Genomic DNA, 68,780 nt, shown 5'->3' on the forward strand with positions numbered 1-68,780 from the left:
AGCGGGTGGGGAGAGTGGGGCTTTGCTGGCACCCGGGATCCGCAGGACCAGGCTACCTCCTGCGAAGCCAGGCAGGTAGGAGCCCCCTGCCCTAGGCTGTAGGCATTTAAAATGAAATACAAACAATCGAACCGCGCACAGAGGGCAGAAACCTGGGGCGCCTGGTTCAGAGGCGCCCGCTGGGGAGGCGCGGTGGGCAGGCGGCTCTAGTAGGCGTTCTCCAGCTCCGCCTGGTTGGTTTTGGCGCCCCTGGCGCGGGGCCGCGGCTTTCGGCCCTTCTGCGGCCGCGCAGCCTCAGGCCCGAAGTCCTTGAGCTCGGACTGGTTGTGGTAGCGGGTGAGGCGCTTGCACTTGCAGGAGGCCACCAGGCGCACCTTGCGAGCGCGTGGCGCTGCGCCACCAGGACACAGCAGCTGCACCCGCTGCGCGCGGTAACGGTCAGGGATGCAGCGGAAGTCGGGCCCGTTCGGGCGCCACCACTTGCCCCGGCCGATAACGTTGGGCAGCAGGTGCGCAGGGCCGCACTGGCCGGAGCACACCAGCTCGCTGATCGGCTTGGCGCTGCGGCAGGGCCCGTCGGTCACGTAGCGGGTGAAGTGCACCTCGTGGCAGCTGTATTCTGACACGTCTGCGGAGAGAGGCGCACGTGAGGGTGGCAGCCCGGCCCAACCACCCCTCCCGGTCCCGGCCAACTCCCTCCACACCACCCCACCTTTCCCAAACCTACCTCTCTCCAGAGGCTTTTGCCTTTTGCCCATGGGCATCTATTATGGGAAGGGGCCAACTGGTGGAAAGATCTCCCCCTAAAACTTTGGAGCCAAGGTACGTGTGTGTTTGAGGGGGGGGTTGTTTTTGGTTTTTGCTGTGGTTCAAATACCAGCTGCATCCCTGTGTGATCTTGGGCAAGCTACTTCTGTGCTTCCTGTTTGTAAAATGAATTGTCCTGCGGATGCAGTGAGTTAACCCATTCCATGTAGAATGCAGGGAACACCACCGAGCACGCAGCAAGATCTGGACACGTTGGCTGTTATCATGTGTTATTTTTATTTCCCTCCAAGGGGGACCTCTGTGCCAAACTTAAGTCACACCTTTGCCACAGGGTCACTGGCCATGGCGAGGCTGATACTAGCCACACAATTTGCATGGTTCTGGCTGATCCCAAATTCCTTTTCCAGCCACTTGGGAGGGGCGGTGAGGGGATGGAGAAAGGAGTAGGGGTTAATTGAAGGTAATAAATCAGGGCAGCTGCTTGTGAGGAGAGAGATGGAAGGGGAGGTAGAGAGGAGGAGAAGTCGTTAGACTTGAAAGGGAGCAAAGGCAGCGTGTCCACCCCCTCGTTATCACTGAGGGTAACTGAGGCCCGGAGAGGGAAGAAGAGCATGCGCCCAAAAAGAAGAGCTGGACCTCCCGACTCCCCTTCCCCAGGGTCCCAGCACCGCTTGGCTCCCACATGGGTGGAAGCTGTGTGCCCAAGCTGGGCTGGGAGCTTGTGGTTGGGGGACAAAGGGCTGTTTTTTACTATAGTCCTTCCCTACCAGAGGGGGACAAGACCAGACTGAAGACCTACAGGTTCAGCTGCCACACACATTTAGTAAGTGCCTGCTGTGTACCAGGCACTCTGCAGGCCCCAGCTCTGCTTTGTGCCATTTGAATGGACTCCTAATGGTGGCACAGGCTTGCTTCCGGGGTGGGGGCAGATTGGGCTCTGGGGCCTGACTGGGTCCCCTGAAGTCACCTTCACTGTGGGGTTAAATGGGTGGGACCTTTTTAAACAGCTGGTCCTCATGCGAGCACCTGTCCACACCCAAGGGTCTCATGGGGACCATTCCTGTATGACACAAAGGGATGAAAGATAGTCCTAAGACCGCAACCAGAGAGAGGGCAGAGGAGGCCAGGCAGCCACCCCTGGCACTGGACGGCAAACCCAGCAGGGGAGGTGTGGGGTTTGCCTTCCTCCCGTGGCTGGCCTTCTGGTTTCTGGGTTGGTTTGGCATCCTCACTCCTGCTCCCAGGCCGCAGGGGTGGTATGTGGGGGTGGCTTATTTGCCCAGGGAAGGAGGCTTTGGGGCTTTCCAAGAATAGTGCCCCAAGGTCAGGCACTTCCTCTGCAGAGGGTGACCTTGTTTTGAGCAAGTGGCTTCCTCAGGGCTTGTGGCCTCCTGTGGGAGCCCAGGGAAGCAGACACCTCATACCTGAGTCCCATCCCTTGAGCTTAGTTGACGTTTCCTGGGCGGTAGAGGGAGCAGGGCATGTCTGCCCTCCAGGGTTCCCCAGCCTCCTCTGGAGTTGCCCTTTGCAGAGACCCATGTTCCCAGCTGTGCGTGATGCAGGGAGGGATGGGATGCAGGAGCCTGGGCAGTGGGCTCCTCTCCCACCTGGACAATGGCCAGAGGGCAAGGAGGCCCACACTCTGAAGTGTCATCCCAGCCCCTGCCCCCAGCCATTCCTGCCAGCTGCAGAGCCAGCTGTGCACACTGCTGCGGGCTTCTCTGTGCAGACCTGACTGGGCCCCCAGGTGTGCCCTCCACTGGGCCACTGACTCTTCACTAGGGTTGGGCTCCCTCCCCAGGGATGAGGCTCGGCTCAGTCTGAGGTAGGGACCCAGGACCGATGCCAGACTCAGTAGACATCCCAGCACAGAGGATGCTGCCTCCCCTCCAGGACCTGGGCCCAGCTGCCATCCACGGCAGAGGCTGAAACTGCCTACACTCCCATTCAAGGGCCAGCTCACTGAGCAGACCATGGGCAGGGGAGCTGATGGGGTGCTTCTCTGCTGTCCCTTTTCCTACTGCCTTGAGAGGATTTGCTCTGGCTTTTGGTCCCCAAGACAACACTCATAACCCCCCAGCAGGGCTGTCTTGGAATTGGATCACACTGGGCTCAAATCTCAGTTCTTCCATTTACTACCAGATGACTTCACTTCTGGAAACTCTGTTTCTTCACCTTCAGACTGGGAGTTCACCTCATGGGGCTCCCACGTGGTGGGTCCCCGGGGTACAGGACACGCACAGCCCACGTAGAGCATCTGGCACCCGGCAGGTGCTCACAGACCGGAGGCTCCCGTGCCCCAGTGGTGCTGGCAGCTGGAACTGGCTCCTGAACTCTCAGAAGGGGGTTCCTCGAAACCTTCCCATTTCCCCACCCTCAGCCTGCCCCAATGCTGCGCCCCACCCCTTCCATCCTGCCCCCGGCTCTCTGCCAGATCTCTGTCAGCCTCAAGTCCTTGCTCCCAGATGCCAGAGCCGTGCTGGCATGCCATCCTTCTCCTGCCTCCAGGCAAGATAGTCCCTCCACCTTTTGCTGGCAGTGCCTGGGGGTCTACCCCCATCTTCAACATGTCCCAAAGGGAACCCGCCCACCAGAGGACCCTTACACCAAAACTACTCTCTTCCACCCCATACCTTTGGTCTCAAAGGGGTGGTGAGGAGGCCTCCCACCGTTCTCCGCGCGGTTCATGGTCTTGTTCTCCGACTCTGGCGGGGGCTCGGGGTACTCGCCCAGCTCGGGGATGATCTCTGTGGCATCGTTCTTGAAGGCCTGCCACCCCTGGGTCTCCACCGTACGGAAGGCTGCATGCACCAGCAGGCAGGCAAGACACAGGGCGAGAGAGAGCTGCATGGTGCCAGCTGGAGGAGGGCACCTGGCCTTCCAGTAGCACAGGCTCCAGTCCCCAGCCCAGACTCGTTTGCCTTTTTAAAGCCCCCTCTGCCTCGTGCCAGCCAATGACAGGCCGGGGCAGGGCTGGCCCCATGCTTCCCTCAGCCCAGGGGGAGGGAACAGGGTGTGCTCAGAGTAAGCCCTCTCCAAAGACGTCTCCTGGTCTCCTCTCTCCTGGAGCACAGCAAACTCCCACATTGCTGCCGGTGCTCCCAGGTGACCCAGAGAGAGAGGGGTGTGTGAGGCAAGCCTGCTCTCCAGCACTTCCCCTGTGCAGGCGGCTGTGGTTTCCAGATATCAAAACGAGCCCTGGATCTTAATCTCTACCCCCCTGGGCCCCTCGGGCTTTCTCAAAGCAAACTTTAGACCAGCTTAACAAAGGAAGCTGCAGCTCTGAGTCCTCCACAGGGCTGAGCCCTGCCGATGCCATTTCTCTGGCCAAGTTCATTTGTCACCCTGACAAATGGCCCTACGGGTGTTGGTTTGGCCCCCACAGACCCAGACAGAGGGAGAAGGATGCTTTTTAAGAAATCTCATTGGTCCCGATTCCACGAGGCTCAGCCTTGATTATCCTGGCCAACAAAGCCCCTCTTGGCACCTCTGGATGTCGAGAGAGAAAACCGAGGGCCGCCCACTTGGGCAAGGGGGCAGGGATTCTGGCTACAAGGCCCTGATGAGCAAGTTAACAGGCTCTGGTGAAGGAACTCAAGGAGGAAACCTCAGCTCATGCTCCCCGGATATCCTGCGCACAGTGGCAAGTACTTCTGGGCAGGACGCTCAGTGTGGCTTGCAGGCTGAGCCCCAGAGGCAGTTATTTCCCTAGTCAGGCTGTGGGTACGAGTGGAAAGCACAAAGTCCCTTTTCTTACAAACGCCAAGGCCAACATTTTTAGTGGTGGCTTTTTTCCCCCCCGGTCTCCCAGCCCATTACATTTTTAAAAACTGGCTTTGAGTCCTAGATGGAAAATCTTATTGCTGCATGCCATGGGATGCATTCCAGGAAACCATCCCTGGTCCAGCCAGCCACAAAGAAACCAAAAGGAATTGCCACCTCAGCCCTGGAGCAGAAGGAGGGGCCTGGGAGGGGCAGAGGCGTGGGGGGGGGGAAGGTTCACACCTGAGGTGCAGGAAAAGGAAGGAGGGCCAGCGGAAGCTTTCATTGCAGGTGGATAGAGGAGGCAGCGGCCGCTCCTGGCCCTGAAGCAGACTGGGAAGAGGGCTGTGGCCCAGGTCCCCTTGGTATTTTCACTGGGCAATGAATCAGCAGGCCCCACCTGCAGAGCCTCTACGAGGCTTCTGCCACCTGCCTCGACTTGTAAGTTGCTGTGTCCATCTGCGGCCGTCTGTCCCTCCTTCTTTCCATCATCCATCACTCAACACATGAATGCAGCTGCTCTGACACTTTTACAAGCCAGACAGAAGCCCCTGCAGGAAGGGCCCTCTCTGATGCCTGCTTCCTTCGTCTTTCCTTCGGGGCAGACAAAAACAGCTGTGGCCATTGTTGGGGGTGATCTATCTCTCCCAGCAGAGCCTGTGTGTTGTGAGAAGCTGGTCCTTCATGCCCCCTCCCCCTGTCTGTGACCCTCTAGCCTCCTCTTCCCTTGCTCTGGAATGTGGACTGTTAACCCTGTTGTGGCCGGACAACTTACCTTGTTGCCCTGGACTGCAGAGAGGGCTGTTCTGATGCCCGCGGTCCTTGAGCTGATGGGATTGATGCTAGAGCCCCACCTGCTGTTGGAAGCTTCAGGTCCTTCCTAGTGAAATGGAGACATGGGGACCATCTTTGGAACACTTCTGCCACCTGCTGGAGATGCAAGGAGAAGCCAGCTCCTAGAGGTTAGTGAAGGTCAGGATTTTATTTATTTATATTATTTGACACAAAAGTAATGTTTTAAAAGTCAGAGATGGGAGAATCCAGTAGGCTCGAATCTCTAAATTATCTCCAAACTTTTGAATTATTCTCTGTCAATGTCCAGCCACGCTTTCCGCAGAACGGGTCAGAGACAACCTACTATGACGCCAACTACTTTTCCACTTAACGTAAATTCAACTTGGCTTACCCAGTCCCCAAGCGCGTCATCGTTCAGGGCTGGATGACGCTCCTGGAGTCAGCCCCCCGGGGCTGGGTCTGACTCTGTTGTGGGTACTTAGGTTATATCCAATGTTCCCCATCCTCAGTAGGGATGCTATGAACATTCTGTACAAAGAATTTTTTTTAATCAAACCTTTTTATTTTGAGATATTGTAAATTTACATGCACTTGTAAGGAATAATACAGAGACAATTCCATGTACCCACTTTCTCTCAATGGTAACATCTTGCAAAAGTAGAGTGCAATATCAAAACCAAGATATTGGCATTGACACAATTCACCAATCGTATTCAGATTCCCCCAGTTTTACTTGTACATGTGTGTGTCTTTGGTTCTATGAAATTTTACCACATAAGCAAGGTCAAGTATCCACCACACAGCCAAGATAAAGAACAACTCTGAGCAAAGAGATTCTACTCATTGTCCTTTCATACCCCTCCTCCCCTGCCCTCCCTCTTCACCCCTAACCCATAGAACCATCAATCTGTCCTCCATTTCTACAATTTTGTCATTTCAGAAATGTTATATAAAGAAATCAACCCGTATGTAACCTTTCAGATTAGCTTTTTTCACTCTGGGTAATTCCTTGGAGATGTATCCCAGCTGTTGCATGTTTTAACAATGTATTCTTTTTTATTGCCAAGTAGTATTCCACAAGTAACTTAAAAAAGAAAAAAACTTTAGGGTTATTTCCAGAAGTGAGTGCTGGTTTAACAGGGAGAAGAGTTTGCAGGGTTGTTCTCCAGAAAGCCCAGCCAGGCACACGACATGTAAGCAGGCACGTGCGTTAGTTTCCTAGGGCTGCTGAAACAAGCACCACGTACACACGGGGTGGCTTAAATGACAGAACTGTATTGTCTCACAGTTCTGGAGGCTCGAACTGTGAGATCAGAGTGTTGGCAGGTCAGTTCCTTCTGAGGGGGTGAGGAAGTCTGCGCTGCGCCCCTCCCCAAGCTGCTGGTGCCTTGCTGGAATCATTGGCTTTGCTTGGCCTGTGGAGGAGCTTTATCGCTGACCCATGCCTTCCTCTCCACACAGTGTTCTCCCTGTGCGCATGTCCGTGTCCTAATTTCCCCTTTTTATAAGGACACCAGTCACACTGGATTAGGGCCCTCATCTTGACCAATTACATCTGCAGCGGCCCTACTTCCAAATAAGGCCCCATTTGGAGGTACTAGGGATTAGGATTTGACACACTGACTGTGAGGGGTTGGGGGTAGTCAGTGGAAGGAACATTACTAAGAGGAAATTTCAGGGGTAAGGGGGATTCTGCTGAACTGACTTAATAGGATTCTCGCTGAAGGCAGGCCTGTAGTGAAGGACAGGGAAGCCGATGAGCTGTGGAGGGTGGTCAGATAAGGAGGATGGGGGATTCTTGCTAAAGCTGGACAAACATGCAAATCCAAAAGTCAAGGCCTAATTGTAAAAGTTCAGAGGAGAATATCTTGCATTTGGCCAAAGAGAGGCTCTTCAGCACCCCGTGTATTTGGGGACTCTCCTCCTCCTTCAGAACCCAGCTGCACAGCCCTCTGCTCTTCTTCCCCTTCCAACAACTGCTTCCCGGTCCTTTTTTCCCTCCTGTCTCTCAAGGTGGCTGCCCAAGTGCCCTAAATGCTGGGGACGTTGAACTGGAAGGTCAGCCAGTGCATGGGCTTTCAAACTAGGTTTCTCAAAACCCCAGGCTTCCACTGAGATGTCTCATGGTTTTAAATATATATACCTTTTAATTATTTGAAAATATAATAAAACACATTAGAAGCACCTGCTTCTAATGAACTGGAGCTTACCCATTCATTGTGTCCCCTCTGGGTTAATTCATTTTAGTGTATGCTCAGAAGTCGTATCTCTGTGTACTTGAACTTCTCATAAAATAGGTCATCAATTCAGAAGGTCATAGCTCAGACACTATCATTTTAAAAATTAGGCTTGGGCATGTCCACTCCCTTAAAATTACACAAGTGAGCACAGGACACTCCTCCACAGCTCTGAGTTTGGGGATGTACTTGACATTGTGCCACCACAGACATTGAAATTAACAGGATAGAAGCAGATTTGAAAACAGCAATTATCATCTATTTGGCTCATTTCACCGTTCTGTGCTCATTAAAGCAGCTTGGACTTTTAAAATAAGAGTATACAAAGCTTCCGGCCAAGATGGAGGTGCAGGTAGACACACTGTGCCTCCTTGAACAACCAAAAGAAGGACAACAACAAATTTAAAAAAAAAAACAAAAAACGAGAACTGCCAGAAAATCGAACTGCATGAAAGTCCGACAACATATCTCCAAGGAGATAAAGAAGACACATTCACCCAGACCTGTAGGAGGGATGGAGACGGGCAGCCAGGCGGGGAGGACTCTTGGCAAGGCGGCAGCTGGTGGACGGCGGTCCCACATTTAGGTGTGGATAAACCAGGAGGAACAACTGGGAAGCGAGACAGACCCACAACCCGGGGATCCAGCATGGGGAAATGAAGCCTCGAATCTCTGACTGCAGACACCTGTGGGGGTTGAGGCAGCAGCAGGAGAAACTCCCAGCCTCTCAGGGGTGTTCATTGGAGAGACCCACAGGATCCTAGAACATACACAAACCACCCACCCAAGAATCAGCACCAGAAGGGCCCAATTTGCTTGTGGGTAGCGGGGAAAGTGACTGAAAACCAGCAGAGAGTGGAGCAAGCACCATTGCTCCCTATCGGACCCCTCCCCCACGTACAGCGTCACAGTGCAGCCTCATGGGTTGCCCCGCCCTGGCGAACACCTAAGGCTCCGCCCCTAACAGGTGCACCGAAACAAAAAAAATTGGCTGAAATGAAAAAAGAGATCAAAGCTCCAGAAAAAATACAACTGAGCTACAAAGAGATAGCCAACCTATCAGATGCACAGTTCAAAACACTGGTAATCAGGATGCTCACAGAAATGGTTGAGTGTGGTCTCAAAATAGAGGAAGAAGTGAAGCCTATGAAAAGTGAAATAAAGGAAAATTACAGGGAACCAACGGTGAAGGGAAGGAAACCGGGACTCAGATCAATGGTTTGGACCAAAAGGAAGAAATAAACACTCAACCAGTACAGAATGAAGAAACAAGAATGCGGAGAGGCTTAGGAACCTCCAGGACAACTTTAAACGTCCCAACATCCGAATCATAGGGGTGCCAGAAGGAAAAGAGGAAGAGCAAGAAATTGAAAACTTATTTGAAAAAGTAATGAAGGAGAACTTCCCCAATCTGGCAAAGCAAATAGACTTCCGGGAAGTTCAGGAAGCTCAGAGAGTCCCAAAAATATGTAAGGAAGCACACACCAAGGCACATCATTATTACATTACCCAAGATTAATGATAGAGAATCTGAAAAGCAGCAAGAGAAAAAGAGACAGTTACCTACAAAGGAGTCCCCATAAGACTATCCGCTGATTTCTCAAAAGAAACCTTACAGGCAAGAAGGGGCTGGAAAGAAGTATTCAAAGTCATGAAAGGCAAGGACCTACATCCAAGATGACTCTATCCAGCAAAGTTATCATTTAGAATGGAAGGGCAGATAAAGTGCTTCCCAGATAAGATCAAGTTAAAGGAGTTCTTCATCACCAAGCCCTTAGTATATGAAATGTTAAAGGAACTTATTTAAGAAAAAGAAGATAAAAAATATGAACAGCAAAATGACAACAAACTCACAACTATCAACAACCGAACTTAAAAAAACAACAAAAACAAAAACAAAGTAAGTGAACAACTAGGAAGCTAGAACAGGAGCAGAATCATAGAAATGGAGGTCACATGGAGGGTTAGCAGTGGGGGGAGGGGGATAGGGAGAAAGGGGGAAAAGGTACAGGGGATAAGTAGCATAAATGGTAGGTAGAAAATAGACAGAGGGAGGTTAAGAGTAGTATAGGAAATGTAGAAGCCAAAGAACTTATATGCACGACCCATGGACATGAACTAAAGGGGCAGAGGGAATGCAGGTGGGAGGGGGTGTGCAGGGTGGAGGGGAATAAAGGGGGGAAAATGGAACAACTGTAGCAGCATAATCAATAAAATATATTTTAAAAATAAGAGTATACAGATATCACACCCATACATTATACAGTATGTATAGTATATCCATACTCAGTGGAATGCTATGTAGCTGTTAAAATGAATGAGACTTTAAGAAACAATGGACAAGACATATTAAGCCAAAAAGGCAAAGGACAAAACCTTTTCCATTCACAAGGAAAAGGACATCTGTATATACACACGCATACATATGTGTGTACTTACACAGGATGGGATTTTTCTAGAAGGATGTACTTAATAGGGACTTCCCCTGAGGAAAGGGGTTGAAGGTCTGGTGTAGATGATTTACTTTTTATTATAAGCTTTTTGTATTGTTTAAATTCATCACTATGCATACATAGACAGCATTACTTTTTTAATTAAAATGTATAAAAAGTTATACTTTAAAAACACTTTTACCAGTTTTATATCTTAGTGCTCTGCCTTAAGATTATGTTGCCACAGAGGAAAGACCAGTAACGAGCTAGCCGAAGCGCCTCCTGTTATGGGGAACTGGAGTCCCGAGAAGCTCTTTTCCTCCCCAGACTTTGGGAGAAAAGCACCCAACTCTGGGTTTCTTATTCAGCGCTTGCATAGGGGAGAGAATGCTCATGGTGGAATTTAGAGCACGTTGGGACGGAGATGTGTTGGGAACTGCCCGTTTGCAGGATAACAAATCCTAAAATGCTACCCAGCCACCTTCATGTGGGCTCAGCCGGAGACTGTCCCTCCAGCTCTCCACTTTCTTAGGACCCTCCATTGGGCCTCCCTCATTCGGGGTGGGCCCCTGTACTAAAGAATATTCCAGTCAATCATATCTCAGTAAAGCTGAAATTTTTTTAAAAATTAAATAAATAAGCCCTAGCCACGTGGCTTGCTTGGTTAAGAGCGTTGCCCTGTGCACCAAAAGCTCGCGGGTTTGATTCCCAGTCAGGGCGCATGTCTAGGTGGCAGGTTCAATCCTGGAGAGGGCGCATGCAGGAGGCGACCAACCCATGTTTCTCTCTCCTCTCCTCTTCTCTCTCTCTCCCCTTCCTCTCTAAGTATATCCTCGGTGAGGACTAAAAAAGTAATAATAAATAAAAAGATTTCTTAACACAGGAAATTCCTGGTACTGGAGGGATGTTCAACAGATACCTACTGTATAAATATAATCATCATGGAACCTATCACTGGCTCAGGAGGGCTAATTTTTTGGTGATTCTTGTAAAAAGAAAAAGCAAACATAAAAGCTAAGCATAAAAGCAATCAACGGTGATAAGAACCCCCCCCCACACACACACAAAAAAAGGCCATTTCTTGGTAATATAGGACATTTATTTTGGTTACAGAATTAGTATTTGAACACTGATTTGTGATATAACAGACATTCAACCTATTTTATTTTTTAAAAAAATTTAATACCTTCCCCTTTTCTGTCCAGAAAATTCATGCTTTCACAATCAAATTACCCTAAAAGCTGACAGGAGTAAGTTACCCTTCCAACCAATCCACTCTTGCAACCGGAGATGGCCTCCGTTTCCAATCAGGATAAAATCTTGACTTGGAAGGACCATCCTTTTTGGCTCTTCAGTGGTGCTTGACACCGGTTTTATGACAGAAAATTTCCTGTGAGTAAAGCTTATATCTTTATTATGAGAGTGCTTATTTTGATTAAAACTTTAGCATCCTAACATTAACTTGTGACCCAAAAGGCACCGGCATTCATTTCCGAATCATCCGTCACCCCCGGTGGAACACAGCGCCACCTGCCGGTCACTGTGGAGTTACATCCCCTCTAATTTCCAGGTGGTGTTCAATTCCACGTGGGCTCTTAGAGAACCCTACAGTGTCAGAGCCAAGGGGACATCAGAGGCCCTGTTTGGGAGATGGTGGTTTCTCCTCCCCAGGTAACTTAGGGTGGCAGGGGAACAGACCAGCCTGTGGTATGCGTACTGCTTTACAATAAGAAGAATCGCTTGGTGCTCTAATTTGGGGGGTCCTGCTAGTCAAGGAAAGGGACCAGGTCAGGGGAGGGAGTGAGGGCACCCTGAGTTCCTATTTCATCACTTCCCAGGGGCAAAAAGCTGTCCAGAAACAGCTTCCACTCAGTGCTGGGCATGTGTTGACTCCTTTTACAATAGAATTCATTTCCTCAAAGAACGAGAGGCTAAATCTTGTGAAGTAAACATGGGGTTTCTGAGAATTCAGACTATCAAGAAATCCCAAGTCATCAGCATAAAGGTCGTCCCAAAGTAAAGGCAGTAATTCTCCCACTTACCTCTTCCCCCTCACACCCACTCCCCCCAAACAGGCCTTCAAGAGCTTCTAAGTAACCGTGGCTGTCCTGTGGGGTGACCCTGGCCTGGGTGTGGGAGGGGAGCCCCAGACCCACATCCTGAGCCTCTTCCAGAAGTGGAGCAGAAAGATGCGACTTGAGGGTGCTACATGTTTCCTGGAAGAAGCGCCACATGTTCTGACCCAATCTTTTACTTCCTTTTCCTGGAGCAGGGATGGGTTTGTGCCAACTTCGTCCTGCCCTCATCCAGGCCTCTCTCGGCACCACAGCTTGAATCACTGTACTCTGCCCACAAAGCTAAGTGGCCCTCGTGCACACAGGCCAGGTCAAGGGCAGGCACAGTGCACCTGGTCACTCCCAGGAGGCTCACTTCTTGAGGAAAAGTGTGGTATGAGAGAAAGAAGTCAGCTTCAGGGAGCAGCAAGCCTGAAATAGTGCCACAACTCTGCTGTGAGCTGGGCAACCCTGGGGGCCATGCCCTTAATCACCCTGAACCCCAGCTCCTCTTTTTAAGGGAATAAGACATGAATCTCTGCAAACAAGGGTCACTGCGAGGGTCAAGTCAGACTGAGTGGGAGGGTGACTTGAGAACTGTGAGGTACAGTGTAGAGAATGGCCATTTCACTTAGGTGGCTCTCTCGGGCAGCCCGAATCTGAAAAAGAAGACAGACCCTGATGCGTTCAGGGCTGCTGTGGTCGCAGAGAACAGAGGCCGTCCGAGCTGCACGGCGGTCCTGTCCCCACTGAGACACTGTCACACCTGTGAGTCCAGGGGCACGCCTGCTTCTCCCGGTCCCGGACCACAGCTCCTGCTCCGCTGAAAAAGGCACATTCCATACTTCAACGTGTTAATACTGGCTGACTTTAAATTTCAAACAGTTTTAAATATTCAACAAAAGTCCCTGATATTTCATTTCCGGTAAGACTCCTTTGCAAACGCTTGCAAGTGATCCTACCACAAACTCGGGATTCTGGGAGCTTGATACGCCCACCAGAACAATGCCCTACATATATTTGGTGCTCAAAAAAAAAAGTTTAATTCCACAAACGTTTATCAGATGCCTATGTGCTAGGCATTGGGGGCATGGCCGGGGAATGCCCCTCCTTGACCACCCCTCTGCCATGAGGGGACCTGAAGATGGCAGAATGGTATCACTTTCCATGAGGACAATCATGCAAAGCCCTAACAAGACCATGTTGAGAGTAAAATTCTACATTCTGACAGATGTGTGCACACACGTGCGAGCTAGTGCATTCCAACATTATCCTAAAAAAGTCGTTCCTTTTTGTTTGGTTGCTTGTTTGCTCTACCACCAATAAAGGCTCCATTTGGGCGTGCTGTCATGTTTCATTTCGGCCCGGCTGAGTCATTTTTGCTCCCCAGGGTCCAGGGTCTTTTCTGGCGCCGGAGAGCAGTAAGAAATGCCTGTAAGTGGGCAGGCTGTGAGCCTGGGACCGCTCATGTCCCTGCTCCCCCGTCCCCTGGCTGTGTTTCTGAGACACACCCCCCCACACACACCCCCACATACATGCTGTAATTGGCCAACTTCCTCCTCCTGGTCTGGGAATAGCAACTGAGACAAAAAGCAGCTGGCACGAGCAGCTTGGGCTCGCCAACACTATAATTCAGGACAAAACCCTTGTAATTCTCCAAATGGTGGGGTTTTAAATAGGCTGGACTTCAACACCCTGTTTTCTAAAAAAGACAAACACACCATGCCCAAGGCATCGCTCTCCGGACGAACCAAGTGACCAGAGCGGTCCCAGGGACGTATTCCAGTGGATTCAAAACATGAGCCTTCCAAGGCTTCACATTTTAGAAACTACTGGTTCAGGAGAGACCCTCAGGGGAGTCTGTCTGCCCCCTTGAGGGCCTCGTTTTTTAGGTATCTTGAATCCTAAGGAAATAATTAAAATGTGGTCTCTCTGTGGGAATTTCCACCCACTAACAAGTGATGGCTACCCCATGCCAGCCGCAGACCTCAGAGTGGTCTCTGCCTATGAGCAGGGTGTGGGCGGCTGTGAGGAGATGGGGGAGACAGACATGGCGGGAGAGAGGGGCCCAAGTTTGCATAGTTCCTTTACAAGGCTTCAGGTGCTGTGGTCCCCACTCAGGAAAGGACCCAGGAATCAGGAGCAGGGGGCTGGGGGGGTGCGGTCAGAAGGGCCCCCTATGAGCATCTCAGGCCTTCCACTTCCACGGACCTGCTGCCCTGGGTCATCCAGAAGCAGGCATGTTACATGTCTTTTCCCTCTGCGGCTCCACCCCAGGGAGAGGACATCATAAACTGCAGGCACAGGACGCACCAAGGAGCAAGAACGTCCTCCATAGCAAGCTTCTTTATATGCTCCCCGGGGGGGGGGGAAGTGGCCCAGGGCTGTGTTGGGGCAGATTTGTGGGCGAGTGCCTGGTGACGCTGGGAGCGGGGCGCACTGTGTTTCCTAAACATGGCAGTTTGGGACGCCTCAACCAGGGCGTCCCCGGTCCAACCTCTAGAGAGGAGGCAGTGGGGGCACCCTAGAGTTTCAATTTCCCCTCCTTGACTAGTTTGTCATTGAGCTGGCAGAGCTGGGCCAGGAAACCATCGTTGGGGCCAATCTCACGGTTCTGCCTCACGATGCTCAGGGCAGACTTGACGTCCATCTTCTGCCGCATCATGAGGTACGCGATAACTAGAGTTGGGGAGCGGCTGTAACCTTCACGGCAGTGGACAAGCACACGGCCTGTAAGAAACGGGGTGACACGATGAGCTGGAGCCTCCAATCGCACTGTGACTCCAGTCCAAACTCTCCCAGCAAATGCAAACAACAGGTAAAATGCAAGGCCATCCTGTACCCTCCAGAGTGGCTAAAATGAGAAAGGCGGAAAAGGCGAAGCTCCAGTGAGGGTGTGGAGCAGCCAGGACTTGGACGTGTGGCTGGGGAGGGGCCACAAGTTGGCACACTCCTTTGGGTAACTGAAGCGGTATCTACTCAAGCTAAACCCCTGTGGCCCAGCAATGCCATCCCGACCCACGCCCCGCAGGAATGCACACCCGTGTTCTCTGAAGGACATGCCTCAGAATGTTCCTGGGCAGCGCCATTCATAACAGCCCCGATGTGGAGGCTCCAGAGGCTCCTCACCGGCAGAATAGGGACATACTAAGAGTGTACACTCTACAAGTTATCAGCAGCGACGTGGATGAAACATGTCAGTAGGAAGTACGCGATTCCACAGAGTAGGAGAGCAGGCAAACTGTGTCTGTGCTACCAGGAGTATGGAGAGCGATGAAGAGTTGGGAGCAGAGGGATTTGAGACTGGGCTTTCTGGGGTGCTGGTCATGTTTTATTTCTTAATCTGGGGGCTAGTACATGGGTGTGTGCAGTGCACTCATTTACACACTTGTGATATGGCCACGTATCTATATGAATCTTGTATTTCAACCTAAAGCAAAACATGGAAACAACCCAAATGCCAGGTGAATGGATAAATAAAATGTGGTACAACCAGATGACTAAGTACTACTCAGCATTAAAAAGGCTGAATTATTGATACTTGGAACAATATGGATGGCATGCAAAATAACTATGCTGAGTGAAGAAGGCCAGACCAAAAACGTGTGCATACCGTGTAATTCCAGTTATATAAAACTCTACTGACGTACTGGTGTCTGGTGACAGAAAGCAGATCAGTGGTAGCTTAGAATTGGAACGGAGAGAGGGCAGAAGGGAGAGGTCACAAAGGGACAGAGGAAAATTTGGGGAGTGATGGATACGCTCACTCTTAGTTATGGCCACGATTTCACAAGTGCATACATGTGTCAAAACTTGGCAGATTGTACTATGTGTGGTTTATTAAATGTCAGTTATATATCAACGAAGCAGTTAAAAAATAAAAGGAACATAAATGTCAAACACAAAAACAAACCAAGACAAAAAAATCAAACACACAAATACCTTCTCGTGGCTCCCCAAATGGCCCATGAGGCCCTGCAGCATCTGGCCCCCACCAGATGTCACCTCCTCCTCTCCCTCTTCTGTTCCCATCATTCTACCCCTGAAACACAACTTTGTTTTCCCGGCACCTCCCAAAGCAGGAAGGGGAAGTCCTCCACTTTCCTGCCCATTCACTCTCCCGTCAGCGTACCCGAAGTACTCAGTGGGGCTTTCCCTGACCCTGCCCTGGCCACAGGACTCTCTGCAGAGGAGCTGCCTCACCCCCTAGACCACACTCAGCAAACCCAGGGCTCACAGAGCCAGTGGGGAAGGGGAGGGAAGCCCATCCTCCAGGCCCCACCCAAATGCCACCTCCTCTGGGAAGCCTCCCTTGATCACCAGGACTAGAAGTGACTGCTCCCTCCTGAGCACCCCTGGCCATCCCTACAGATCTCCAAAGTGACGGGCCCCTGGCTCCCCTGAGCCCTGCACACTGCGGAAGGCCAATAAATTTCTGTTGATCCACTTCGCCGATCAATCTTAGAAGTACTTATGTTTGGCATTAGAGCCCACAGAATTCATTTTTGTCACTCATTCGGTAATCACCTGAAGTGTCCCTGCTATGTGCCCAAGGCTACATCAGGTGCTGGGGAGACAGACAAGAGACACAGCGGACCCAGCCTCAGGGCAGGCTTCACAGAAGAGAGGACACGAGGACCCAACACTAAAGCTCACACTGGGGTCTGCCAGGGGACAGCTCTGGAGAGGCAGGAGGACCTGTCCAGACTGAGGGCCTAGCCCATGGGGCTAAGGCAGGAGGTCACAAAAAGTCAGGTTGTGTTCCTAGTTGTATGGAAAGAGGAAACAAAGCCAGAGAGCTCTAAGTTCCCTGAATGATGGCCAACCAATATATGAGAGCGGCATCCACCCTGTTACTGGGACCCTCGTTCTCATCTACAGAGGAGCTTGGAACAGCTGGCATGCAGGGCGGTGACACGTATGGGACCATAAAGGACCACAGAAGGGCTGACAGTCAAGTCTGCAGATTCCCCGGGCAATGAAACTTCCCTCCTGGGCCCCGAACATGAGACACCCGGGGTCTGATAAACTGCGCACTGGGAATCATCTCAGCGGAGAGGCTGCTGGCACAAGCAGCATCCGCGTGGCCGAGATGGACTAGTGCAGGGGGACCAGGCCCATCACACCTCCTGGATGGAGGTCACTTCCCCGGGGAGGTTTGGGTGGGGAGGAAGGAAGAGGCTGGAGGCAGTGTGAAGATAAAGGCAGCTGCTGAAAGAGAAACCCTCGGAAAGCAGAAAGCGCAAGTGGCCCAGCCTGCTCGGAGATGTCTGCCCTGCAGCCTTCTAGGATTTCTCTCCAGGATGCCCTGCCCAGCTGCCAGCACCACAGCAGGACTGCTGCAGTCTTACCTTCTGTTTGGGAGCTGCGGGAGGTGTTTCGAACCTGATGGGAGATTTAGCTGTGGGCTGTGGTTCGCTGACCCCCACCCCAGCCTGAGCCAACCGCAGCTGCCCCACTCCTTTGCCAAGCACTCACATCGCCCACCTCCAGCCAGTGAGACGTGAGGGGAACGCCACTGGGGGTTTTGGGGGAGTGTTTTACTTGCTCTTAAAAAAGCGAGAGAAACACAAAGAAGAGATGGCCGCTGCATCTTTTGCTGCATTTTGTCCTATTGGGAGGCAGTAACCAGAACGCTGCAGCCATCTTGGGACCCTCAGGGGCCTGCCCAACACTGAGGGCAGCAGAAGGGAGAGAGGGAAAGCCCCTGGTCTGATGCCACCACTCAGCTGTTGAGTCAACCAGCCTGGAGCTCCTTCACATCAGGGCTCCTTAAATAAATGTTCATTATTGAAGCTCTTTGAGTGGGGGGCGGGCTGGAAATTAACCCTCAGTCAAAGTCAAATCAAACACAAAAACCCCAAAGCTGCCACTGTGTGCCAGGCTTGTACCTCTCATGTAACCTGAGGCCGCTGGACAGGCAGCCAGAGAGAGACTTAAAGCTTTTGGCCATTCACCACAGGAGACAGGAAACAACAGGTTGTCCAAGAAAAAGTCCAGTCACAACCGCCTCCCATGGTTTCCTGGATGGCGGGTCCCTTACCATTCTTTTGAGCCAAGGCCTGGTCGATGAAGTCCGCGGCCCTTTCAAAGTAGGCGCTAAGGTTGAACTCCTGCGTGTCGTTGGCCTTGATGCCCAGGTAGGTGATGCCAGAGTCCTTGTAGAAGTTGGCATTGGTGTTGACGTGCATGAAGGACCTGCCCTCAGCGGCATTCAGGACGTGGGTGATGCCCAGTTTCTGCAGCTTGGGGATGTCTTGAGCCACAGACCTGGACGGGGGACAGCAGCAGGGGATGTGTAACTGGCCAACTGGCAGCCCCAGAGGGAGGAAGGTGGAGAAGATTCTAAGCCTCTTGGCAGAGAGAGAGAGAAGCCCTCCAAGCTCTGGCTGGGGCCAGAGCTTCTCTGCATCTGATGGCCCCTGTTTCCCGCCCCAGCTATATCTGATTACCAGCAGCTGCCCCAAATAGACTGGGCGGGTTGATGCCTGAGCTGTTCCCTCTGCCTAGGATGCCCTTCTCCATGGCCGTGCACCCTCTCACTTTTCACACCCTGTGCAGCATCTGCTGATTTTCTCCATTCCACTTGGCAGCATGCTCCCCACACTGGTGGCGCTATAGAATGCACTCTGGAGCCAGACTGCCTGAGTCTGAACCCAGCCCTGCCACTTACCAGCCAGGCCATGTTGAGGAAGTCACTCAACCTTTCTGTGATTGTGTCCCAGTCTGTCAAACGAGGACAAAAACAGCGCCTGACCCCTGGGATTTGTCAGTGTTAAATGAGCTATTCTACAGACAGAGCCGACACTGAGTTGGTGCTACTATTCTAACCCTGACTGTGTTCACTGCTTCACGTCTGGGCTACAAGCTCGGTGACGGAGCAACCCCATCTGCCTCCGGTCTGTATGCCCAGCACCTGGTGTGGTGCCTGGCACAGAATAAGTGCCAAATGAATATGTGGTAAATCAGTGAAGAAGAATGAAATCAGCACATCCCAGGCAGCCTCCTTCCTTGGATTATAAAGTTCAGCTGTCCCCTCCCATCCCCCAGAGGGAGCCTTCCTGCCACCGTCCCCTAGGCACACTGCTGATGCTGTCTTGGATGAGTAAACACTTTGGGAGCACTGGCCCCGGCAGGACTATGGGGGTTACAAAACATCCGATCTGAATAGTCAAAGGGCTCCTTTATTCCATCTCTCAACAACATCCCAATTCAAACAGCCGTTTGTACGTTACACGACGCCTTGCCCTACATGATCTCGTTAGCCTGAGCTTAAACTCTGGCCTGAGAGGATGGCGGAAGCGTGTGCACTTGTGAATTCACGGGGGCTGCTGAGCTGGGTGGGAGGAGGCCTCCTTTCCCCCAACGCCAACCACACAGCTCCGTCTACCCGCCAACCCTGCCTCTCACGCCCACATCACCGCAAATGCCAAGACCCAGGAAGCGTGGCTCATCCAGGCTCCTCTCCGCCCTGTGAGCCCTGATCAGGAGCCCCGACTTTTTTCAGGGGCTCCTGACGGGTTGGGGAGCACTAGGAACTCAGGCAATCGTCCCTGTGGGCCCTCCGCACAACCCTGGCTAAGTCAAGGTCAAATTTGCTTAGAGGGCAAGAATGTCTTTTCTACAGTGGCCATCAGCACTTGCCTCTCTGGCTACCAGCAGATGTTCACAATCTTAGTTTCCACTTGGGAAATGGTGACAGCTGAATGTGCCAAACTGCCCAAGCGATCAGGGTTGTCAAAGGGTGCCAAGGGCACTTGCTGCTTGGGTGGCTGGAGAGGAGGCTGTCCTCAGAACGTTGCAGTTACTAAGGCCTTTGGCTCGGACCCTGGGACCCTATTTTATCTATCCCTACTCACGACACTGCATGCAATGGTAAAGCACTGGCTCATTTAAGAAAAAAAATAAATGAATAAAATAACTGAAGAGTTGCCACCATTCATCTGCCCCTTCCCTAATACCAATTCAACATTAGTATTCAATTGATTTGCCATTATCATTCTTCCTATGAGGGAACACTGTACACGGCCTGATACGTAGGTACTGAATAGTGAATGAATGATGGAAAGAATGAGACAGTCCCCTATGAGGCTGGGACCTGCCTTTTGGACCCCTTCTGGCTCCTAGATGACCCCCATTTCTGTGGCAGTCTTTGGCAGCGTAAGCATCAGGTCCTAGTCCAGGACCAGGGGACACAGACAAGGCAAGACATCGACCTGTCCTCACCATCTCTCAACCACTTGCTTGGTTGCCACTGTCTCTTCCTGCATAAAACAAGGAGAGTAGTTCTGGCTTTCTAACATGCAGTCCCTGGGCCCGGGTCTGCGGGCACTGTAACGGGGTTCTCTGGGCCTTTATCCAAGTCCAACCTGAGCCCTCCTAAGGCTGTGCAGGCTTGGTAACCTATCCCGTACATTCGGCTGCTATTTCAGCACCTCTCAGAACGGTTAACACTGGTTCTCCTGCTGCGGAGAATTTCTTCCCATAGAAAATTGCCTGACAGAAAATGGGAAAACCAATTGTTAGGAACTCGTAAGTGATAAATAATGCATTTCTTGGTCCGGAGAAGGTGGGAGCCTTTTCTAAGTGATGGTCCAGGTCCTTATGCGGCTTATCATGGGATCGTTCTAGAATTCATGGAAATCGAACCCCATCTGGAAGGCAAGGGAAGGAGAGAGGAAATCCTGGCCCAGCTCTCTGGATGCCCCCCTTATTTGGGGTATTTCGATTCCCAGATCTGAACTTGCCCAGCCCGGAAAAGTTCCCGAATTGTGACGTAAGCCAGTTGCCATGGCAGCGAAGGCAGACATTCCGCGGTGACCTCACTGCAGAACCAGGCAGCTATCACATGACGCGCGGGCCGGGGACCCGCAGGGACACTGGGCCACCTGTTTAGTGAACATGGTAGCCCCGACCCCGCCCAAGGCCGAGTCCCTAGCTGGTTGCGGCCTCAGGGTGGACGTGTGGCTGGCTGAGCAGCCTCCAAGGTTCAATGCACCCCCAGAAGACGCGGGGACCCGGCGAGGACCATCCCCTCCGCCCCTCCGCGCGGGGGTGGGCGGTGACTCCAGCCCCGGTCCAGCCCCCGCCCAGCCCCCGCCCAGCCCCCACTACAGCTAGGGAGGGGCGAACACGCCCCCGGCTCCCAGCAACATGCAAATGCCGACGCCCCCTCCCCAGCTCCGGAGTGAGCGGTACGCCCCGGGGAGGGCCCAACGGAACCGGGGCTCCGGAGCAGCGACTCACGCGTTGCCCACGTAGATCCTGGGGGTGACTTCGTTGCAGGGCTGGCTCGGGAGGCTGTAGCAGCCGCTGCCGTCCGAGAGCAGATCGTTGAGATCCTGCACCGAGAGCTCGTAGGGGCCAGACATGGCGGCGGCCGGGCCCTGCGCGCCGGGGCGGCGGACAGCAAGGGGAGAGCGGTCCGGTCAGCTGGGCGGGGGCTCCCGAGCCCGGCCCCGCCCCTCCCCGCCCCGCCCCGGAGGCGGATCCGCCGTTCGCTCGGAGCGGCGGAGCAGGAAGGCCACGCGCGCTTTACTCCCGGGAAGTACGCGCGCCGTCCGGCGCCGAGCGCACGAGCGTTCAGGAGACCCCTGGGCCTGTTACCAGGGATGGAAATGCCTCCAAGCTGGAAGTTGGGCAGTGAGGCTGGCGTCCTATCCCACCCCTAGATAAGGCCTTTCCTGTATCATTATATACCGGGAAGCGTGGTAACTTCATCGGACCAAGTGCAGGGCACAATAAATGCTCCTATTGACTGGGGTGCACCGAGTGTCGTTTTTGTTTTTTTTCAGACTACGGAGACACCCGGGTTCCGCAAATGAGTTCTGACTCTCCCTGCTGCAGCCCAGCAGCCTTGGCAGGAATCCCGAGCGTGTCAAAAAGAATCTCTGCCCCAGCGCAGGCCCTGTGAATGACGATGTGCATTTTACAGCCCCTCGGAATTTTCAAATTTGAGAAGCCCAACTCTGGGGCACATTTCTTTTGACATTCACTGAGAGTCAGCCTGGTGCTTAAAGGCTTGGGCTCTGGGCAGCCAAGCCTGGCATTCTGATCCTGGGGAATTCTCTGAGCCTGTTTGCTGAAAAAGAAAAAAGGAGGTGGGGCGGGATAATAATACCAGTTCCTAACTCCTCGGGCTGTTTGGAAGATTAAATGGTGACATTTAAGGAAAGAGCCCAGCATTAATAGGGAGCACCCAGCAGGTGTTATTCTCCCAGTGCTACTGTGGAGATGAGTGTCTCCTTCGCAGACCTTCCTGAACAGCCGCCAGCCCGCTATGAGCCGCAGAGTGTCAAAAGGCACAGTCTCTGTCCTCCCCCACTGTCATGAAAAGGGCAGATTCACCCACCCCTCCAAAAAGCCAATGTCGTCCTGGGAATTCAGGAACCCCACACTCTGAGCCCAGCGCGGCCACTAAGTTGGATCCCGAGCTGCTTGGCTGCTGCTCTGGACTTCCGGTTTCCTCACTTGCAAAGTGAAGACGTTGGATCAGGTTATCATTCAGGTCATCATTCACCTCCCCGAAAAGCTTATGGTCTCACACTTTTAGGGGAACCACTGCAGTGGAGACTACTTAGCTTATAGCCCAAGGTATGGCTTTCTTCACCACCTAGCGCCAGCCCCCCACATGCCCCCACACACCGCACCTCTTCCTGCTGGTGCTGGGGGCATCTGCCTTCCAGGCAGGTGAGAATGCTTCTGAGTTCCTCGCCCTTCATCTTGACTTGGGTCTAGGTTAGCTTTCAAAAGAGAAGCCCAAGGACAAGCAGGCACACTCTGCTACTGCTCCTCCTTCCCTGAGACCTATCCCTGATGTCACAACTGGGTAACTATGACAACCCATCCTGGGAACAGCTAAGTACCTCACAGAGGAGCCTAGCTGCCTCATTTCTGAAGTGCGACTAGGAAGAGAAGATGAACAATTCCCTGGATTATCTAGCCTATCCTGTAATCGTCTCTAATCTCAGGCAGACCACAACCTTCAGAAGGAAACTGGACCTTGCCAACTATATATCTCACAAGAATAGGATAGAAATAGGTATGTGGGCAGTTTGGGTTGGACACTGCCGTCGGGGGTCAGGGGAGGCCCACCTTGGAGAAGCTGACGGTAAACTAGACCAGTACATAGCTTTGCGATACTGTGGCCTTATCTGCTGAGCTGGGTCAAGAGGACATTAGCATCGGTGACAAAACTTCTCCCACCAGGGAGTGTGAGGAACCGTTCCAAGCGTGGGAAATGTGGCTCAGCCCCCACTCGGAAAAGCCAGTGGGAAGTGAGGTTGGTGGGAAGGACCCACGTCCATGGATAGGTTCTCCAGTGGGAAATCAGGCCTGCATTGTACATAGGCTGCTATGAGGCTTGCTCTTGCTAAAACTCCCTCACCCTGAATTGAGGCAGCAAATGTTTACTGAGTATCTTTAACTTCCTAAAGTCTGTGCTAAACCACCCAAGTATGGAGTGTGAGCAGTTTCCCCCTTGAGCTGTAACATCCTTGTCTTTGAAGTAATTAGCAGTATTCTGTCCTTTGTTGTCCTTAAAAGGTAATCACCTGTGGTGAACCTGTGCATAGTAAATGAGGACCATCCTCCATGTAATGTGCCCAGAAAAACAATAAAAGCCTGTCCAGGCAGGGGGTCGGCTCTCTCTAGCCCTCTCACCCTCTCTCTTGCCATGCCATCCCTTTCCCTCCACAGGATTTCTGTAGTCCGTGTATATTTGTATACAGCAGCCACAACACCGGATCCTGCAGGCCGGGATCCGCGTCAAGGGAGTTCATTTGATAGAAATGCTTCTTGAAACTCTTCAAAGCCAAAGTAAGCTAGAAAGAGGGTAGGACTTCCGCACGCAGTAGACAAGCTAGTCCTAGTGGGGAAGGTGAGAGAGAAGCTCTTCCACAGGCTTCAGTGGACAATCTCTGTACATTTCACTTTTCTAACCCTTACCATTCTTTTATTTCTTGCTCAAAATTCTTTGAAGACATCAATCTGGGAAATTAAATTCCTGAACGAAGGTCTGAATACAAAATCCTACTGTTCATGAAGCAGGGTTATTGCCTAGAGTGTGAGGTTTTCTGAGGCCGCGAAGGGGACACCGATGAGGTACCATTGCTCTCTTTTCTCCTTCTCCAGTGAAACCTGCCGTTGACACCAAACCTCCAGTGGCGCACACACATCACATTTTGAAACTGAGCAAACTACAGGTATTTGTTCTTGCCGTCTGCAGATGGGCCTTACTGAGTTTCATCTGTGTCCTAAATAGCCACCCAACCAAAAGATTCCTTAGTTCTCCTCCTCCCCATGCACAGCACCCCCAGCTCTGCCCCCAGTCCCCACTGTGGCCCCCAGTCTGCCCTTTCCCACAATCCCGGAAGAGAAGGGTGTTAAACCACGTGTGCGGGAGCACAGTGTAGCCATGATGTCACCCCGGGGGGTGGGGGCGCTTTCTCACCAGGGTGAACAAAAGAGAATCGACAAAATCGAGTATGAAAACAAGCAACTGTGTCAGAAGATCGCCAATGCCCATCGCGGCCCCGCCCAGGTGGATTGCTGGAACGAATATTTTTCCAAAAGGTAGTGTTTTGGGTTTTTTTTCTTCATTTTTTTTTTTTTGGAAAGTCAAAAATGACTTTCCCCTTGTTGGGTTTTAGTGCAAGGTTCTCCTGAGCGGGAGGAAGACTGAAGGGACGTTCTTTTGAGGGACAATCAAAGAGACCATGTTGAGGGGGATGAAAACTACCAAAAAATGGAGAACTTTCCTAGCGTTAAAGAGCTTTTATGTCCTCTAAGAGACTGATTTCAGAGTCCTGTTCAGAGTTTGTCACAGGAAAGCGCTGCGTGCTTTTGTAAAATGGTGGGCATAGCCGAGACTATATAACACAGCATTCTTAAGAATCGGTTCCACAAAGGTTTGCTGAGCTACTATGTGCTCAGCACCGCGAATTCAGGGATCAAATAAGATATGTATTTCCTAACCTCAGAGAACCCAGGTCTGACAGGAGAGACACTCATGTAAAAATGCAATGTGGCCAGGGCTGCAGAAGTGTGTGCAAGGGAGAGAAGGGTGTGTGTGTGTGCACATATGTGTGCACTGGGGAAGAGTCAAGTTGCCTTTCCTGTACCCTCATACATCTGCAGTTGACCTGAAAGCCGAAGGAAGTAAGGTGGAGCAAAACTCCTCCCCAGTCATTGGGATTGACCCGTAGGCAAGACCTTCCCTCATCACAGAAATCAGACGTCCTCAATTCTTGTTTCACATAATTCCTAAAGGGCTTTTTACAAAATGCCACTTTGTATAAGCTGCACCCCAGACCAATGAAGCAGAAGCTTCTAGTACACAGTGGGACTGAGAACCGCTGATGTGAAGCTGCCAGTGATGGCCATGTCCACTGCTGTGCACGTTTCCCAGAGAGCGGTCTGGCTCCGGAGGCCTCGGGGCCCAGCGTGCAGCAGCCTGGGTCTCTGACATCATGACTTGGTCACCCCCGTTCCCAACCAGCAGCAGAATTTTCTTTTTCACCCATCTCAGGGTTTTGTGGTTTTGTGGGGTTTTGTGGGGTTTTTTTTCCAGCTTAAACAGAGAAGCAAGGAACCGGGACCTAGTGAGAATCACCATGGAAAACCAGGGCATTCTGAAGAGGCTCAGCGACCGCAAACCCCACTATGACCGCAGGTTGTCCGAGGCGGACTGGCAGGCACGTGGGGACTCTGGGATATTCCTGTGTGTGCACAGAGTTTGTCTGTGTTCGAGGTAGGGTCAGTCTCAGGAGGGACCCATAAGTGGCTGAGGGCAAGATCATGAGAAATACAATAATCAGGAAAAGAAAAATCACCCAAAGCAAACCCTCCAGGAGCTAAGGACATCCCCTTGGTAGCAAAGCCATTATGCACCGGGTTCAGAAAAATATCCAGCAGCATCTTCCCTCATCCCTCCATCATTCAGGACGGATGCATGTCCAAGCCAAGAGTTTGGAGGGTGTACGATCCAGAACGTGGTTAATATGCCTTATTTAGGAATGACCCTTCAAGAGGGGAAAAAAAGCCACTTGCAGTATTTTTAAAACCTCCATTCCATGGCTCTGACCAGTGAGACTTTCCTAGCCGTGCTAAGAATTTAGAACTTCAACTTTGTGCCAGCACCCTGGCTTTGCCATAAACCTTCCTGATTTTTTTTTCCTTCAAGAATTCAAGACGTTACATCAGAAATACAACAAGGTATCTTCTCTCCCGAGATGAATAGGTATGTCCTACCCAGGCTGCTCTTTACTGTAGAACGTGATGACCACACTTGATACCAACCCTGAGAACCAGATAGACAGTGAAGGGCCCAGTTAAGAGGGGAATTTGCTCTTCTGTAAAATCGATGGGTCATCCATTCAGGGAACTTAGAGGTCTGCCTTTGTTTTCTCTCCCTTTGAGTAGGAAATGACTGTCTTTTGTCACCGGCTTTGAGGCTTTCCATGAGTCGTAAGTGGATACTCGGGCTTTCTAAAGGATAGTTCTGTATAACTGGTGGTCCTCCGTTTCTCTCCCTCTTTTCTCGCTGAATACAAGGTTACTCACCACGGAAAAGATACAAGAGGAGGCCCTAGGATTTTGTAGCTGCTCAGAATCTCAAAACACTCCTAACTGGCCAAATGCTCCATCTTAGGGATGCTACAATAAAGCTTGGAACATGAAATGAGTAAGTTACATTTAAGGTGCCCAACGGCTTTAAGTCCCATCCCAAAATGGGGACAGAATGGGGTTATGAAGTTTTAATGAGAGAAAAAGAGTGAGAGAACTTTTTAAGACATACACCATCCATCACCACCATTCTGGGGGTAAGAAAAGGTGGGGGGAAGATGATCCAGCCTCAAGTTCAGCTCTGTCATAATGGGAAACAGGAGCACACAATGAAGTTCAGGTTCAGATGACACAGAACGAATCCCATCGGTTCCTCTGGGAATTTGTGGAATCGGAGAACGCTTTCATTGCGTGGCTTCTGTGACTGCTCATGCTGGTTCTGAGCCCGACTTATTTTGAAAGACAGAAAATCTTAAATGTTCTCATCACACATAAACTTTTTACTTTAAAATAATTAGATTCACAGGAAGTTGCTGACAAATGTATGGGGCTGGTGGGGGCACCCTTCACTCGACTTCCCCCAATGGCAGTATCTTATGTAGCTACAGAACAGCATCAAACCAGGACACTGGCATCGGTGCGAACTACAGAGCACGTACGACGCCTCGCCAGCTCTACATACTCTCAGTTTGTGTGTATAGGTAGCTCTGTGCAGTTTTATTGTGTGTGCAGCTACAGCCACATTGAAGATCATTAACTGTACCATCATCCAAAGACTTTATTGTAGCAGCCTTCTTAGCCACAGCCACCCTCTCCCTCCCATCCCTCAGCCCTGGCAATCGCAAGTCAGTTTTCTGTCTCTGCCATTATGTTATTTCATGAGAGTTACATCAGTGGGATCATGCAGTATGTGTCCATTCTTTTGAGACGGGCTTTTTTCATTCCGTATAATTTCCTCAAGGTTCATACGGGTTGTGTGTACCAATAGTTCATTCCTTTTTATTGCTGACTAATATTCCGTGGTATGGATGTACCAAAGTTTATTTAACCACTCACACACTGAAGGGCATTGAGTGGTTTTTAGTTTTTTGATTGTTGTGAATAAAGCTGCTACAAACACTTGTGCACAAGTGTCTGCATGAAAAGTTTTTCTCTGGGATAAATGCCCAAGAGTGAAACTGCGGAGTTGTATGTTAAGTTCATTTAAAAGGGAACCACAAAATTATTTTCCAGAGTAGCTACACCATTCACATTCCCACCAGCAATGGAGAACTGATGCAGTGCTTCCGCATGCTCATTGGCATGGATATGATCGTCATTTCATTTAGCCATTCTACTACATGTGTAGAGAGAGCTTGTGGGGTTTAGTCAAACCCCACATTGCATTGCTCTACTTGCCGAAGCTGAACATCTTTCATGTGCTTACTTGCCATTTGCCTACCTGCTTCGGTGGAATGTCTGTGCGTATCTTTTGCCTATTTTCTGATTGGATTGTTCTTTTTCAAAATATTGAATTTTGAATGTTCTTTATATACTATAGAAACAAGCCCTTTTTTGGATTATGTGATTTGCAAAATACTTTCTTTCAGTTTGTAAGTTGTCTTTTTGTCATCCTAATGGGGTCTTTCACAGAGCAAAGCATTTAACTTTGGTGACACCCAATTATCAGTGATGAAGGCACTGTGTATCCTGACCGTGCCAGCGTCAGTATCTGGTCGGGCTTTGTGCTAGTTTTCGCACACGGGAAACCGGGGACGGAAGGGCTCCATGGGATCTCTCTGTATTACTTCTTACACACATGTAAGTCTACAGTTATCTCAATGTAAAAAGTTTAAAGAAAAATCAAACTGCCCAAATATAAATTCATTATTGAACTGGTTCTGGTCCATCTCAGTGTGAGGAACCAGCATTTTCCAGACATCCAGCGGAGAAACGTGGCGGTCACCTTTTACTTCACTCCCTCTTTCATCCCTCCCCCTTCCCTACATTTTTTAAAAGCTACCAGTCCTACTTCTCAGTCTATGTGTGTGTTACTGCCCATATTTCAGGAACTTGATTAACAACTGGTATTATTAATGCAAAAATATGCCCCTCTCACTTTAACACCTTCTGTCACTTGCCATTCCTTCCAGAATAAGCCATACTTTTAGTATGGCGTGCAAAGTATGTTAACGTGGCCCCTGTGACCCCATCTCTGCTGCCTCCCTCAATACAAATTCTTAATTTCAAGCAACAGAAACTGACTTTGTCTGACTTACGTAGGGAAAGGATTTATTAGAATAGGAAATAACACTCGCTAGAAAACTGCCGACCCACGATTCAAGCGGCCCACCAAGGAACAAGGCCCGAAATCGTGCTGTAGGACTGGTCGGGGGGTGCCGCGGCCCTGCTCCCCCCAGAACCAGACTCCCTGACCTGCGACTGCTGTGTTCAGAAAGTCTCCATTGTTTCTGCCATTCTGCGTCACTAGCTCCCAAGTCAGTAAAGGTATATCTGATCCGTGTAACTTAGATCATATGTCCATTCCTTTGCTGCAAGGGAGGCTGGGAAAATAAGCAACTGACGTTTTCCATGTCTAGACACAGGCTCTGCTTCTCACCAGAGTTCATAAGGTAGGAAATTTCCCCAGACTAGATTGAGGCCCAGATACTAGAATTTCATGGAAGTGACAAACATTTGCAGCCTTGTATCTCATTAAGGGTACTCATTTTTTTCAACATGTTTTCTCATTCCATTTATTTTTCTGTTGCCCTCTCCAGCTGGAAAAAAAAATCCATAGTTCTACCTCTTCACCTGGACCACACCTATTCATTGTTTATACAAGACAGTCCATTCTCCAGGAAGTTTCCATGGACTGTTCGTATTTGATGCACTTTCCAATGTTTGGAGATTTTTCTGTTGTATTATTGATTTCTACTTTGATTCCATTACGGTCGGAGAGCTTATTCTATCATTTCAATTCTTTTAAATGTGTTAACATAGTCTGTCTAGGGGAATATTCCACAGGCATTTGGAAAGAATGTTTATTGTGCTGTTGTTTGGGGGGGGGGGGCTGCTCCATAAACGTCAGTTAGGTCCTGGTCGATGATGTTCATTTCTTCTACATCCTCGCCGACTTTCTGTTCTATCAATTGCTGAGAGTAAAATGTTGAAACCCCCCATTTTAACTAAGGATTTACCTATTTCTCCTGTCAGTTCTTATCAGTTTTTGCTTCATGTCTTTTAAAGTTCTGTTGTTTGGTGCATCCACAATTAGGTTTGCTGTATCTTTTTGGTGGAGTGATCCTTTTAACATTATATAATGTCCCTCTTTGTCTCCACTAATTTTCTTCCTCTAACGTCTACTTTATCTGATAATAATGGAGCCACTACTGCTTTTTAAAAACTGTTTGCATAATATACAGGGTCTGGCACAAATAACGTACCATTTTATTACAAAATCTTTTATTACAACATCGGCAGCCTGTAATTCTGGAACATAACTATATCACACTCCAGCACACCATGACATTTTAGGGGAAATGTTCAAATTAAAACTATGAATTCTTACACCCCTATTATTACCCCACCAACCACACTCAAGCAGGCATTACTTCTGCCGGACCCTGTATACATTTCCGTCCTTTCTTTCCACCCCGCTGTGTACACTCATAGACATCACTTAGTTGGGTTGTTTTCTTATCCACTTGCCCATGTCTTTCAACTGGTCCCTTTATCCTTGTCACCTTTAAAATAGCCGTCTTATGTATTTCCTCTATATACATTGAGAGTCACAATACCCTTTACTTCGATCAGAAAATATGGGTAAAGAAACTCAAGAAGTGAAGAATAATCTGTTTTGTTTACTCCTGTTTTTATCTATTTTGTTGCTTTTCCTTTCTGAAGGTCCCAGCCTTCTGCTGTTTCCTTTCAGTTTAGAGGCTTCTCATTAGCGATTCTTTAAGGATAAGTGTCAACAAGTTCTGTGAGTTTCCTTCTGAGAACGATGTTACTTCCCTTTCATTCTCGAATGACGGTCTCATCCCATACAGGAGTCAAGGTTTTTTGGTTTTGCCTTCAACACTTGACCAACGGTGTGTCACTTTCTCTGGCCTTCATAGCTTCCTTTACTGACAACACTAAAATGGAACTTGAATTGGTATTCCTTCTTGTTTCTAAGATTTTTTTCTTAGTCCTTAGTTTTCATAAGATTAGTTATGGTGTGTCTTGGTATGGATTTCTTTGGGCTTATCCTATTTGGAGTTTATTAGCTTCTTGAATCTGTACGTTCACAGCTTTCACCAAACTCGGAAGGTTTCCAGCCATTCTTTTGTTGACTACTTTCAAGTCGCACACTGTCTCCTCCCCTCCTGGACCCAGATGATGCAGTTTTAGCCCATTTGTCGTTGTCCCACGGTCCCTGGGACTCCGTGTTTCAGATTGAGTAAATTTACTGATCTGTTCCCAAAGACACTGATTTGGTCCTCCAGCGTTTCCACTCTACCACTGAGTGCATCCAAGTTTTTAATTTTATAATAGTTTTTCATTTCTATAATTTTCATTCGGTTTTTCATAATTGCTTCTTTTGCTGTTTTCACTTTAAGAGAATTTGTGGTTGATTGTTGAAGCATTTTTATTACAATTGCTTTAAAATCTTTATCAGGTAAATGCTAACATCTGAATTTTATCAGTATTGGTATCAGATGATTGTCTTATTTAGATTAGGGTTTTCCTGGTTTGGGGTATGATGAGAGAGATTTTCTTTTGTATCCTGGACATTTGGGTTATTATATTAGGGATGTCTTAATCCTACTTGCACCCACTATTGCACAGGTAAGAATCCCGTTTAGGTGCAATGCACAGGTTCTTGCTGCTTTTACGGGTTTTAGCACCAACAACAGTTCAGCTGTTCTGCACCTTTGCAACACTACTCTGGTCTGCTTTGTCGTGGCGGTTTTGCTCCTCCTCAATCCATGCTGATGTCCTCTGTGGTCTAAAGGTGCTTCCCTGGGCTGCATGGTGTCGCTGGGCCATCTTCTGCACAGGCAGGCACCTGCGTTTCCTCATGCCGCTGTGTGGGGAGCAAGGCTTCACTGCCCCTGCAAATGACTTGGGCCCCCTGATGCCCTGGTGTGGAGCTAGGGCTGGGGGTGCCCCACTAGGTCTCTATTGGGCTTCCCCTTCTCTGTACTTTAGCAAAGAAAGCTGTTCTTTCTCTCCTGTCTACGGCTGGTGGTGGTTCTGGTTGCAGGCCTCTCCAGAGCCCAGTCTGGGGTAAGTGGAAGATGGAAAAAACAAGAACCACCCAGGAAACTCACATTGTGGTTCCTCAAGTCCTCGGGTCCCTAGTCAGCTCGTCATCTTTGCAACTTGCAGAGTTCTGTCATCACTGTCTTTTGAATACATTTCCAAGGTATTTAATTATAGTTAGAGGAGAGAAGGAGGGAAGGTGGTTCGCTACCATCTTGTTCTAAAACCTGACTTTGGAAGGAAGCAATGGTTTGAAACTGTATTCAAAGGGCAGGACACAGTAGAGTAAGAAACTAATCCCTATTCACTCCATCAGATAGAAAATGCCCACTGAGTCTGAACTGTGTGGTTCAAGAACAGGCTTTGTGCATACGCAGGGTCCGGCACAAATAACGCCCCCCCTTTTTTATTACAAAAGCATAAGCATGTAATTCTGTAACCTAACAATATCACACTTAAGCACACCATAGGACATTTTAAGGGAAATGTTCAAATTAAAACGATAAATTATTACACCCATATTATTACCCTACCAACCACACTCCAGCAGGCGTTACTTCTGCCAGACCCTGTATATGCTGGTCTGCATTATTAAATAAATTGACAGGTGCTATCATTTTTTTGGATGTACAATCCTGTGTTTGGTGGCATAAATGATGTAACACTGATAAGTGGATGCAAATTTTTGATGGGTTACCTGACTTCAAACATGTGTACATTTAAAAATATACCAGTCCAGGCATGATTGGTTAATATTTAACACAGCCAACTACTCCTGCAGTGGATGGGTGGTTGTACCATTCTTAAATCCACCTCCTACAGGGAGTGGAGTGGGTGGCAGAGAAAGTTGCAAATTTTCAGATCAAGGATGGCAAACAGGATTGACTCACTAGCTAATTCTGCTGAACTGATACCGGATAGTGTCCTGAAAGACCCCGAGGCAGTGCCTAGATTCAGCAGCAGAGTGCTGTGACCAATGAGTGTGAGAATAGATGACAGCAGTGCCTATGCCCCGCCCACTTAACATCCCTGACCTACGCTAAGCTCTACGGTTGCAGACACAGGCAGAGAACTCACCTGAGTTGGAAAGCTCAAGGGGGAAAAACAAGGTACATCTCGAGAGTATGTAATAAGATTTCTTAGCGTGGAGGCCCAGACTGATGGATTTTTATGGCGTTTTTGCCCAGGAGCTCAGAATGTATAAATTAACAGCTGAAGTGGGAGTTAGAATTGCATTATACACATCCACCAATATGCATTTTTTTCAACAACACTCTTCTGCTTTTTCCAAACAGCAGAAACACTTGCCAAGTGGACCCTCTGTCTCCAGGGCCCTATTCATTCTCCTCTCACACGTGGTATCAGACAAACAGCTGGAGACACAGCTTGTCTCGGGGGTGAGAAAAGAGCTACTTGGACAGGAAATAAAGCAGGCATTACATTGCAATGCCTTGCTTCCTAATGTACATAAAGAGAATTATTACCATTTCCACTGACAATTATGGAAAAACATTAAGCAGAAAATGTCTGTCGAGTAGTACAAAATGCAAAAAAAAAAAAAAAAAAGTCCTCTGGTGCTCAACCACTGTGTTCCTGAGCGGGAGGAAAACCACCCAGAGGGGACTTGCTAAGAGATGGTTAGGATCCCCAACAAGCTGCCTCCCTAGGGGGTTTTTCACTAGTACTTTTGATGTCCGTGTTTTCTGCCTGAGAGCGGACTTTCGATCTCGGCTCTCCTGTGAGATACGACGTTGTGTGTGCCGTTCTGCAGTCAAGGGGCAGCTGCCCCTCCTGCCCTACTTGTGTGTGAAACAGTTCGAGACTAATTTCACTTGATAAGAATCCAGTATTCTGTGAGTACAAGGAAGTCCTCATCCTTTTGCTAGAAAGGTCTAAAAAACATGATCTGGTGAAGCGAACCTACCAGGTTAGTGAGCTAGAAAGTTGCAAACGTGTCCCGTAACAAGGCAAAAATGGAAATTTGTAAACAGGCAGCAAATCTCTTCCCTGGTGCTTCACCATTAACCCGATCTCCTTCTCTTCTCATGAGGAAAAGAGCTGTGAAATTCGCACGTGTAAATTTCTAATACTTTTCAGTATTAGAAGCTACAGCCACACTACATATTCCAGTAAATTCTAGCCATGAACATATTCCTCTTATAATCAATTATTTAACAGGTAGCCTCGGTTATGGCACCGCCAAAAGAATGAAGGCGTGTAGGATGGTGATTAATGACCATCTCTGGTGTTGGTCTTGGGCTCAAACACCAGAGCTCTGCCATTTATTTAAAGCTGTGTGAGCTTGAACATGTTATTTAAATTTCCTTCTGTTGTTTTTTTATGTTTTATAATTTTAATTTTATAAAACTTTCTAAGCCTTGTTTTTCTTATTGTATAATGGGTATGACAAGAATCCTATGTTAGGTTCGGAGTATGTGTCAATGTACCCAAAGGCCTTAGCAGAGCTCCTGGCGCAGAATAAAGACCTATATACACCGGCTACTAATAAGACATGCAATTCTCTGGGCTAAGATATCTCCCAAATCCTGTGTGATGGTTTTGGGCAGAGGCAGCCCGTTAGGCCCACACTCAGAGCCTATATATTTGGTTTTCACAGTCAGGACTGATGTGTATCATGGCTTAGACACAGTTTCAACGAGAGGTCTCATCTGGTCTCCCGGGATCTAGCATGACAGAAGCCTCTGTCATCTGAAGGCAGGGACAGGCAAGGACCAGGACAGCTGTCAGTAACGAGAGGGACACGTGGTGGAATAGAACAAATCAAACAAAGCAAGGACCCTACTATAGGTGTCTGAGGGTTTTTAGAAAGAAGACAAGCAGCCCTACCTTCCTCAAGAGTCCCTGAAAACACCCTTGTATCACAGAACAGTACAGTAACTCATACTGACGGCGAAGTGTGCCTCAGGCTTCCGTAGAAGTTCATGTACGCTATTTAAGAAGGCAGAGAGCCACTTTTCCAGTGCCGGGCAAGTACAGGCCATCAACATGTTGGTGCTTGAAGCCCGGGGTACCTCATTTGCATGGAAAAACCCCCTTGGGCCCTGGCTGGTGTGGCTCAGTGGATTGAGCGCCAGCCTGCAAACCGAAGGATCGCTGGTTTGATTCCCAGTCAGGACACATGCCTGGGTTGTGGGGCCAGGTCCTGGTTGGCGGCATGCGAGAGGCGACTGATGGATGCATCTCTCACACATTGATGTTTCTCTCCCTTTCTCTCTCCCTCCCTTTCCCCTCTCTAAAAATAAATAAATAAATAAAATCTTTTTTTAAAAAAGTCTTTTAAAAGCCCTGGCTGGTGTGGCTCTGTGGATTGAGTGCCAACCTGCAAACCAAAGGGTCGCCGGTTCGATTCCCAATCAGGGCATATGCGAGAGGCAACCACACATTGATGCTTCTCTCCCCCTCTTTTTCCCTCCCTTTCCCTCTCTAAAAAAAAAAAAGTAAATAAATGAAATCTTTAAAACATTAAAAAAGAATTTTTAAAGTCTTTTAAAAATCCCCTTGGGTAAAACAACCCAATTTCCAACAAAGCTGAGTACACGAAGTGTCACCCCCTTTCTAAAGCTCACGTCCCTGCACACCAGTGCTGTGTCAATTCACCACCCCCACCCTGAGAAGACACTGGCTACTTGACTTTGGTACAAACAATCAGGGTCAACTTGCCTGTGGTCCTTTAATGAATGAAATGTGTTATTTTGTGGCATGCCCCTTTTCAACTCTTGTTTTCTGCTCCCAGAGGGGTTTAGTGGAAAACGACATAAAAACCAAACCAAACCAGGACTTCCCACATCTACTCTTCTTAATGATGGAGTTAACGGAAAAGTCTGCCCCTCTGTACACTTGCGATTCCTCGATGGTAGCGTGGCTGGACTAGGCGGTCTTCCAGGTGCTCTGCCGCCTGGATGTTCTAGGATACAGTTACCTGACCCAGCTAATAGGAACCCAGTGAGCGTCCTTGCTCAGCTTGTCTAAGAGCACTCTGAGCTGGCTGTATGCACTCTGGAGATCCTCCTTCACCAGCACAGCGTCCACCAGGTGCCCGTAATGCTGGTCTATGAAGGCGGCAGAGGCAGACATCTCTTGCTGCTCCTCATCCTGCAAGGAAAGGGACGCTTATGGAGCAACAGGGCAGTTCTCCCCCCAAATAAGAAACCTGTAGCTGGTGCCTTGGACAATGTTCCGACCTCTGCTTTTGAAGTGATGAGTGATGCCTATGGCCCGTGAATAACCAACTGTGTACACAGCAGAGTGGAGTGACAATATCCTATCAAACTTCCAAGAAAGCTAACGGGCAACAGACAAAATCATTGTTCAGTCATTCATTCACAAAATACCTACTCCGGACCTGTTAACTGCAAGCCATGATATGAAGTGCTTTGGGGGCAGGGAGGGGGGGATGCTGATTCTGTATCTGTGTCAATATCACACTTCCTGTCCCGAGGTGTTTCCATAGGAGCAGTGCTATTGTGTGGCATGGCAATTTGGTTAAATAATCACAGGAAAGATCTATAAATAACACTATAAAAGGGAAGAAAAAAAAGCATTTCTGGAACCAAGTGGGAGAAAAGGAAGGCGAATAAGGAAATCTGATGCCCTCTGAAAACTCCTAAATTCACACAGTAGAGCTCAATTCTTCATTTCTTCATTCCAGGGCCAAACATTAGCACAGGAGACAGAGTTACTTACAGGGCTGGGCCCCTGGTCAAATTCCCCATTTCCACACGGTACCTGCCTCCTTTAATCAGATGGCTTTCCTGCCATTTAACACTAAGGTCTAGGTAGCCAATCATCCCTTCTTTACCAAACCCACACAATGTTGGCTGCTTCATTCAGAAAAACCTCTAACTGGCATTTAAAGCAGATGGTTGACTAGCAATTAGTTTGGTTTGGGGAAGAAAGGAAAATGGCAGATCCACTCTAAGTAAAATTGCAAGATGAAATTTGTCACTGGCCCGCACCCACTTCCTTTCTCTCTCTCTCCAGTCCTGTGTGGCTGCCTCTCCTCTGCTCCTAGGGGCTCAGTGTTGTGATTCTGCCATGGGGGCGGGTGAGCTGTCCTCCCCCAAAGCGCCCTGCCTCCCAAACTCCTCCTCTTCACTCTGTCGCCAATCACCACCTGATTCCTACTTCAGGGAGAGCCCCTGAGGTTTCAGCAGGTCCGTTCTAAAGGGCTAGGGAGCAGCTTTTACCAGCTGCCGCAAAGACTGCCGGACCTGAGGGAAGGCTGAGGTCATTCCTTCTCCTTACTTCTTTCCCCCAGGAGGGGAAAAACCAGCTGAAATTGAGAGAAGCTTCCCAGTTCTGTGTTGGCTCTTGCAGGGTGGCTCTGGTACTCCAAAGCACTCCACCGTATCCTGGTGCTGCCCCTGGATCTTCAGGCCCCCACCCCCAGCCCTTGCACACACATCCCATAGTCCTGTCTGCTGCTTCCAGGGTCTCCGCTCCTGCAGGAGCCCCGTCATCCATCCTGGAAGCACTGGGAAGCTCATTGGAGAAATTACAGAAGGAACATCTTGGCCCACTGAGTACCTCAATCTTCCTGATAAACATTTGCATCTCGACAGCACTCACATCGCTAAATGGAGTAAAATGTGTGACATTTGTTTTGCAGCCACAAATCCCCTGAATGGACAGCAAGCACACGGGAAAGATTCCTTCCCCTCACACTGCCTGTTGCCCCCACGTTGGATTAGCTTACTGGATCCAAAGTTGGTTTTGATTAAAAACTACTTGGGTTTGGCTTGGGAGTTCAACAGATTTGTGTGGTTTGACGCCCTCAGGTCCCTGAGAGATATCGGTCCCTATTTTCAGGGAGGGGACTTATGTGAGGGAGTGTGAGCCACACGAAGCCACCCCTGCCTGAATTGTAAGGCATTTCCGGCTGCCCCACCTTGCACCTTCTGGTCGCTTGACCAAGTCAGTCTGACCAACAGGCAACATGGAAAGATGGTCGTGTGCAGGAGGTAGAGCTCCCTTATGTAACGGCAACGGGCCCTGTTAGGCCTTTAGAAAAGAAACGATCAAGTTTAAACTTACAAGTGGGGCTGCTGCGTCCTCACAAGCTGGGGACATGGGGGACGTCTTCCTTTTTTCCTGAATGGCAGGCTTTACAAATATGACATAGGGTTTGAACTCTGAGGTCCTCAGTTGTCTCAGTGCCTGAGGAAGAAAGTTCAAAAATATTACATCCTTTGAAAATAGTTGATGGTGAAACATACTTTCCACATGCTCAGTAATGGTGTGCTTCATCCCGTGACCTCAGTGGCAAAGTTTCTGATTATATACATGACAATGAACTTCAACTGGGCAGATCAAGCGCTCATTGTGTCTCTCTCCCTTGGACTCTGCATTCAGCTGGGCCCTGAAGGCCTGCTCGCTGAGAACGCTGAGAGCAGAGGTTCCAAAGGCTGGGCTCCAAGGGTTGCCATCTTTCTCGGCTCTGACCCTGCAAGCTCTAATGACGCTTCTGACGCCCTTCTCTTCCTGCCCAGTCCTGACGGATGGGCCAGCAGGATTCGGCGTGCATCCATTTAGTCAAAGTCATCAATTTGGACTGCAGTAATGCAGGATGCGTGCTATCAGAGGCCTCCTTATGCTACTCAAAGAATAAAAGGTTTGCTAAGCAAATGAAGAGACTAGGAACTTGAAACAAACCGTATAGGCTTTAGAAGGTTTTCTACAAGCAAACCGTCCTCTTGCTGCATTTTTTTTAAGGGCCTCTATTTGGAAACACTGGTATTAAACTGTTCTGTGTGCAATCTGCAGCCAAAACAATAAAATCACTTTCCCAATAAAACCTCGAAATTTAGACTTTTAATTTTGACTACCCACTCCCAGGAAGTCTAAGTTAGCGAGGGTCTTCCTTATACGTAATGTGCTTTTCAGAGTCTGTTTGAAGCAAACTTGTATAAAATAAAGCCTGCAGCTTGCATCATAAAGTCAGAGCTCCATTTCTATAGAGGAATAAAAAAGAAAAAACCAGACTGAGGTCAAAGCTTAGCAGTCTTTCTCAAAGACAAGGTTAAAAAGATGGCCGAGCTCCTGTCGAGTACACAGCAGGGAGGGTGTGCAGAACTGAACATGTGTTTGAAGCACTTTGCAGGGTCAGGTCTCCCTCCCCTTCTCCTTTCAAACTGCTCTCCCGACTGCCTCCCTCACTGGTTCCCCAAGCCACTGATTTCCTGGTGCTGGTCAAGGAGCAGGTGCCTTGACACCTCCACCTGCGCATTGACATCTAATTCCCTGTCACATCACAACTGGCCAGTCGGTGCCACCAACAATGGCACGACCTACTCCACGCAGAGATTCCTACTCTGGGTCTCTGGGCCGCCAGGAGGGCCCGTGAACTCCCTGTAATTTGAACGCATTTTTTTGTGTGTAAAGAGGTGCATATTTTGGGATGCAAAGCTTTCATTAGATTCTCAAAGGGAGACCTCAGGAAATGTTAACACCCAATGCTCTAAACATTTCTTAGGCTGAGGTCGAATATTCTGTAAAATGTAGAACCCCCTAGTTTACACATTCCATGAACAAAATATGCCCAACTGGCCCAGGAACTCACGTCCGGCTCCACGTCCACCAAACAAACTTTGTTTTTGGCCATCACAGCCTGAATGGCCTCCAGGCTGGTTCCGTAAAGATTCTCCTTATATTCGCCATGCTCCAGGAACCTAAAACGCCACCAAAGGAGAAAAGGCCTTTAGTTTCTGAGCTTGCCTAAATTAGCACAGACACGTGAACGGACTTCCCTCTGTGCCCCTCTCCCACCTCCCCCATAAGCCCTCCCAGGAGCTCAAGTGAAATGCTGGGCAGATGCAAGGACCCATAGCTGCACAGAAGGCCACCTGGCCCACCAAGCAGACGTACTTGTTGTGATGTATCTCGGCCTCAAATGCTTGCTTAGAGACAAAGTGATATTCCACCCCCTCCTTCTCATGGCTCCTTCGGGGCCTGGTGGTATCTTTTAAAGAAAGAAGAAGGAAAGCTGGGCAAAGAGATGTCACAGAACAGTGAGAACGGCAGTGATGCTGTGCCCTTATTCAGAGTTTATTGCTGCTTCGTAGATGAACCAACGTCTTCCATTCATCCAGGGTCCCTGTCGGAATCCCTGACTCACACAGCTCTTTGATGAAGGCAAAGGAGGCCTCCCATTTTTGCAGGAGAGGAAATAGAGGTGCAGAGAGGTGAAGCGCTGAGCCAGTGACCCAGAGCCGGCAGGTAGCAGAGCCAAGGTCTGAACTCTCTGTCTCATGCCAAGCGTGCGCCCTCACCTCCCTGCCTCGCTGCCTCGCTGATGCTGTGGCTTTTAGAGAATCACTGAGGAGATCCCTCACCCTAAACTTTTATTATTCCCTAGTCCTGATTGCTTTTTGAGAGCAGAGGAGGTACACAGATGACCATGCTGTATGCTTTTAATTCTTTATTCAACTGCTTCTCATTTTGAGAAAGGAGACTTGAAGACAGTCCCTTTATGGACGAGACGCGCTTCAGCAGAGCTGGCTGGCCCACAGAGTATTTCCGGTGCGTTTTCACAGTGGATTTGCAATGCACACTCCTGGGGAACAGCAGGTCCCCCACAGATCAAGGGCACACACGACGCGACACACAGCTTTTTCTAGAGCATTCCAAAAGAAGAGATGGGGTCTTGGAAGGCTGTTTTCTGGCCCTTGGAGGCCACCCAGGGAGATGCTCTGTATTCTCCATGTGGTATCTTTGGCCAAACTCTGGCAGAGATGCTAGGGTCACTCTTCTGGCCCTGTCATTCGCTCGCTTTAAAACTTCTATTCCCCCCACTGATTACATTCTAAAGACCTTAGATGAGTATAGGAGACCCTGGGGATCCGCCCAGCCTCCAGCTTCGCTTCACCTCCCCCACATCATCCACACCAGCTGCCCGGCCCCTAACACTGCTACGCCAGCCCACACCTATGCACACACGGTTCCCTCTGTAGAGAGCATTCTTCCTTCTGTGCCTGGAAAACTATCTACTCCTCCAAACCCAGTATAAAGGTCACTGCCTCTGGGAAGCCTTCGCTGATTCCCTCAGTTCTTAAATGCAAGGAGGAAAGTCACCTCTCTGTGTGGTCCCCAACCCCACACCCTGTCCCCATTCCTGCCATTTCAAGTTGGGCTCTGGAAGACAATTCTGACAACCCACAGACTGAGCAATGGGCCCTGAAGCCCAGGGGAGCAGCTTTGTAGCCGCCCTTCCTCAGAACATTCTGGAAAGGTCCCACTACTGCCACCACAGCATCCCCTCTTGGTGGTCACCAGTTGCCCACACTGTATCCCCCTGAGGCCACAGGGACAGACAGAGTGTCCCACAGAAAGGAAAGGGACAGCCAAGGGCAGGGAGAGGCAGGCCGTCCTGCAGCCTGGTGAAGACTGTGCCTGGGGCAGGCTGCCTGGGTTTCAAGCTGGATTCTGCCACTGAACAACTGTGCGACAGCGGGCGAGGAACTTAACCTCTCTGGGCCTCAGTGTCTTCCTCTGCAGGAGAGGATTGTGAGAATCTCTCGGGCACTGGGAAGGCTGACCAAGTTACTCACATGAGAGCTCTTCGCTCTCCTCTTCCTCACCACACAGAACAAGAACCTCCCGCCTACTGGCTTTCAGCATCCCTGCCTGCCTCTGACCCAGGAGCCACCCTGATGGGCCAGATCCAGCTACAAGGGAGTGCCCAAGCAACACTGCTCCCAAAGCTCTCTGGTTTCCCTGCCCTGCTCTCTTACCCAAGCAGAGGGCAGGGGCCATAGGAGTCAGTCGTTTGGAAGAGGAGGCTGGAATGGCCCCCATTGCTGGGAGACCCTTGGTGTTGGGTGGAGATTGCCACTTTGCCTGCAATGTGCTCTAGACTCTCCTCTCCCAGGCAGGAACTGGGCAAGTAATCCTCCAGCTTCTGCCTCAGAGAGTCCTAGTGGACCACTGATAATGGGTCTCACCCATCATGCCTAGGTCCCATGATCTGCCTACAGCTGGCAGTGCTTGGCTGTTGCTCAGACCCAAAGTAAGGATGAAGATGGATATGGGGAGTCGAGTCCCCATGAAATAATTCACGGGTAGGCACCATCCCCACCCCATACACGTGGGCCCTCTTACGTGGAACAGCAACTCCGAAGTGCTGTGGGTTCTCTGCCACCACCTTCTGCTTCAGCTCGTGCAGCCGGGCTCCCAGAGACCCTGGGGAAGGAAGGGAAGGCTGACCAGGGACCCTGCTGAGCGCCCTCCCCACTCCTCCAGGGAGGAAACCAGCCCACTCCCTGGAGACACAGGATATCACCTACCGATCAGAACCACCAGGCGGGGCCGCTTACTGGGTTGGTGCTGGTACCTGGTCACCTCCTCATAAGTCAGCAGCTCCGGAGACTCAGCTGCTGTGGACGTCTTTCCTTCCTGCAGGCTTCCCAGTCTCTCCCTGCGGCCGAGCCGGAAGCTCCTCCGAAGACCAGCTTTGGGGACAGGGCAGAAGATACCATGACATTTGTCCACCTGGCCAGACCTGGAGGTGGGACTGAGTCCCTGTGGCCTCTCCTAAGCTCCTCCTGCTACAGGAAGGGCTTCATCAAGACACACAGTAATTTGACCATGAGTGACTGCCTGGCATCCAAAGACAGGGTTCAAGGCCACTGTTTTAGTTGGCATGTGACTGACCTTGAACAGGCTGTCACCTCTCTGAGCCTCAGTTTCCTTAGCTGTGAACTGGAAATGTAAATCTACAAATGCAATGTGTGGACTGGATCCTGGATGGGGGAAAATGATCTAAAGGATATTGCTGGGACAATTGGTAAAATTTTAGTATAGACCATATATTAGATAGTAGAATTGTATGCGTGTTAAATTCCCAGAATTCGGTAACTGCCCCGGGGTCACATAAGAGAAAGTCCTTGTCCTTAGGGAACACATGCCGAGGTATTTAAGGGTGGAGGGACATGACGTCTCCAACGAGCTGTCGCGTGACTCAGGAAAAACTGTAGACGTGTAGAGAAAGGAAATGCTAAAGCAGACGTGGCAACTGCAACTAGAGAGTCTCGTGCAGAGCATACGGGAGTTCTCTGGACAATTCTTCCAGCTTCTCAGTAAGTCTGAAACTCCTTCAGAATCAAAAGTGAGAAAAACTCTGCCTGTCTCTGAGGCCTTTGAAAGGACTGCCTGGTGCGGAAGAAGCGAGGGTACTTGGGGGATGGTAACAGACTGCGTTACCATACAGCGGTGGCGTAACCACTGAATAGACCACAGCCGAGATCACGACAACATGATCAGTGCTAATGGAGCAGCTCGTGTCCCTTTCCTGCCAGGGCAGGTGGGCCCCTCCTCTGCTGGCAGAGACCGAGCAGAAAAGTGGGTTCCACAGGTGGAGCTGCTCCTGAAAGGTTCCCAGGGCTCGGATCACTCTGCTTGTCTCTCTCAGACCCAGGAGCCCATGGCAGGCAGTGCATGGGTTGGGGAGAGGACACTGGGGGAGAGCCCCTGCTACTCACCCACATAGTGCCCTCTGAGGTACCCCTCACAGTCACAGGTCTCTGGGAATCAAACAGAGAGGGAGGCCGGTGAGCTATGCTGGACAGAGCCCAGCCCAGAGGTACCCGGCCCCTGGATGGTCAGGAAGAGCCCTCTGGAATGGTGTCTCAGCGGGGCTCGGGAGAAATCCCATGTCCTAGCCACCCCAGAAAAACAAATTATTCTGTTCAGTTCAGTTCTCCATGCTTAGGCCCTACATAGCCTTTGCAGGCCCTAGCACGGGTTCTGGGCCAGCAGGCCCCACCCCAGGCCCTCTGAATTAGGGCCCATGTGAATAAGGAGGGAAGGGTCACTAGCCCTGCCCCACCCCCCCCATCTCTCACCTCCTACCCAGCCCAGTCAGTCAGCCCAGCCCCAGGCCTGGGAAGGCTGAGAGGCCGAGCCCTGCGTGCCAGTCGGGCAGGGAGGGGCTGTGTCCCGCCCCAGCTCTGCAGCCTCAAGGAGCAGGCCGGTCCAGCTGGCAGAGCAGGGAGAGGTGTGCAGATGGCATGGGGTGGGGCGGGGGAGGGAAAGGACAGGCCCCTCCAGCACCAGACATTCCACAGAACAGGGGCCTTGTCTGTGCGGCGCACAGGGGACAAACACCAGGCCTACCTTTGTCACAAGGCTGATCATCTGCGGTTTGCACAAAAGACAGATGGAACAGCGTTAGTGGAGGGGAACCAAGAGGCCCTGCGGCTGAGAGGCAGCCATGGCCCCGAGTGCCTGAGGAGCCCCCATCTGTTCCCTCCTCCTCTCCTCCAGCAGACCTGGGATCCGCGCTGTGGTGCATTACGAAACCAAGACTGGCTCTAATTAGTCTTCCTGTGCGTGTCTCATTAGCAGCCCAAAGAAAGCCCGCTCCTCCCTGCCGTTAAGCAGCCTCAAGGCCAATTTGTTCAGCAGCCCTTTCGGTCAAGGGCATGTTGAGGAGAGTGGCGGTGGGCAGTGCCACCAAGCCAGGGGAGTGGCTTACTCCAGGACGCCCGCAGTGGGCAAGCTTCCTCTCCGTACCCTCACTGGGGACGCTGACCGCAGGCCCCCTGAAAACGAGACCCCGGCCCCACTCCCTCGACCTCATGAGCCTCCGTTTTGCCATCTTGGAAAAGGAGATGCCCACACCCTGCTACTTCACAGGGCTGTTGTGACAAATACAAGGCAAGAGGGTAGACGGGTGCGTCTTCTGAAAGGTAAAGTGTTACACAGAGTAGAGGGGACAGATTAAATACAAAACACTGGGTTAAATCTGAATTTCAGAAAAACACAGAACTGGTGTTTAGTCTAAGTGTACCCCATTCAATTTTGGGGACATACTAAGAAATTATTTGTTGTTTATATGAAACTCAAATTGAATTGAGCACCCTTTATTTTTATTTGCCAAATCTGACTCCTCACACAGAGGCACCGGATCCCTGGCAGCCATCTCCTTTCCCTCCCAACATCAGAGGCTCCTAAATTGACGGGATCAGAGCCCCTTGGAAATGGAGCGAAAGCTGTGGACCTTCAACCAGACAGACGGCCACACACACACACTCACACACAGAAGTCTACACACAACTTTGGGAGAGGTGTTAATATGCCCCCTGGTGCCATCTGTGGGCCCCCAATAGAGAAGTTCCTCTCCAGGGAATACCTCCCCACAACCTCCCCCCATTTCCCCTCCGCATCCCTCTCCCCGCCCCCTCCTTTCTCGGAGCTCAAGGACCCTTGGTTCTGCCTCCAGCCCAGCAGTGGTTTCTTCCTGGCACAAAGCCCCCAAGTCCTAACCCCGGCCCCTCCCCAAAGTATCATCCTTGCCAGTCTACTCACAGGGGGGCTTCTTGAGGCTCTGGGGGCTCGGCAGGGTGCCTGTGGCTCTCCGGTGGCTTAGCCGCCTGCAGACAAGGAGACGGGCAGGCTGGTGAGCTGGGCCACGGAACCAGTCAGGGAGAGTCTTACCAAAGACGTGGAGAAACTGCGTGCTGGGTCCCACGGAGGGCACAGCCTCCTGCTTCACACTGAGCTCTGGTTCAGGGGTGCCCACTTGTTCACAATGGGGGAACACTGAGTCTCTTGCTCTGGAAGCAGCTCGCTCAGCCCAAGACGGTCACACACAGGGACCCAGCCCAGTGCCCTTGGTCAGCAATGGGTCTTTACTTTCCTATGACTGGTCCTTCCCCCCTCTCAGCTGGCGTCACCATCCCTGAGGAAGCTGGAAAACAGCAGGACTCCCAGGAGAGGCTGAGGGAGAAAGTGACCCTAATTTAACTGCTTTCTCCCAATGGGGACCCCATATTTCCCAATACGGGTGTTCCTGGAGAGGCGGCTGCCCAGGTCTCATCTCTGACCAGAGAAAACGCCCAGGGTTCTTGGAGGTGTTTGGATTTCCACATTTAAGTGCAGCGAAGAGCCTCCCCACCAAGACCCGTGAAACCAAAGATGCGGATGGGGCTGAGGCTCCCCTGAGGAAAGAGGGCAGCGGTTCTCACGCTGCGGCGCCTCAGAATCACCTGGAACACTGGGGAGAACACAGAGCCCAGAGCCCGCCGCTGGGGTTTCTGATTCAGCAGGTCTGGGGCAGGGCCCAGGAGTCTGCATTTCTCACAGGTTCTCAGGGGATGCTGCTGTCCCTGGGCTGGGGACCACATGACAAGGGTCACTGGAACGGGTAAACGAGGTCTGTGATTACCACCTTCCACAACTCAAAAGATGGAAACGGGCTTTAGACCTCAGGGCAGGCAACGCAGTCTTAACTGCCAGCCCCTCTGGCCCAGAACTGACACTTTCGGAAATCTATGCTAAGGAAATAGTTTGAAATATGAGAACCAGTCTATGTGCAAGACAACAACCGCAGCCCTACGGCAGGGAAACACTGGAGAAGACTGGGAAGTAGGGAAGGCGTGAACTCACTTAGGCATGGCCCTTCCTCCGAGAAGCCTTCCCTGCATACCTGGTTGAGGGCCAAACCTTTTACCATGACCTTGAGGAGCACTGTGCTCTCCTCCCTTGCCCCCCTCACATTTATATGAAGTATTTGCCTGAACCACGTGTGTGACTTTTCAGCTAAACTGTAAGCAGCCCACAGGACGGCTGGCACAGGCCAGCTCCATTCGTAACAAAGGCATTCATGCTGCCTATGAATGACTGTTGTAGCTCCTGATGAAATATTACAGAGCCACTAGCATCACACGGTAACTAACAGGTAATATGTGGGAAATGCTGATGTCAAAACGTGTACTTAAAAAAAAAAAGCAAGACCTCAGATGCTATATGCAACACGCAAGTGAAAGGCACAGAAAGAAAACAAACTATGCTGTTGAGATTGCGGCAAGACTTTGGGCAATCTTCTTTTCCTTGGCCGCCTCTTCCTTATTTTTTATCTTTTATTTGTCAACTCTCTCTATGTATTATACAATATACATGAACTTCATAACGTAGATTTTCATCTATCTACTTAAATCTCAGTCATCACCACTGGTTCTGGGCCAAGCAGAACACACACAAGTACAATTGGTACTTACCTCAAGGAACAGCACAGTGTGCCCCTCTGGCTGTGGGGGCAGAGACTCAGGGGGTTGGCATCTACCTATACCCCTGCCAATCCAGAACCACCCCTTACAATACGCCCCAGACCCACCTTTCCTGGAACTGCTTGGAGGGAATAAGGCCAGCTCGAAGGTTGGTGTCCCCTACTCGCTTGGCCTGCCACCACGTGGGGTCATCCTGGCTCACCACCTCCAGGACCTGTCTGCGCTGGAAGGGCAGGCCTGCCTCCTGGCAGGGAATCGCCCGGTCCTCCCGCGGGTTGTAGTGGAAGAGGGCCCGCATGAATACCTGTGGGGGACGGGCTCGAGTGAGGCGTGTCCGTGCCGCAGCGAAGGCCAAATGACAACTACCATTAGCGATTAGGAAGAATAAGCAGCCTCAAGAATAGAAAGCTGCCCTGGCTGGTGTGGTTCAGTGGATTGAGCTTGGGCTGAGAATCAAAGGGTCGCGGGTTCAATTCCTAGTCAGGGCACATGCCTGGGTTGCAGGCCAGGTTCCCAGTGGGGACCATGTGAGAGGCAACCACACACTGATGTTTCTCTCCCTCTCTTTCTCCCTCCCTCCCTCTCTAAATAAATAAATAAAATCTTTAAAAAAAAAAAAAAAGAACAGAAAGCTAATCAGAAACACACCACACATATTTTCTTACTGTTCTTCAAATATTTTGAATATTATAGTCAGGAAATCCCTCAAGAATTGGAAAATTAATGGGGCCCCATGTCCGAACTTCTTTTTCTAACCGAAACATGTCCTTAGGTACCCGATCTGCTGTCCTTTGCATACACAACAATTAGTCCCGGCAACGAAAAGTAAAGGCAAGCACCATCTGTAACTCAGATGTGACTTTTGACGTGCTAACTGCCCCGCGTGAAGTCAGCAGCCATCTGTTAAATAAGTAAGCTAGATGTTTTGGCAAGAACACAAATATCAGTAGAACTACTGTTCCCGATTCCTCGCCACCATTTGTCAGTGGGTAGGTAACACCCACATTTTTTACAGTTCAGTCCTGGCTCGTCTGTCACCTACTTGGCCAACCCCCGACTCTCCCCTTTGCCTTCACCCTGAAGTCACCACCTCTGGAGAAGACGGCGGGAAGACACAGCATTCTGTCGCGCTTCCATGTTCTTTTCTATAATTCGGTGGCATGGATTTATTTCTATTTGGACTCAATTAGTTTAACAGCAAATAGATTTTTTTAAAAAAGGTCAGAGGGCTCCTTAGACCAACGATTTTCAACCTTTTTCATCTCATGGCACACATAAACTAATTCCTAAAAGTCTGTGGCATGTCAAAAATATATGTTTTTCCAATCTGACAAAAAAAAACAGATGTAATTTTTTATTCATCCATAGTGGACAGCTATTGTTGTGCTGGCTGTGGTCATTTTTTCATTTGACAATCTTAGGGAAGAGAGGTCAGTGCCCCTGACTAAACAGTCAGATGTTGTATGTTTTAAAAATATTGGTGGCACACAGGCTGAAAATCGCTGCCTCGGGCAGATCCAAATCTTACTCCTTTATACGCCCACCAGCAAAGAGTCACTTAGACAACCGTAAGAACTTTCTGGCCGGATATTGTGAAGACAGAGACCCTCATCAAGCCACAGATGTTAGCAGGGTCCCAGGCATTCAGGAGAGAGTAGAATCTTAAATGGCCAGCCCAGATCCAGCTCTGGCTTAAGAAGAAAGTTAGGAAGGAAGGGCTAAGGGACAGGAAGACCAAGTTCTCTCCCTGTATCAAGTTAAAGCCTTCAGTAGCTGCATAGGGGGACCGCACTAGCTCGTCCCAGGAAGAACCACCTCCCATCAGGTAAGAGGCCCTGTTATGTACACCCTGGGATCCGATGGAAGAATGCAAATAAGAAACAAGCCACAAAAACATTATTTTTTCATTTGCTATAGAAAAAAACCCCTGGCATCAAAGACACTGTCCATTCTTAATCCCCATGCATCAAAATATCTATTCTGTGCCAGGTGCTGGAATGGCCCCTCTTTCACCCACTGAGCACTGGGAGGCCGGGGTTGGGAATCAGCTTTCTTGAAAAACTAGCATGCTTCCTCCATCCACCAATGAAAAGTATGTAATTCATTATGTTCTCCTTTCTGCCCTGGCTGCCAGGGAAGTTCAGATCCAAATGTACTTGAAATCAAGAAATGCCCTCTTCCATCCTCTCTGCCGCCACCTCAGCTCAGGTCTTAGCAACCTCTCCACTGGGCTTTTACATCAGCCTCCAACCAGGCCTCCCGGCCTCCCGCCTCTGCCCACTCCGCCCTCCTCCAGGTAGCTATCCGGGAAGCTTTCTAAAACACAACTATGGGCCTGGGCCCTGGCTGGTGTGGCTCAGTGGATTGAGCACTGGTCTGAGAACCAAAGGGTCACTGGTTCAATTCCCAATCAGGGCACATGCCTGGGTTGCAGGCCAGGTCCCTAGTTGGGGGCACATGAGAGGCAACCACACATTGATGTTTCTCTCCCTCTCTTTCTCCCTCCCTTCCCCTCTCTCTAAAAATAAATAAATAAAATCTTTAAAAAACAACAACAACAACATACAACTGTAGTTGTGTCACTCCCCTTAAAGAAAAAAGCTTCAAGGTCATTCAGAAGACAGTCAGCCCACCTCCTCCCACCGCCGGACCCCACCCCAATGATCTTTCTCACTGACCCCCAAACATACTCCTCTCCATTCCTTTGAGCAGCTGTATACTTGGACCCCTCTGCCTCAACTTCTCTCCACCTCTTCCTCACCAGGGACCTCCTCACCTTCACCTCCCTCCGGCCTCATGCGGACCCTGTGACATCTTCCATGGCTCCCGTAACTCTGTACAGAATCTTCCCGCACCACTTCCCGCAGGGCAACGAAAGACCTGCTCCCTGGGCTCCCCTTCTATGCCAGGAACCCTCAAAGCCCCTACCCGACCCTGTCGCCAGCATCTGGCAGAGCACCCAGCACAGAGGAGGTGCCCAAAAAAGGCAGGCTCCACAAAGAATTAAACAAATGGCAGTTACTTAATTGGTCCCAAAGCCAGCACATTTGGTACCTTTTCTTCCTCTTTATGGCACTGATTTTCTATTTCAATTAAAATTCATTAGTAAGCTAGGTCAAATCCTGTTTAAAAAGAGGAAGGGCACAAATAAATGTTTGTGACAGAGTTACAATCTGTCACACACACGTTCGGAGACCAGCTGCATGATCTGTTCCCGAATGTGTTTTCCAAGGCTGGGCTGGAGCCCTCCCCCCGCCTGCAGCTCCCCCCATACCTTGCTCTCCCTTAAACGGTCCTCCTCCTGGGTGGCTGGGATGATTTTCAGGGTGATGGACCCCTGGGACTGAGCCTGGAAGCAGAGAGAGCACAGGCTTACTGTCTCCCAGGTCTAACCCCCTACGAGTTCACACCTCACTTCCCAGGTCTGAAAACTCATGGTCGGAGGAAAGTCAGACTCACTGCCCCGCTGTGACCCACCCTTCTCTGGTGGCACCGGCTGAATTAACAAAGCAAAATGCAAAAGCCAAGTACCTGCATTTTCAGGCACAGGGACGTAAGATTTTAAATGAGAGCCCGAGGACAACACGTGCACCAAAGTCGAGCTCTGCATCCCTCCTGACCTGTGTCCCAAAGGGCTGCCCTTCTTTGCTTCCTCTTGGGCTATTTGAATAACCTAGTCCAGTTTCCTTTTTCTCCCTCCAACCTGATGGGGGCTGGCTCCCAATCAGTACTTCCCTCTTTGCTTCCATCTTCCCCAATGGGCTCTCCAATCACAGGCCACTCTGACCTGCCTGGGGCTCCCCTTCCCTCTGCCTGACAGAAACCCTGCACCCCCACCCAGGGAGCCCACAACAGCGCATCTCACCCACTGGTTTCCCTGGCCCTGCATTCCCTGGAACACACAGAGGTTGGTGCTCAGAACCAGGGAAAGGGCTGTGACACAGGAAGACTGAAGAGGCTGCGGGAGACCAGGGCCCCTACGGTGGGGCCTTGAAGAGCCAGCCTCCGCTCTCCAGATCTCATCCCGTTGTTGTCCCCACCCCAACAGAAGTTAGCAAGAAGTGTCCTGTCAGGGAAGATCACTGAGAATCCGGAGAACAAGACTGTGATGGGGACTCTCTACAATTTCAGTTTCAACTTGAGCCCCCGGAATGGACTCGGGGGGGCTGTTCGCATCCCAGCACAGATGTGAAGTGCTGTATCCTCTTCCAGATGTTTACATCCTAGTAATCACCACTCACAGCATGAGAAACCATCTCTGCCTTTACCTTCCAGGAAAGGAAACTGAAACTCAGCATGATTTGATGACTTGCCCAAGGTTGCAGAGCCAGAAAGTGGCAGAGGCAGGGGCCTTGCTGGGACTTTGGGGTCCTCCTTGGGCTGCAACCTTTTACATTCCTCGACCATTTGGAAGAGGGGACCTTTCTGAGGGGGGTCTCCCAAAAGGATCCTCAGGAGAGGGAGCTAGGAGTCAGGGGGATGGCTGTGCTGAAGGGAGGGTCTGCGAGAGGCAGAGGGACTAGAAGCTGAACTCCTCCCGTCCCTGACCCTGCACCCTGCGGCCCTCCCATAAAAACAGGGGACTGAGCCCTGGCTGGCGTGGCTCAGTTGGTTGAGCGTCGTCCTGCAAAGTGAAGGGTCGCCAGTTCCATTACCAGCCAGGGCACATGCCTGGGTTGAGGGTTTGGTCCCCCATTGGAGGTGTGCGAGAGGCAACCAATCGATGTTTCTCTCACACATCGATGTTTCTCTCCTCTTTCTCCCTCCCTTCCCCTCTCTCTAAAGAATAAATAAAATCTTTAAAATAAAAATAAAAAACCAGGGAGACTGAGCCAAATCCACCCTGGCCCCAGGAAGCACCACCAAACCCCCAGCATGCACACACACACGCATCACGGACCAGAATCTGGCTGATCTCGTCGGGCCGCTTGTGCAGGACCGTGATCCCGTTCACTTCCCGGAGCTCGTCCCCAACATGGACCAGGCCTAGGAGACATAGCAGTGACCGTCAGCACAGGAGGGGGGCCTCGGCCCCCCAGAGTTCAAAGCTCTGGGCGTCGCCGGGACTGGGATAAACTGAGTCCCTACTGTGTGCTAGGTGACATGCTTGGCATCACAGCCTCACGACCACCCAGGGAAATCTCCAGTTTACAAGCTGGCAGCTAAGATCCAGAGAAATTATGCACCTTGCCCGAGGCCCAACTGCTAGGAAACAACATAGAAAGACCATGTTCTTTCTGCTGCAACCTCTGCTTCTTTAAACATCGCATTAACTCTTAACCTTCCTGGGTTTACAAACACACTCCAAGAATGTCCTTCTCAAATCTAAGCAGGAAAACTTGGGAGCACCAGGGAAGATGTCAGCAGCAGTGTCAAACACACCTGTCTTTTGGCCTCCACTTTAATGACAACTGTCTCCCCATATGGGGCCCTATTTGCTACTGAAAGTGGACACTGGTCCAGCAGCATTAGCACCACCCAGGGGTGGCTAGGGGTGCAGGGTCTGGGGTCCACCTAAGACCTGCTGAATCAGAGTCACCTTTAACCAGATGCTAGGGCGGCTGGGTGGGGGGCGGGGTTCCTGTGCTCACGCATGTTTGAGAAGCTCTAGTCTAGGGTTCTTCACATCAATGATTCCCCCAAACTTTTGGGGGAACACCCCTCACCCCAGGTTTGCCTTCCCCACACAGTGATTTGCAACTTGTTCTCCACCCAAACAAACCTGGGACATGAGCCCTCCCCTTATTAATAGCAGCAGCTGGGTGGTGGGGAAGGGTGTCTCTGCTCCCTCCTGTAGCCCAGGCCGTGTGCTCAACTACCATACCCTAGGGCTAAGCCAGTGCATGAGTCCTTCTGATCCCCCCAAAGCACTCCATGCCTGAGGGATTTTCAAACAATTAAAATTCCTACCTGGCTTGTGAAAGAGAATTCCAGCCCCGCTCCCCCACTCCTAATACATCCCAAACAGGTGGCGGGATAGGAGGGGAAATGAGACCTGTGGCCAAAGCGGGGAGCCCAGGGAATGAGGGCCATCACCTTGGCCAGGAGGGCACTGATGTCACTCACCACTGCGGTCTGCTGCGCCGCCTCGCATGATCCTGGCCACCACGACAGCGCCTGAGTGCTCATCCCGTCGGATGGTGGCACCCTGCATCAGAGACAGAGCGGACAGGCTCCTCGGCAGCACCCCCAAACCTCAGATTCCAGTACTCTGAACCCAAAAGAGCCACCCCGATCCTCCCTCTGTCCCCGACAGGACAGCTCAGTGGGGACCTTTCCAATACTGAGGACGCAATACAACTGACATCTCTCATTAGTATAGAAGAGTGCTTTACAGTTTAAACAAAGCACAATAAAGCATCAATGACCTCATTTTAGAGATGAGGGGCTGGGGCTAGGAGAAGGTGAGCATCCTCAAGGTCATCCAGCTGAGAAGCAGTAAAGCTTTTTGTGATACTGAATTCAGAGCTTCCTCTATCATATCACGCCCCTACCTTTTGCAAAGACATTTAATAATGAGAGTATTGCCAGCAAATTCTCATCCTGCCTCTAACCAATCACAGGGTTACCGGGCCTTCGGCTGCCGAAAGGAACCAATTACGCCCCAGTCAGAGCCTGGGGACCAGGACTTGGTCCACAAAGCACCGAAGAGAGGTCATGTAGGATGAGAAAGGCCTGACGAGCCCTCAGTTTCGTGCGCCATGCAGGCTGGGCAGTGGCAGGACAGGGCGGCCCTCAGGTCAAGAGCTAAGGCCCGGAGTTGGACAGCCCTGGGTTTGAATTCACGCTGCCATTTACTAAAAGCATGAGCCCTTAGCAAGGAAGCCCCTTATCCTCCCTGTAATCCAGGGTCTGTTTCCTCAGGGGTGTGAGATAACATTTAACTCACATCAGATTACACACGCAAGGCACTTCGCATACAATAAGTGCTCCATAAATGCTAACCCTTTATTATTGGCTGTAACTGCAAACACATTGGCACCCTTATTATGAACTTCGTTCGTGTCATCTATTTGAACTACATAAAATAAATATTGCTGGAAAGAGAGGTCGTTAGCTGACAACCCTGCAGCTTCTTGTCCCCTAGAAACTCATGCTTTCCAGCACCTGCACCCCTCCTTTCTCCTTCCCCCATCTCAGCAGAGGGGCTCCTCCTGTCCAGGCTGGTCCCCTTTCCCCTCCCTCCCGCTCCAGGGTCCTCAATGCCCTTTCTCCTGGTCCTAAACATTTTTTACCAAGTCTCTCCCATCATTAAAAAGCCTGCATCCCCACCCAGCAGAAGCCAGTCTCCCTTCCTTTGGCACAAGTTTCTTAAAGCGTCAGCGTGCGCGCCTCTGCTCTCTGCCTCCCGACCTCAGAGCCACACACCCCTGCAACCTCAAATGCACTCGCAAAAGCACCTGGTGACCCGCCAGTTGCCACCCTCAGCCTTCTGTCCTCTGATCACCCTCCTGTCTGACTCTGGTCCTCACCCTCCCTCCGGAATTCTCTCCTAGCCCGGTCGCTGGTGACACCTCTCACCAGTTCTTCCCAAAGACAAATCATCTCCTTTGCTGAGTCCTCCTCTCCCTGCCTTTTAAATGTTGATGAAAGGGCTAGGATTTAGCGCCTGCCCTCTCCTTGTCTCACTCTCTACGCTCTTTACCCAGGAGGTCTTGACTTCTCGGGTGTAACTTTAACCGCTCCTGGAGGCTGGGGGCCGCCAAATTTAGATCTCTGGACACACAACCCTTGCACCTCCTGGTCATCTCCACTTGCGAGTCACACAAGCCTCTTGAATTCAATGAGCCCTAAGCCCCTCCTTATTCCGGCCCCAGAATGTGGCTGCAGCACCCACCCTGTCCCAGCAGACACCTGGGCATTATCCTGGGGGCCTTCCCAGACTCCTGCCCAAACTGTGGCAGCCACCAAGGGACATTCATTTTATTTCTGAAATATTTCTCGGGGGTCTCTTCCCTGTTCCCACAGGCCTAGGTCCAGCCCCTTTTCTAACCCTCATGGACCTGCAACTTGGTTTCCTGCTTCCAGCCTCGCTCTCCAGACCACTCTCTACTAGGTGGCCAGAGTGCTCCTTCTACACCGCAAACCTGGCCGTGCTATATCCTACTTGAAACCTTCCCATGACTCCCCGCTGCCCTCGGGGCCAAGCTCGGTACCCGCGTGTGGACGGACAATCGGGTTCTTTACAACCTGCCAGTGCTCTTCCTCACCCCTGTGGCTCTTACGTCCAACTTGGCATTCTATGTCCGCACCAGGCAGCTCCGAGCTGCCTGAGTATGCCATGCATTTACCTCCCTGCGGCTCTGCCCGTGCAGTCGACTATGTGGAATGCCCTTCCTCTTCCTCTTCCTTCTGGAAAGCCCCGTTTCTTTTTTATTTTGGAATTCAGCATGGGCATCACCCCTTCCAGGAAGCCCCCAGTCACGACCTCCTGAGAACTCCCAGAGAGCCAGGGCTTAATCATCTCGGAACTGCCTGCACCCAACAGGGTGCCTGGCACACAGAAGGGTGCCCAATGCAGTTGCTGCGTGGATAGAAGAAGGGAAGGAAAGAGAGGCAGAGGAGAGATCCCGCCCTGTTTGCAGAAGTGGCTCATCTGAGGTTATCTGGTGAAAGCTGACGATAAAGACTGCCAGCTGCGGTATTCTTCAGGGCAAGCGCTCAATTCTCCAGACTTCCCCTACTTCCCTCCATCCAATAAACAACCTTGTCCCTTTGCTCGGTAAATCAACGCTGAACCAGAACCAAAATGATAACCATCTGTCAGCTGGGGAAGAGAATGGCTGCTGCCCCGTGCTCCGGATATTCAGAGAAGGGACTGGCATTTTTCTGTCAAGGGCCATATTTTAGGCTTTGGGGGCCATATAATCTTCTTTGCGACTACTCAGCTGTGCTGTTGCAGTGCAAAGACAGCTGCAGACAATGTGGAAACAAAGAGAATGGCTGTGTGCCAATAAAACTTTATTTACAAAATCTGGCAGGAGGCTGGGTTTGGCCCTTGGACCGTAGTTTGCCAGCTCAAAGCGTGATGGTCAGGGCGGCCCTGTGTGGTTGTGCAGGTTATGTACTGCCCACGGGAGCTTGGCCGCAGCTGAGGAAGCTGTGCCTACCCAGAGGAAGGGGTGCCCGGCACACAAAAGTGTTGCAGGGACTAGGGACAGCCTGACAAAGCCGCCATCAATCACTCCAAAGACTTCAGTAGGGTCCCTTCCTAGTTTTCTGAGTGGAACAGGGAACGGGGTGGGGAAGGGCGGGTGCCACATACCAGGGGTTCCTTGTTCTTCACCAGGCGGACGATCTTCACTGATTCTTCATCGAAATCCTCTTCGATATTATCAGGCAGAGGGGGAAGAACAGGGTCAAAATTCTTCTGGGCAACCGTGTCATGGACCACGAGCATGGCCTGTTAGGAAGGCAAGAGGAAGGAAAGGCTGGTCCGGAGCTCCCAGGGGCCTGGGGGTCTCAGATTTCACACCAGAGAGCCAACCACCCCAGATGCCCAAACTGAGGATCCCTCACTCAGAAGTCTCCCTTCCTCAGCCTCACGACTAAACACTCCCTCCTGCCCCCATCTCAGGAGACACAAGCTGTGTGGGTGGGCAGGGACTGTGGCGTGACTACCCTGAGGTGGGGGGTGGACAGCAACTGGAGCAGCTCCCTCTCGTCACTGTGCACAGAGGCGGCCTGCAGCTCCTCCATCACCTGCAGGGCAAGGAGACAGGAGGCTGTGGGTGCTTCAAGCCTGCTGGGAGTCACCAGGGAAAACCCTGCTCCCAGGACCTCAGACCCAAGGGCCCTTCCGGGAACTGCAACAGCACCCAGGGACACACCGGACCTTCAGCCACCCAAGACTGAAGCTCCCAGGGAAATCACACCAGGGCTCAGAGGAGCCTGGGCAGCTCCACAGAACCCTTTTACAAAGCCCTTACTGGGTGGTGGCACTTACGTGGACCCTCTCACTTAACTCTCACAGTGACCTAGATGTAGCAGGCACTGTTATTTTTGCCATTTTACAGATAAGAATTTGATGAGAGATTAAATATCTGGCCTAACGTCACAAAGCTGGTACGTGGCACAGCCAGGACTTGAACCTGGACTTGTCTGGCCCCCTTGTCTGTGCCCTCACCACCACACTATTTTATAGATGAGGAAATTGGGGCTCAGAGAGCTCGAGTGACTTGTTTAAGGTCACAGAGCTAGCAGTAGAGGCAGCGCTGTGCCTGGGAGCCTGGCAACCTAACGTGCTCCTCGTCACATTCCATGGAGGAGAAAGGCATGGAAACCGCACCCACGGGCTGCACCCTCCCCTCAGCCAGCCACCTCCTGGGCTTAGGTGAGTTTACTCAGGCGCTGGACTTCATAATCAACAGGGACTGCTCTCCCCAAACCATGCAACACAGAGGGCAGGTCCGCAAGAAATTAGGAAGCACTCCCTTAAAAAACAAGAAGCCTGAGCGGGTCACCGAGGGCAGACTGCAAGTTCCTTGCCGCCAGGACTTCACTGGGGGCCTCCCCAGACACGCTGGCCTGTTCGACCTATCGGTACTGCCAGTCCTCAACAGTTCGGGAACTGCAGGTCTGATCCAAATGCTCTCACTTCACAGTGGGAGAAACAGACTTTTTTTTTTCTCAGGAACACAGTGAGTAGGCGTCATCGTGTCTCCATGTCCCCCAGCCCGGTCCAAGGCTCACGAGTTCCTCCCAGGCTGTTAGGAGGCCCAGGGAGAGGAGGAAAGGAGACCCTGTTCACCCTGGGGCTTCCCAAGTCCTAGTGTTCCCTGGCTCAGCAACGGGGAGGAGGCAAGACGATGGCACACTGCGGGGTGGGGAAAGGGCTGACACCATAGGGAAAAGCCTGGGGCTTACATCCTCAGCGAGGGCCACAGCGCTGTGCAGAACAGGGGTCGGACTCTGCCTCTCGTAATAGCGAAGCTTCTCGTGAATCTGCAAAGACAGCCGATTTCTGGCTGGGGCCTCCCAAGCCAGCTGCCCAGGTTTACCCTGAACACCACATGGCCTGCCCACGGCTGTGGGGCTGCAAACTGGGTCATTCGCGGGGCAACGTAAGAGAAAACCCTGCACAGTGGGCTAGTGAAGACCTTCCTGGGGCAGGGGGCCAGCGAGGATGACCGCCATGGGCAGCAGCTAGCTAGGAAGACCCCTAGAAACCCTCACCAGAGGGGAGGAAACAGGGCTCTACCTTCATTAAGTAACCGAGGCTTTTCTCACTGAAAACATCCCGCAGGAAGCCCATCTCCTCCTTGTGGTTGGAGTCAGGTCTGAGTTGAGAGGTCAGCAGCGCCAGGGTTTCATGCAAGCCTGAGGGGAATGTAAGGAAAACAAAGTATAGCAAATGCAACTTGCGTTGGGACCCCCAGTGGGAACCCGCAGCAGACCCTCCAACAACACTTCAGCCGGATCCTGGGAACAAGCTCTTCCCAGGCTCTCATTCCCAGGGCTTGGAGGCCAGGCAACTCCTGAGAGCCAGCAAGCCAGCGCTGACAGAAGCCTGCTTTCTCTCCAGCCCGGCTGCTGGGCAGGTTCCTGTCTTCAGGGCCCTGCAGGCCCAGCCCCAGGGAGGCACTCACCAGAGTCCTCAGACAGCACCGGCATGTCTGTGCTGGTCAGCTCCCCAGCTCTGCCTGTGGGTGGTGGGAGGCAAGGGGGGAGGGGTGAAGCTCCATCAAGCGTATTTATTCATTCAACAGTGATTACACATCTACTGTGTCTGTCCACCGGCGATATGGGGACAGAGGAGATGGGAACAAATAACACTCTGCTCACTTTTTTTTCAGAGAGGAGGGAAAACTGAGATTTGCTCAGTGCCCCTAATGCGCAAAACATTGTGCTGGGTGATTTCATACGACATTTTTCTTAATTTGCCCAAAGCTCTGAGGAATGAGTACTAATGTTACCGTTTCACTGATAAAGAAACGGAAGCTTGGAGGAATTCAGTAACCTAAGGGCCCGAATCCACTGGCTCCTCTCTGACCGTGGGTGCTCTCCTCTACAGCACCCCGCTTCTCCTGTGACCTTCTAAGAGGCCTTGATCAAGTAAGTCCCTCGCCTGTCACATCTTCAACAAGTCACTGGCTGGGCCCACAAGCTCCCTCCTTCCCCTCCATCCCTCAAGCCCCAATCCGAAGGGCGCCTCCCCCTAGGATAGAGCCTACAGAGGAAGTGGAGAAACGAGAGCGCAGGTGGAGGAGCCTGTCTCAGAAGGCCCCCCAACGTGCTCTGCAGCACGTGGACCTCAGAAAGTCCTCGTTCAGAAGGGGACTAGGAGAGTAATGATTCATTCATTCTGCAAACAGGGGCCAGCCCCTCTGCGCCCGGACACGGTGACACTATGATGCGGAAGAATGGTACCCGGCCCTCCCGCCATCGTACCCCCCCCCACCCCAAGCCGGACAAACCCGCTGGCTCCTCCTGGCTAGCCCCTCACCCCTGCTCCCCCCAGGCGGCCAAGCATAGACTCCAGCTCGCTTTCCGAAGGAACCTGTGGGACGAACACGGAGCGAAGCTGGGCTAAGGAGAGGCAAAACCTGGGGGAAACAGGCTAGGCGGTCTCGGACGGAGGATGCCGAGCGGCCGGAAAGGAGTAGGGCGCAGCGGGTAGGGAGTGCGGGAGGGAAGGCCGGGGGCCACGGGCTGGGGACTGAGCTTCCCCTTACCCCCAGCTGGGGACTCGGTGGGCCGCGAGATTGCCGGGGGCACGAGGGGCGGGTCTCGGCCCCTGATCCACGCCCCCGCCTGGCCCCTGCCGCCGCGGCCCCAGTCCCTTGTCTGCTCGCTGCGCGGGTTCCTACCTGGGCGCGCCGGAATCTCCGCTCCAGCCAGGGAGCCGCGCGCGGGGCCGGGAGCCTTCGCCGCCGCTGGCTCCGCCTTCCCGGCCCCTCCCTGCAGCGGCCGCGCCGGGCGGGGGCGGAGCGGGTGGAGGCGAGGCGCGAGGAGGAGGGAGTAGGGGGCGCCGGAGGGGGAGGAGCGGAGGCCGTTCGCCGCGTCTGGCACCGCTAGCCCTTCGCTCTTCTGTGTTGTATCCCCTCCCCAGTGTCCCCCTGCCTGTGTCCCCCACAAGCCGGGCACGCAGCCAGCCTTCCGTCCCGCCCCCACCGCCCACACGTTCCCACCCGCAGCGCGCGGCGGGGTGGACGCTTGCTGAACATATAATCAAATTTTGCAAACATTTATGGAGCGCCCTCCAAGTGCCAAGCACTGTGCCAGGGGCTGGGGGTTCAAAAACGACAGAGACAGAGATCCTGGGTTTGAGGGACTCCCAGGCCGGGCGGGAGACGGGTCAGAGGCGAGGGCAGCTCGGGGTAACAATGCAACTGGCTGGAAAAGATTTATCGGTGCACGTTGCCCCGGGGGCGAGGAGAGGTGGGGGCGGGAGCAGTTGGGCTGGGGAGACCACAAGGCTCAATTCTGCCCCGGTGCGGGAGGGAAAGGACCGAGGAGGAAGGGGGGCGGCTTGTGTGCGGAGACTCGGAAATGGCCCTGACGATCACTGACTTTTATTTTGCTGTCCCTGTGCCCCAGGTACTCCTCAAATCCCTTCGCATCACATAAACCCCTGAGGCAGAAACCATTATTATCTCTGCTCTGTGAATGAGGAAACTGAGGCTCAGGGGTGGAAGGCTGTGTATGGGGGAGTGAGCAGGTGGTTGTGAGTATTGGAGGGTGAGGAGTGGGTGAGCCCTCCCTCTCCCAGCAGCAAAGAAAGGGCTGGAGAGGAAATGGGTCCACAACCACCCCCGCCCCCGCCCCCGCCCCCAGTAGCCTGCAGTGCATGATGGGGAGGTTGTCAGTGGCAGAGTAGGTCATGATTACATTTCCCCTCCTTCCTCAAACATCTACACCAGTGCTTCTCCAAGTGTAAGGTGCCTATGAATCATCTAGCGGTTGTGTAGCACTGGAGCCCTGCCAGATTCTGCATTTCTAACAAGCTCCCGGGGAGGGGGGCGTGGTGGACGTTCCCTGTCTCAGGACCTCACTTCGGGTAAAGAAAGACTACAGGAGACGCAGTTTTACCTGGCGTGTTCAGTGGTCCATATCAAGAGCCATCTGATGTAGGGTCAAATGATTTTTTAAAAGATTTTATTTATTATTTTCAGAGAGAGGAGAAGGGAGGGAGAAAGAGGGAGAGAAACATCGATTGGCTGCCTCTTGTTAGCCCCCAAATGGGAACCCAGCGCACATCCCAGGCATGTGCCCTGACAGTTTGCAGGCAATCCCCTGAGCCACACCGCCAGGGCAAAGGTCAATAATTTTTGACAAGGGCACCAACGCATGATGCTGGGACCACAAGATATTCATGCGGATATGTGGGGGAGGGGGAGAGGGGACTGAATCCCTACTTTGCACCACATAGGAAGTTCAGTTTCAGGGGGACCATGGGCCTAAACATAAACTAAACTGGTAAAGCTTCCAGAAAAAAAAAAAAAAACCATAGATCATCTTCTCAGACTTTCAGTAGGCAAACACTTCTTAGAAAAAACAAAAAGCATAGACCCTAAAAAATTGATAAATGAACTTCACAAAAATTTTAAACTTTTGTTTATCAAGAAACACTATCCAGAGAATAAGTAAGCGAGCCTAAGACTGAGAGGAAATATTCATAACAGATACATCTGATGAAGGACTTGTATCTGCAATAAAGGGCTCCAGGAACTAAACAATAATAATAACAACCAAAATAAAGAGCAAAAGATGTGAACACATATCTCACAAAAGAAGATAAGCCTACGAGAAACTGCTTATCCAATGTCATTTGTCATCAGGAAGATGCACATGAAAGCCACAAGCAGGTATCACCATGCATCTACCTTGTGATCTAGCAACTCTACTCCTAGATATTTATCCAAGAGAAATAAAACCATCTGTCCGTAACACCTGTACAAGAGTATTCGATGCATCTTTATTCATAATTGCCCCGAACAGAAAACAATCCAGATGTTGACCATGGAGTGAATGGATAAGTAAGTGGGATATATCCGTACACTGCTACATTCACTCAGCAGCAGGAAGAAACAAACTACTATGAAAGATTGTTCCTCCCATGCAACAGCATGGATGAATGTCAAGTGCGTTATACTGAATGAGAGGCAGACATGAAAAATACAGACCGGCCCCAGCTGGTGTAGCTCAGTGGATTGAGTGCGGGCCTGCCAACGGAAGGGTCGCCGGTCCAACTGCCAGTCAGGGCACATGCCTGGGTTGCAGGCCAGGTCCCCAGTAGGGGGCGCCTGAGAGGCAACCACACATTGATGTTTCCCTCCCTCTCTCCCTCCCTTCCCCTCTCTCTAAAAATAAACAAAATCTTTTTGAGAAAGAAAAAAGAAAAATACAGACTGTATGATTCCTGGGGCGTGTGACCTTGATGCTGCCCCTGCTCTCACAGACTTGGCTGGGCTGGTCTGGAGACGCAATTTATGACTTACACAGGTTATCGGAAGTATTCCAGAAGAGACCGGTATTAACAGGCTGATTCCAATAGAGTAGAGTTGTCAAAGGATCATAGTTCTGCAGGAGAATTTACCGAATTAAAAGAACAGTTATCTTTAACTCTCCCAGAACAGCGATTTTCAACCAGTGAGCCACAAGAATTTTTCAAGCATGTGACACTTGACTAGTCAGGGACGCTGACCTCTTTTCCCTTAGATTGTCAAATAAAAAAATGACAGCAGCCATTACACTAGCTGTTTGGTGTAAATGAATCAAAATTATACCTGTTTTTTGGGGGGGCAGATGTGTAAAAATATATTTTTTGGTGTGCAACAGAATTTTAGTAATTAGTGTATGTGTAGTGCCCTGAGATGAAAAAGGTTGAAAATCGCCATTCTAGAAATATATAAATCTTTGAAATTCTTTTTATAAAGTAAACATAGCATTGACACTAAAACCTGTCGAAGAAAGCAAAAAACCAATCCTACAAACCAGTCAGTCTCACTTATGAAGAAAAGCCATAAAGACTATTTTAGCTGACGATTTCACCGGAATACCAAAAGAATAATACACCATGGTCAAGTAGCGTGTCTTCTAAAAGTGGCTTAATATTTGGAAAATAAATGGTTTAATACTTGGAAATCTATTACTGTAACTCCACATAAGGTAGTCTATTAATAGGATGAAAAGTAAAAAATTAATACGACCCCCATAGATACTTGAAAAGGCATCCATGCATGATTTTTTTAATGTCTTTCAAAAATGAAGGTAAACAGAAGATTAAACATAAAGTTACCATAGGCTCCAGCAACTCCACTCCTAAATACATGCACAAGAGAAATGAAAATAAAAATACAAAAATTTGTACAAGAATATTCAAATGGTGCAACTTGTAATGACCAAAAGTAGGAAAAAACTCAAATGTCAGTCAACTGACAAGTGGATAAATAAAATAGGGTGTAACCATTCAATGACATATTATTTAGTAATAAAAAATGAAGTACTAATACACGACTCAACGCAGAAGAACCTCAAAATACTATGCTATGTGAAAAAATCAGTCACAAAAGACCATATACTGTGTGATTCCATTAACGTGAAAAATCCAGAGTAAGCAAATCTTTAGAGACAGAAGGGTTAGTGGCCGACTAGCCTTGGGGGATGGAGGTTTCTTTCCAAGGCGATGGAAGGGTTCTGAAACTAGATTAGGGTGACAGTTTCGCCACTCTGTGAGTATACGAAAAACCATGGAATTGCACGGTTTGAATGGATGAATTTGTGGTGTGCAAATTCTATCTCAATAAAATTGTTTTCATAAAAAGTAAATGGTCTAAATCCTCCAAATAAAACAGACATTGTCAGGTTGAAATTTTTTTTAAAGCAAAACCTAACTGTGTGCTAGCTATCAGAAACTCACTTTAAGCATGAAGTCATAGAGATAGGAAAAGAAAAAGAATTTTTAAATGTACCACAGAAATAGCAATTAATAAAGTTGAAGTGACTACATTAATATAGGGCAAAATAGGCTTGAGAACAAGAATTACTACCAGGGATAAGGGGAGATGTTTCACAATGAAAAGGGAAGCTGCTGATTGAGAAGATATTCCAGGCTTAAAGGTACAGGAATGCACTAACTAAACCTCCAGGGGCCTCCCGCCCCCAGAACCACTTACCATCGCTCTGGGAGTGGTGTCCACTATGAGCGGACGAGAAGAAGAACCGGCAGGGATCCTAGAAGGAGGCAGCTCAGGTGATACACACTGTCCTTAGAAACTCAAAAGGATTGACTAAAACTCGAAATAGAAATGATGAGAAAAATTAAATAAGATAGCAGAGTACTCATGTTGATCCTAAAAATTCAACGACTTTCTTATGCACAAAAATAATTCTAAAGTATAATGAAAAAAATTCCAAACTAAAATAGCAACCAAAGAATTAAATGCTAAGTTATAAATTTCTAAGAAAAGTGGAGGATCTATTGAGATTTGGGGGGGGGGCTTTTAAAAACGCTAGTAAAGGACACACACAACAAACTCACTCAGAAAAAGGGCAGTTAATACTATAAATACGGCAGTTCATTCTAAAAAAAAAAACTCCTCAAACACAATTCAACTGCAATTAAAATATAAAAAGGATTTTCAGAGGGAACTTATTAAATGCTACTAAAATTCGTCAGAAAGAGATGAGCCCGGATGAATAGCAGGAAAATTCTGAAAAGGAAGACGGGTGTGGGGGGGGGGGGCAGTGAGCCGTTTCAGATGTGAAACATTTTTATACGAAAATGATTATTCAAAGGTTAGTAGTGAAGAAACCACCAACAACCAGACAGAACAAGGTAGAAAGTGCAGAAATAGTCTTCCTGTATATGGCAATTAAACTTTTTATAAAGATGACTTTATATATACACACATCGCATTTTTCATACTGCATAGCTGGATACTTTCTGGACAGGTGGTATACTCATACATACATATAAAGGTTGGGGGAGGAATTACTAAAAAAAATAATATGGGGACAGCTAGCTATTCTTTATGTGAAAAGGGAAAAAGTGGGATCCCTACCTCACTCCTCACACCCAAATACTTCCCCAGTGGGTTTAGGAATGCCTTTCTAAGCAAAATCTACACCCAGCTCTATGAAGAAAAAGACAGATATGTGTGACTAATTGAAATGTAAATACTTTTCTAGATAAAAATATTACTTGTAACATGGCATGATATTGTATGCAATATGATAAACAGCTCAAGTCCTTAATTTAATAGTTGACACACGCTTTAAACAAAAGATAAAAAATAGAAAAATGGTGAAAGACAGTAGGTGGTTTGCTACAAAAGACATGCATACAGACAGTAAACATAGAAAAAATTCAGGGCTTTACTCATAATCAATAAATTCTACACTAAAAAAAACTGATGTCCCTTTTCACCTATTCAGACAGATGTTTAAGTTTGCAGACACCCATTGCTGTCCAGGACAGAAGGAAATGAGCATGTTTGCACGGCTGGAAGGAGGGTTAATTGGTGTGAACTTACTGGAAGACAATTTAGCACTATTTACTAAAATGTTTCCATGTACATGTCCTTTAGCCCGAAGGACCTTTGGGCAGGGAGGTTGGAATGAAAAGCAAGCACAGAGAGAGAGATGTTTAGGTGAGTGACGGTTTACAGCTGAAGTGCTGGGGAGAACACTGCACCTGGGGACAGAGAAGGTGACTCAGGGCAGACTTGGCCGAGATAGCTAGAGGCCAGTCAGAGGTCCCCTCCCACAGCCAGGCCTTGGTTAAGATGCTCCAGCCAGGACAGCCACCGAGGGAGCAGAGAGGTGAACTCGGGGCCAGAGGAAGCACAACTTGGGGTCCATCTTTACAGAGAGAGGAGCACAGAGGAGGCACGCTCTGGAAAAGATAGGATGTCAGAGATCCTCCAAGAGGTGACAGAAGGAGTCTGCTTCAGGCTACAGGTCTGCACCATTTGGCGTTCAGCCCAGACACTGGAGAGAACAGGGAAAACTTCCAAGAGGAGAAATGGGCGCACTCCCAGACCTACTTCAAGAGGGTGAGTCAGAAGGTCTGAAGCTAGGGCAGCTCAGTCCCTTTTACAGCTCAGTGAGAACCAGGGAAACTGTGACTCCTTTTGGGGGGAGATTGCCAATAGCTTTTCCTATTTGCTGTTCTTGTCACTCCATCTAAAAAAAAAAAAAAAGTTTAGATTTGTGAACGAGAAGATTAGACACACAGGGTATGACACAAAGCGTATAAACGACAACTTCACAACTTATGAACACCCACGTAGCCAGCACGCTGATGAAGGAATAAACTCCGCCAGCCCTGGAGCCCCCCACAGAGGCCAGTACCTCCTCATAACCCTGAGCTTTCTCATAATCACTCCCCCTTCTGGTTTCACCACCCAAGTGCACACGTCACAACGCAGCACCGTGCTGCTGGCTCCGCTTTCAAACCTCATCTACACGGACGTGGACGCGATGTCTTTTGTCTTTCGGCCTTTTGTACGCCTGGCTCCTGTGACTCAATGTTACTTTTTTTTTAACAATATGTTCACATTGTCTGTGATGTGTGTGACTGACATTTTTTCCTATCCTTTGGTTATGTCTTTTCACTCTTCACGGCGTCTTTTGGTGACGTTTTTAATTTTAACCGTCTGATTTATCAGTATTTTCCTCTGTGGTCTGTGCTTTTTGTGTTTTGTTTAAGAACTCTTTCCCCACCCCCCAGGCCATGAACATATGCTACATTATCTTCAAAAAGCTTTATCATTTTGCTTTTTTCACTTAGTTCTGTAAGCCACCTAGCATTGATTTTTGTGGGTGATGGGAGGCAGGGATCACATCTTACAGTTTTTCCATGTGACCCAACACACTCACTGGAAAGCCCATCCTCCCCTCACCCCGCTCCTCTACCGTCACTCCTTTGTCACAGGTCAAGTGTCCACACTGTACCCAGGCAAGAGGGGCCCATGCCCTGGGCCACAGGCTTTAGCGCCCCGCATGTTATAATTGCACACGTACGTAAAGAACACAGGGTGTGTTCTTTTTTAAATTTTGTAAATTGTTGTGAGAGAAATGTCCACTTGTCGTTCCCCTTATTGATGCGTTCATTGGTTGCTTCTAGTCTGTGCCCTGACCGGGGGGTTGAATGGCAGCCTCGCTGTACAGGGACCACGCTCTAACCGACGAGCTGCCACATTTGGAACAGCCTCCTCCCAGTTACTTATTTGACTCCTGCGTGTGCCACACCCTCTGCCTTCATTCATTCCTCCTCTCCAATAAAATGGATGTTGGACATTCTTACGTTGTCCCCGTCTCTCTTACCCTCTCGTCTCTATTTCCCCTCCCTTTGTTCCTCTCTGCTGCATTCGGGATGATCTCTTTGGTTCACTCTTACCATTTCAGTTGTGTCTCCCTAAAACTCGTTTATTGAATTCTTAGGTTAATTATTGTATATATTTTTTTCAGTCCTAGCATTTTATTCCAGTCCTTGTTCTTTTTCAAAACTGCTGGGTCATTTTTTTATGCTTTCCAGTTCTCTGCCAAAACTTTCAAGCTTGACTTTTACCTCCTTGGTACGAAGCAGGACACAAGTGTCCTGTCCTCTCTGATCCCCAAACTCACCAGGGGCATCTATCCATTCCCCCCACACACCCCATGGGGTGGGACCAGGTGCAGGGCCCATACTAGCCCCTCACTCTGGCCCCTTCTGTCCAACTCTTGCAATACTTTCGGGCTGGAGGATCTGTTCTACCGGAGTCCTCAAACCTAGCTCCTGGCTAGGTGAGGGGCTGTGGAGGGAAGGGCCTCACCATACACATGGAGGAAGCAAAGATGATGCATATTAAACCCAACACCCTGTACATAAAAATTAAAACTAGCCCTGGCTGGTGTGGCTCAGTGGATTGAGCGTGGACTGCAAACCAAAGAGTTGCCAGTTTGATTCCCAGTGAGGGCACATGCCTGGGTTTCGGGCCAGGTCCCCAGTGGGGGCACGTGAGGGGCAACCACACTGATGTTACTCTCCCTCTCTTTCTCCCTCCCTTCTCTTCTCTCTAAAAAAAAATAATAAAATAAAATATAAAAAAATAATAAAAGTAAAAATTTAAATGAAATTAAATTAAAATGCGATAAAATTTTGGTAACACTTCTTTCACTCTCCTGAAATGCAGTCCTAAATAATATGTCTTCTCACACCTACCTTTAAAAAATCACAATGTAATGCCTGAGCTGTAAGAGGGGGAAAAAGGAAAGGAAAACAACTTGTCACCAAATAACACACGTTTCGAAGTGTCACGGCAGAGGCCCTAGGACCCTAGAAAACATAAAAGCGCCAGATGCTTTCCCCTGCTTGTAACAAGCAGGTTAGAGTCTAAGATAGCGAGGAAATCAGAAACTATTCTGTGTGAGGACAAAACGAAAATGGAAGGACCGAGATACACTACCAAACACTAGAATAAACAGTATTTTAATTTGTGTTTTTTAAAACTGCAAACACAGATTATCTTTTGCAGTCTAGACTCGTAATGGGAGTGGGGTCCTGGGCGGGGATCACCCTTATAGGTGTCCCTGCCCCGCAGAGCCCCCAGGCACTGGAATTACACCTGTCCCCCACACCACCAGATCACACACTCACACACACGCACACACACACTCACACTCACTCCTCTCCCAGAACCACTGAGCTGTTGCTTCAAATATTAGCTCGCCAAGTGGATGAAATTCCCACTGTATATATGCCAAAATGCACAGTGGTTCTCTGAGGGAGAAGAACAATGACAGGAAACAGTCCCATCCTTCCCCCCCCTTCCCCTTCCCCTAGCCCCTTTCCCTCCTCCGCCTCCTTCTAGCATTTCTGTATTGCATAATATTTTGCTTACAACCTGTATGGAGTTTGCAATCAAATATATATATGTTTATAACTGTGTAATATAGGAATAAATGTGCCCCTTAATTAACACTTTAAAT

The 68,780-nt window shown here is 50.1% G+C and overlaps 4 protein-coding genes across 8 annotated transcripts in view; 1 reads left to right on the forward strand and 3 right to left on the reverse strand.

Annotated features, from left to right (window-relative positions):
- Window positions 1-3,652, reverse strand: part of SOST (sclerostin) — a 5,041-nt gene extending 1,389 nt beyond the window's left edge. The window contains exons 1-2 of the mRNA XM_024553481.3: window positions 3,402-3,652; window positions 1-628 (exon numbers count right to left, since the gene is read on the reverse strand). The exon at window positions 1-628 is cut by the window's left edge and continues 1,389 nt beyond it. Coding sequence (XP_024409249.1) covers window positions 207-628; window positions 3,402-3,618 — 639 coding nt within the window. The 5' untranslated portion in view covers window positions 3,619-3,652 and the 3' untranslated portion in view covers window positions 1-206. The remainder of the gene's footprint in view (window positions 629-3,401) is intronic.
- Window positions 3,653-11,067: 7,415 nt separating this feature from the next.
- Window positions 11,068-21,476, reverse strand: DUSP3 (dual specificity phosphatase 3). Its single transcript, XM_024553567.3, has 3 exons — window positions 21,295-21,476; window positions 18,092-18,318; window positions 11,068-14,778 (listed from the first exon to the last, which is right to left on the reverse strand). Exons 1-3 carry the CDS (start codon window positions 21,417-21,419, stop codon window positions 14,573-14,575), a joined length of 558 nt encoding a protein of 185 aa, XP_024409335.1. The 5' UTR covers window positions 21,420-21,476; the 3' UTR covers window positions 11,068-14,572.
- Window positions 21,477-22,937: 1,461 nt separating this feature from the next.
- On the forward strand, window positions 22,938-26,723 carry CFAP97D1 (CFAP97 domain containing 1). Of its 2 annotated transcripts, XM_071219145.1 has the most exons (6): window positions 22,938-23,089; window positions 24,181-24,251; window positions 24,503-24,621; window positions 25,619-25,742; window positions 26,231-26,287; window positions 26,602-26,723. In XM_071219145.1, exons 1-5 carry the CDS (start codon window positions 22,966-22,968, stop codon window positions 26,285-26,287), a joined length of 495 nt encoding a protein of 164 aa, XP_071075246.1. In that variant the 5' UTR covers window positions 22,938-22,965; the 3' UTR covers window positions 26,602-26,723. The 2 variants fall into 2 exon arrangements, with proteins under 2 accessions (XP_071075246.1, XP_024409248.2); XM_024553480.3 differs by lacking the exon at window positions 25,619-25,742 and having other exon boundaries at window positions 22,966-23,089.
- An 8,796-nt stretch (window positions 26,724-35,519) lies between these two features.
- MPP3 (MAGUK p55 scaffold protein 3) lies at window positions 35,520-59,718 on the reverse strand. 4 transcript variants are annotated; one of them, XM_053912083.1, is made up of 19 exons: window positions 59,675-59,718; window positions 58,454-58,507; window positions 58,066-58,184; window positions 57,732-57,809; window positions 56,487-56,567; window positions 56,131-56,268; window positions 52,932-53,013; window positions 51,766-51,851; window positions 50,140-50,214; window positions 46,973-47,169; window positions 45,166-45,230; window positions 43,972-43,992; window positions 43,338-43,379; window positions 42,144-42,308; window positions 41,959-42,039; window positions 39,727-39,820; window positions 39,422-39,530; window positions 37,897-38,019; window positions 35,520-35,955 (listed from the first exon to the last, which is right to left on the reverse strand). In XM_053912083.1, exons 2-19 carry the CDS (start codon window positions 58,476-58,478, stop codon window positions 35,779-35,781), a joined length of 1,758 nt encoding a protein of 585 aa, XP_053768058.1. In that variant the 5' UTR covers window positions 58,479-58,507; window positions 59,675-59,718; the 3' UTR covers window positions 35,520-35,778. The 4 variants fall into 4 exon arrangements, with proteins under 4 accessions (XP_053768058.1, XP_024409634.1, XP_053768059.1 ...); XM_024553866.4 differs by lacking the exon at window positions 59,675-59,718 and adding an exon at window positions 59,540-59,643; XM_053912084.1 differs by lacking the exon at window positions 43,338-43,379.
- Between the last annotated feature and the right edge of the window lie 9,062 nt (window positions 59,719-68,780).

This window comes from Desmodus rotundus, chromosome 9 (assembly GCF_022682495.2).
Source record: "Desmodus rotundus isolate HL8 chromosome 9, HLdesRot8A.1, whole genome shotgun sequence".
Classification (NCBI taxonomy): Eukaryota; Metazoa; Chordata; class Mammalia; order Chiroptera; family Phyllostomidae; genus Desmodus; species Desmodus rotundus.

What these genes read in the sequence shown, in the direction of transcription:
- DUSP3 (XM_024553567.3), bottom strand. Translation starts at nt 21,419, where the DNA reads ATGTCTGGCCCCTACGAGCTCTCGGTGCAGGATCTCAACGATCTGCTC. An exon ending in AGGATCTACGTGGGCAACGC is followed by an intron (nt 18,319 to 21,294) that starts GTGAGTCGCTGC and finishes TCCCCCGTCCAG; the next exon opens with GTCTGTGGCTCAAGACATCC. An exon ending in GGCCTTGGCTCAAAAGAATG is followed by an intron (nt 14,779 to 18,091) that starts GTAAGGGACCCG and finishes CGTTTCTTACAG; the next exon opens with GCCGTGTGCTTGTCCACTGC.
- CFAP97D1 (XM_071219145.1), top strand. Translation starts at nt 22,966, where the DNA reads ATGAACAATTCCCTGGATTATCTAGCCTATCCTGTAATCGTCTCTAAT. An exon ending in AACGAATATTTTTCCAAAAG is followed by an intron (nt 24,622 to 25,618) that starts GTAGTGTTTTGG and finishes TTTTTTTTCCAG; the next exon opens with CTTAAACAGAGAAGCAAGGA. An exon ending in TGTCCGAGGCGGACTGGCAG is followed by an intron (nt 25,743 to 26,230) that starts GCACGTGGGGAC and finishes TTTTCCTTCAAG; the next exon opens with AATTCAAGACGTTACATCAG.
- MPP3 (XM_053912083.1), bottom strand. Translation starts at nt 58,478, where the DNA reads ATGCCGGTGCTGTCTGAGGACTCTG. An exon ending in GCCTCGGTTACTTAATGAAG is followed by an intron (nt 57,810 to 58,065) that starts GTAGAGCCCTGT and finishes CTGTCTTTGCAG; the next exon opens with ATTCACGAGAAGCTTCGCTA. An exon ending in CCTCAGAGGGCACTATGTGG is followed by an intron (nt 42,309 to 43,337) that starts GTGAGTAGCAGG and finishes CTGTCCCCAAAG; the next exon opens with CTGGTCTTCGGAGGAGCTTC.